The 69681-nt window shown below is 32.3% G+C and overlaps 8 protein-coding genes across 13 annotated transcripts in view; 6 read left to right on the forward strand and 2 right to left on the reverse strand.

Annotated features, from left to right (window-relative positions):
* The first annotated feature begins 6508 nt into the window (after nucleotides 1-6508).
* Nucleotides 6509-11040, forward strand: LOC118049150 (glucan endo-1,3-beta-glucosidase 2). The gene is made up of 4 exons (XM_035059065.2): nucleotides 6509-6796; nucleotides 9097-10350; nucleotides 10498-10525; nucleotides 10679-11040. Exons 1-4 carry the CDS (start codon nucleotides 6727-6729, stop codon nucleotides 10830-10832), a joined length of 1506 nt encoding a protein of 501 aa, XP_034914956.1. The 5' UTR covers nucleotides 6509-6726; the 3' UTR covers nucleotides 10833-11040.
* A 6747-nt stretch (nucleotides 11041-17787) lies between these two features.
* On the forward strand, nucleotides 17788-18585 carry LOC118049143 (non-specific lipid-transfer protein 1). Its single transcript, XM_035059052.2, has 2 exons — nucleotides 17788-18227; nucleotides 18364-18585. Exons 1-2 carry the CDS (start codon nucleotides 17881-17883, stop codon nucleotides 18371-18373), a joined length of 357 nt encoding a protein of 118 aa, XP_034914943.1. The 5' UTR covers nucleotides 17788-17880; the 3' UTR covers nucleotides 18374-18585.
* Nucleotides 18586-23019: 4434 nt separating this feature from the next.
* LOC118049137 (GDSL esterase/lipase At5g37690) lies at nucleotides 23020-25573 on the reverse strand. Of its 2 annotated transcripts, none has more exons than XM_073408967.1 (5): nucleotides 25266-25573; nucleotides 25036-25163; nucleotides 24781-24907; nucleotides 24584-24696; nucleotides 23020-24472 (listed from the first exon to the last, which is right to left on the reverse strand). In XM_073408967.1, the coding sequence occupies exons 1-5, from the start codon at nucleotides 25516-25518 to the stop codon at nucleotides 24179-24181; spliced, it is 915 nt and encodes a 304-aa protein (XP_073265068.1). In that variant the 5' UTR covers nucleotides 25519-25573; the 3' UTR covers nucleotides 23020-24178. The 2 variants fall into 2 exon arrangements, with proteins under 2 accessions (XP_073265068.1, XP_073265069.1); XM_073408968.1 differs by having other exon boundaries at nucleotides 25281-25571.
* An 8744-nt stretch (nucleotides 25574-34317) lies between these two features.
* Nucleotides 34318-37961, forward strand: LOC118049090 (uncharacterized). Its single transcript, XM_035058971.2, has 5 exons — nucleotides 34318-35273; nucleotides 35863-35921; nucleotides 36058-36186; nucleotides 36747-36882; nucleotides 37560-37961. Exons 1-5 carry the CDS (start codon nucleotides 34575-34577, stop codon nucleotides 37908-37910), a joined length of 1374 nt encoding a protein of 457 aa, XP_034914862.1. The 5' UTR covers nucleotides 34318-34574; the 3' UTR covers nucleotides 37911-37961.
* A 1303-nt stretch (nucleotides 37962-39264) lies between these two features.
* LOC118049117 (THO complex subunit 4D) lies at nucleotides 39265-43534 on the reverse strand. Of its 2 annotated transcripts, XM_035059015.2 has the most exons (7): nucleotides 43312-43534; nucleotides 42092-42340; nucleotides 41163-41306; nucleotides 41013-41081; nucleotides 40354-40541; nucleotides 39839-39889; nucleotides 39265-39608 (listed from the first exon to the last, which is right to left on the reverse strand). In XM_035059015.2, exons 2-7 carry the CDS (start codon nucleotides 42284-42286, stop codon nucleotides 39437-39439), a joined length of 819 nt encoding a protein of 272 aa, XP_034914906.1. In that variant the 5' UTR covers nucleotides 42287-42340; nucleotides 43312-43534; the 3' UTR covers nucleotides 39265-39436. The 2 variants fall into 2 exon arrangements, with proteins under 2 accessions (XP_034914906.1, XP_034914919.1); XM_035059028.2 differs by lacking the exons at nucleotides 42092-42340; nucleotides 43312-43534 and adding an exon at nucleotides 41435-41736.
* A 681-nt stretch (nucleotides 43535-44215) lies between these two features.
* Nucleotides 44216-52809, forward strand: LOC118049096 (protein TIC 40, chloroplastic). Its single transcript, XM_035058983.2, has 14 exons — nucleotides 44216-44586; nucleotides 44740-44845; nucleotides 44962-45019; nucleotides 45120-45137; nucleotides 47558-47837; nucleotides 48216-48322; nucleotides 48405-48468; nucleotides 49249-49318; nucleotides 49586-49626; nucleotides 50179-50224; nucleotides 50783-50877; nucleotides 51764-51867; nucleotides 51945-51992; nucleotides 52497-52809. The coding sequence occupies exons 1-14, from the start codon at nucleotides 44364-44366 to the stop codon at nucleotides 52548-52550; spliced, it is 1314 nt and encodes a 437-aa protein (XP_034914874.1). The 5' UTR covers nucleotides 44216-44363; the 3' UTR covers nucleotides 52551-52809.
* An 8997-nt stretch (nucleotides 52810-61806) lies between these two features.
* LOC118049105 (uncharacterized) lies at nucleotides 61807-63830 on the forward strand. 2 transcript variants are annotated; one of them, XM_035058994.2, is made up of 6 exons: nucleotides 61807-61967; nucleotides 62051-62218; nucleotides 62378-62545; nucleotides 62650-62847; nucleotides 63003-63100; nucleotides 63182-63830. In XM_035058994.2, the coding sequence occupies exons 1-6, from the start codon at nucleotides 61904-61906 to the stop codon at nucleotides 63692-63694; spliced, it is 1209 nt and encodes a 402-aa protein (XP_034914885.1). In that variant the 5' UTR covers nucleotides 61807-61903; the 3' UTR covers nucleotides 63695-63830. The 2 variants fall into 2 exon arrangements, with proteins under 2 accessions (XP_034914885.1, XP_034914894.1); XM_035059003.2 differs by having other exon boundaries at nucleotides 63178-63439.
* A 755-nt stretch (nucleotides 63831-64585) lies between these two features.
* Nucleotides 64586-69681, forward strand: part of LOC118049070 (DNA repair protein RAD4) — a 7612-nt gene continuing 2516 nt past the window's right edge. The window contains exons 1-9 of one of the 3 annotated variants that reach the window (XM_035058954.2): nucleotides 64586-64745; nucleotides 65224-65384; nucleotides 65689-66006; nucleotides 66098-66190; nucleotides 66526-66618; nucleotides 66706-66807; nucleotides 67364-67413; nucleotides 67860-68621; nucleotides 69320-69671. In XM_035058954.2, coding sequence (XP_034914845.1) covers nucleotides 64712-64745; nucleotides 65224-65384; nucleotides 65689-66006; nucleotides 66098-66190; nucleotides 66526-66618; nucleotides 66706-66807; nucleotides 67364-67413; nucleotides 67860-68621; nucleotides 69320-69671 — 1965 coding nt within the window. In that variant the 5' untranslated portion in view covers nucleotides 64586-64711. Of the gene's footprint in view, nucleotides 64746-65223; nucleotides 65385-65688; nucleotides 66007-66097; nucleotides 66191-66348; nucleotides 66431-66525; nucleotides 66619-66705; nucleotides 66808-67363; nucleotides 67414-67859; nucleotides 68622-69319; nucleotides 69672-69681 lie in introns of those variants that run through there. The other 2 variants (XM_035058963.2, XM_073408801.1) reach the window with 2 other exon arrangements.

Raw genomic sequence — 69681 nt, forward strand, 5'->3', positions numbered from 1 at the left:
AAAATATAAAATTTTTATTTTCAAAAATATAGTTCATCTATACAAAAAATAAAAAATAAAATAAAAACCATTTATAGATGAAACAGAAAAACCTTTTAGAAAATTAAATGCATGACTAAAAAATCACCATAATTTAAAAGATACTCTATTTTTTTTTTTGAAAAAATACAATTTATTTATTATAAAAAATAAATAATATAAATACAATTAATTTTTAAAAATAAATATAAAAAGAATACAAAACGAATTTTTTTTTTTTTAAAATAAATATAAATGTAATGCAAATACAATTTATCTAAAAATAGAATATAAAAAGAAGCGTTAATTGACCAAAAATAAAAGGAAACAAAAGGGTCGAGCTCTCGCTTGGCCACCTAAACCATTTCAACACTTGCATGCTTGTTTTTTAATTATTATTATTATTTTTTAAAAAACAAAAAACTGGTTTTTATCGAATTCCAATCGTTGTGGTGGTTAGAAAATTAAAACTCAAGTTTTTTTATTCCAAAACATCTTAAGAACTATGATAAACCTATCAATGATCTTAAAAAAACCACCAAAAAAAAAAACTCAACCCGAAATCAAAAATCAACCCAAGTTTAGATTTGTTTTTTCATGAACTTTAAAGATTAAAAAAAAACAAAAAACACCTAATATGAACTCTCATTATAAAATGAAATATTTTGACACAAATATTATCCATTTTAGTAACCTAAATCGATGTCAACGATATATTTTCTTTTTAACGTTGGAATCCGGCATCCTCTCTCTTTCTCCTTTCTTAATCAAGGACCAAAAAATAACAAAATTAAATTTTTTTACCAAAATAAAATTGAAAAAATATTGAGGAACCCAAATTATATAATTTGCATGATTTTTTAAGTCTGAGGACCAAAGCGTATCTTTTTCAAAATTTATGATACGCCACCCATGTTTATCGTGTTTTTCATTTTGGTCATTACTCTTCCAATCTCAACTTTGTATAAGAGTTCAAAATCAATTTCTTCTTAATTAGGACTAAATCGTTCAAAAAAAATTTAAGGATCAAATTTTAAAAAAAAATTGCACAATCCATCCACATTAAAATGTTAAAATGTTAGAGGATAAATAGCAAGCATTTAGATTATAGGTAATATTTTACTTAAATCAAATGTCTATTAACTAAATTAAGTTCAAATTTTGATTTAATTAAAATTTAGATATTTCAAATTTTAACTTATACTATATTCCTTCATCGAAAAATTTAATATGATTTGTTTTTACCGAATATATATAAAATTTTAAATTTTTTTAACTCATTTTTATCTTAAGTTATATATGAAAAATAACTTTTGGATTATGATATAAAATTTAAAGTCTTAATCTTTGGGCAATATTCAAAAGCGAACTGCAACATGATTTATACTATTATTATTTACCTTGGGTTCAAATAGATGATAACTAGATATTTGGACAATACTATATTGTTGGTTGGATTAAATTTTTTTTTAATATAAAAAACAATATTTAGGTATTGATAATATTTTTCTAATAGAAAAAAATAAATTATGTGAGGGTTAATTTGATATGACATGATTGACTTAACATGTCTAAATGTAATTTAGATAACTAATAAAAATATAGTTTAACTAAAATAAAATTCAAGATGATATCCTTTAAAAAAACAATATTGGGACTACAATATATTGGATCGATTTTGGGTCAAGCACGAGTTAACCTTCTAAATCTATAATCTAAATCATGAGATCATGATAACCCAATATAAAGCAAATCAAAACAAATTATAAAGACCAATACTCAATCAATTTAATTTTAAAAAAAATCAAATTGAAAAAAAATAGAAAATACTTAAAAAAAACACCCGAATTAACTTTTCAAACTCATGACCATCATGAGATTAAAATAACTTCATAAAAAGTAAATTAAAACAAATCATGTTGAATGATAAAATTAAAAAAAAAAATCAGTTATGAAAAGGATTCAAATAAAACAACCCTGAGTCAACTTGGGTTAACTTGTCAAACATATAAATTAAGTTAACACAAATAAATTTTTAATATATTTTTAAGTACATAAAAATAAAAATAATAAATCAATAATAAATGTCTTTATAGCGCAATAGTTAAACTATTTTTTTTAAACTTTTTACATTATTTTGATATTTAAAAATATATTATTTTAATATATTCTTAAATAAAAAAAAATACTTTAAAAATAACTGTTACTAAAAAGAAAAGAAAAAAAAAAAGAGAAAATACGCAAAGATTTAGCATGCAACAAAGTCAATCTGGCAAAGAGATTATTACCCTGCAGGCCGTTGATAGTACGAAAAATCATGAGTGAAGTTTGATTCCTAACTTGGTCAGGGAAAGAAATGCTCAGAGAGCAAAGATGTTAAGCAATGAATACAAATAAATAAATAAAAAAGCATGATATTATGCTATTTAATATCTCTATTTAATTATATATAAAATATTTTTTAAAAAAAAATTGAATCAATATAAATTAACATGTTAGCATACTTCTTTTGTTTTTCATTGATTTGATTTCGCTTTGTGGTCCTTTGAATTCAAAGCTAACAGTGTTGGAGTTCACTCAAAATGATGTATTTGACCAAATAAACTCAAATACCGTATGTTTCACCCATTCAAAACTTGTACTGGATTAAAAAAAAATTTCAAGCCACCATTGTTTTAACATTTAATTAAAAGAACATTTGAAACGTGGTTGTATCTGTATTTTTAAAATATTAAAATTTTATTTTTGTTAAAAAATATTTTTATATATATTTTGGATCGTTTTAATAGCTGATCTCAAAAATAATTTTTAAAAAAATAAAAAAAAAACATCATTTTAATGATAAATACTTTGAAAAGTAACCACAATCATACTATTTAATGATAAAATTACCAAACTTTCTAATGATAAAATTAAAAGTTAAAAAAAAAACTTAGTAAATGAAAACAAATCAAGTAAGGTTAATTTATTAAATTTACAATTTGAATAACTAATAGAACTACAATGAGATAACTTTAATCGGCTATTTGTCTCTAATTCTTCCTTTCCTTTTAGTTTGTGGTCTGTGAGAATGTCTACATTGTATTTTTTTATGTTTTTTATTTTCTCTTTTTTTAATTGTTAATGTTAATATTTTAGTTTAATTTACCCAAGGTGTGTCACATGATAAACAAGGTGAATGTTTTTAGTTTGGTCTAGTTTGATTTATATAGTTAAAAAACTGAAAAAAACTAAAATAATAAAGATACAATCTTACGCTCTAAATAATCTTTGAGCTCACACTAATCTTTCCTTTCATTTATTATTTTATATTATCATAAAAAAAGCCACAAAATATCATAACCAATTAATCATGTTTCTATATTTGTTTTTTAGAAATTCACTAATTCAAGTCTCACAAACCTTAGAGTTACTGGAGATTTATATAGTTGTTAATTTTAGGACTTATGAAATTAGTTGAAATACACGCAAGCTAACTCGAACATCCACATTAATAAATATAAAAAAAAACTCCATTAGAGCATGGTGTCCCATGTACATAAAGTGAAGCCGTTAATAGCACCAACATCTTCTTTCCTACTTCACAAAAGTCCCACAAACCAAAACCCACAAAACAAATAACAAAGATTCAATCTTTAAGACAAGCAAAAATAAAAAAATAAAAAATTATTGCCTCTTATGCTTTTGCTCGTGTGGCATGGACTGGTGGCTACTTCTTCTTTTGATGAAGTCAAGAGATACAGCGATCCACAATCATGGAAATGGTAAAACCATAAAAGAAAGGAACACTTTAATCATCTCATATAAACAAAAGAGGGAACTGAGGAGAAAAAGCCTTGAACAGATAGGCCCATACCCGCCTCCAAAAACACAACAGAATGCAGATAGCACCTTGCTATTTCATGGTGGGTGGGGTTTAGCAGGGAGGCAGAGAGACTAAAGCCCATAGTTTTAAAACTCGGACCGGCTCGGTAGGTCGACCCGGGCATGAGACCGATCCGGGTGGAGGCCAAAACCCGCTTGGAAATTGGTTCGGCTAGACCCGATCGACCAGGCAGGTCGACCCGAGACCCGATTGACCAGGCAAGACCCGGCCGCAAACCCATTGACTTTTTTTTTTTTTTTTTTTTACTAAAACGACATCGTTTTGATTTTTTTAAAAAAATAAATTTTGACCTGCCTGACCCGGTGACCTGGTTGAGACCCAGTGACCTGGTTGAGACCCGGAACCCAGGCCTTGGACCGGGCCGACCACTGGGCCGGGTCTTAAAACTATGCTAAATCCTCTTCTTTTTTTGTTTTTATTTTATTTATTAATATGGATATTTAAACCAGTTTGCATACACCTCAGCTAATTTCACGGGTTTTGAAATAAACAACCATGTTAACCTTTAATTATTCTAAAATTTGTAGGACTTGAACTGAAAGATTAAAGCGTTTTTGAAAGACCAGGAGAGTGAGAAAGATAATGAAAGTATTATGCATGTTTTTTTTTTAAGTATTTTTTGAAATAATTTAATTTTTTTTATTTCAAATTAATATTTTTTGGTGTTTTCGTACTATTTTAATGTACTGATATCAAAAATAATTTTTTAAAAATAAAAAAATATTTAATATATTTTTAAATAAAAATTACTTTAAAAAATAATTGTTACTATACTCTCAAATATCTTTTTAATTTTATAAGTTTAGCTTTGATTACATGTTGAGTTTATTCTTTAAAAATAAATTGGAGAGACATCACATTTGAGCCATCATGATACTTAGTTCGATGAGTAATTTATCAAAACAAAATCATTTGAGAATTTTTTTAAAAAATAAAACTTAAATTAACCCCTAATATGTAACTAAGGCCTTGAATAGGGTAATTCTTTTTTAATAGGATTTTGTTACTATGCTCAGCACTGGTAATTTTATTGCACATTGTTTTCTTAAAATTGTCATAAATTAAATGATTGCTTCACACTAATAACATGGATCCATCCCATTCATCTAATGATTCAAAACTTTTACAAACTGATGTGGGAAAGAATCTTTCAATTAGATTAGTTATGTTATTCTTAAAATAACTGTATAATACTGTAGTTGTTTTTGAAATGTTTTTTTTTTAAAAAATATTAAAATAATATATATTTTTTAAAAAAATTATTTTATGTTAAAATAATCTAAAAATATATATATATAAAATAATTTTTAAAAAAAATTAAAAAATCACCACAATAACAAACAGTGCCTTGCAATTAGAGGTGATTATTTCAGTTCGATTTGGTTTTTATTAAATAAAAAAAATAACCAAACCAAATTTTTTTTTTTAAAAAAAAAAAAACCGAACTGAAATCGGTTCAAACCGATCAGTTTTAGTTTGATTCGATTCTTTTTTAGGATAAAAACCAGTTCAAACTGGTTTGGCTCTGTTTTGGCTTGGTTGGCTCGGTTTTTTTGGTTTTGCTCGGTTTTTCTCTGTTTGACTCAGTTTTTTTTTCCAGTTTTTGATCAATTTGAGTTCGGTTTGGTTTTTTTAATTTCAGGTTTATAAAACTGAAACCAAATCGAACCGGTCGATTTTTTTAAAAATTTTAATCGGTTTTTTTTTATAATTTGATTTTTTTTAATTTTTTTTATTTTTTTAATTTAATTGGTTTTTTTGATTTTTTTACTCATCCTTACTTTCAATGCTGGAGTTTAATGAATTCCTTTCCCCCTCTCCAAACCTTTTTTTCTTTTCTTTCAAAAGGGGACAACATGAAATGATCTTCCCTATTATTAACAGAAAAGGCAAGGAATTTAAATTAAAAGAAGAAGAAGAGGAGAGTATTAATATTTAAAAAAGGACGATAAAATTGACCGTTGGGTGTAGAAATCGGGTCCCACGTTGCCTCTCCCAGTCACCAACACAGAAATGACGACAGCTAATTTCACAGCATTCAATGCATTTAAGCTAAACTATGGTATCCAAACAAACTGCAAAAAAGCCTGCCATTTGTGGGACTCTAACGGTAGCAAAATTTAAAACCTGAACATCCTCTATGGTCCCTATACTTCTACATTTCATCCATTCAAACCTCTTACTTTGAGTTGTATAAAATCAATCCAATTTCCAATTAAAGAAGGTCATTTTGACCCTCCATCCAATAATTTTATGGTTTTTTTTTCCTAAACCAATATTGATTTATCAGCCTAGCATATATGAGTTAAGTAACAATGAGTATATAACTCAATTTTTTTAATTTATCATATTAAAAGCAAGATAATCGTTATGTGTTATAACATAATTCAATAGAAGATCTCAAATTGTCTACTATGCAATTAAAAAAAGTTGATTTGATCAAATTTAAAGTAGAAGATTTATTTGATAAAATATAAAAAAATAGAGGGACCATATTTAGCAAATCTACGACACAGCAAAACAGAACAACAAAAGTTCGCCCAGGCTTTTGGATTTCTTGCACAAAAAAAGTCTCTTAGATTACACATAAAACAATGCTATGCTTTGTTCACTGTGTAAAAAAGTTGCAGATGATATCTTCACCGTTCATTCTCTGACCTTAGCTCTCTTTTACTGCCCTTTTTTTTCTTGTTTCTCTACCCCATCATTCCCTTTTATTAGTGCTCTTTGTTAACGCCATTTTCACACTCTCTCTTTCTCTCCTTCTCCATTTACGTTCTTGGGGTTTCAGTTTTCAGTTCCTTTAGAGATTGTTTTGGAGTATGGAGCCTGTCTTTGTGCTTATACTTCTGCTTTTAGCAGCCGTTTCTTCTTTTGTTGCTGCTGATGATGGTAAGTGTTTCTTGCATTCTTTTTCACGACCCCTACTTCTTGTTTTCCTTGCATTCTTTTTTCCATGGTTTGATTGTCTGCCTGTTCTTGCCTGCTTTGAAAATATTTGTTCATGTTTGAAAATTGTGTATTGAGTGAAACGTGAAGGTAAATAGCAAAACATTAAGTGGGTTTTGTAAAAAAAAAAAACGGAGCTTTGAAGATTGCAGCACTGTCTGAGTTTGTGCTTCTGTGCTTGCTTGTGTGTTAGGTTTAGGTGGTTGGGTATTAAATTAGGACATAAAAGAATGGCAGAGGGAAAGTTGGGACCTGGGAGCTTTAATTAAGTGTTCCTCGTTTGATGTTGAATGTTCTGTAATTAAATCTCCTAGGTCCTTGCTACTGTATATAAGCATGACCATGAAAACTTGGCCCTGACTTTATTATGCATTATCACCCTAAATGCCCACCTCCTTCTTCATAATTGAATGAATAAATAAGGAGATATGGTAACATCCTAATTTCTAACAGGCTACCTCATTGTCCTCCAGCTAACAAGCTATTTCATATTTTTTACCCACTTGCTCCATGGTGTAGGGATAGGTTCTGCCTTGGCAGGGCAGATGGCGGCCAAAGTTGAGAGAATTAAAGCCCCCTTTCTAGGACTTGAAATCTGGGTCAGGCATGGGTGGAAAGTACTACCAATGCTATATTCTTTTCTTTTTTGTTTTATCCCTTCCTCCCTTTACAACCTTCCTCTGTCATCCATGATTCATTCAAGTATCTTAAATATGTGTTCTGCAAATGTCCATCCCCACTAAGAATTTGTGTATGCATTTGTCAACAAACTCGTGTTTGTTTTCTGTGTCTACGAAACTATTTCATTGATAACATCAACACTATACATATATGCCTGTATGTCTAGAGCCTTGCAATTTACAATTACTCCAGTTCTCTTTCTTTTCACAGCAAAGTATACAAGAACTCCAAAAGCAAAGAATCAATCCCATTCCTATGCTATACTTGTTTGTCTTTGTGGTGGGAAGCATCCCCGCTAATTTGACAAATGGCCTTTAAGAGATTATTATAGTATTGGAGTTTTCTATTAGCTGATTTTTTTCCCCACCCTTTGAAACTAAACATACTAGTAATGAAGCATGGGATCAGAAACCAGGTATCAATTGATCAAACTACTGAGGTCAAACAATAAGAAGGTTTTATGGTGCCTAATAGGATAACAAACCTTTGAATGAAGCCATGCGAGCAAAGCAAAGTTTCAAATAAGTCCACTTATTATTTGGATGTTGTCTACTGTTTAAGACAATTTCTTCCTATATTAGTTATTACTAAGGCAATGCAGGTTTCCGGGAGAACAAGGGTTTTTATTTTTAGATATTGAGAAGTGTTTATGTAGATGGTAGGGCTTCAAATCCCATTGAGAATAAGAACACCAGAAGATGGTGGAATTAGCTTAAACAAAGATGCATTATCCTAGAACACTACTTTCTTTCTCACTGATTTCCTACTGCTTCGCATGAAGGTGCGAGGGGAAAAAGTATGAAGTAACAGAAGTTTATTTATATATACTTAAGTGACTTGTGGTTTGCTCTAGGAACATTGTCTAATAAGGTATGTTTATACCGAGGCACTACATTTAGCGACCTCTCTAAGAGGTCAAGAAAAATTGTTGGTGCTAAAAAGTGCTGGCTGTTTCCTTGTATTTTTAAGGATACAATTGATGATGCCTTTCTAGCAAGACAAGAGTAAAAAGTGTGGCCATTTTCATGTTGCTAAAAGAGTTAAAGGGCATTTCTGGTGGAGAAAAATGTAAATCACTTGAGCATTCAGAAAACAAACCACTATCACTAAAAGTTCAAAATGGCCAAATCATAAGGTATATTCTAGCTTTTATCCAAAATGGTTCTGTCTCGCAAAGTTCCATCTGCATGTTTAGTCAATTTAACTCTGATCTGGGCCCCCAAATTTAGAAATTTCTTTTGTATTTTTCTCTTTTTTAATTAATTTTTTGGCATATGCTGTTCTTCAATCAAGTAGTTGCATGCTTGTTTGTCTTAGATGACACCAATTCTCTTTCATTGTAAAGCTAAGCACAGGCTAGTTAATTGAATTGAATTTTACCAGTCCCCATCTCAATAGCTTACATTTTCTGTATTGGATCATCTTATCTATTGATTTGTGAGCTTGTGCATTGTTGTCCCTTCAAGTGATATTTGCATTTGCATAATTGCATTTTTCCACATGTTGGTGATCCATGTTTGACATGGATGCGTATTACAATATTTGCATTATCTTTCTTGCAGAAGCATTCATTGGTGTTAACATAGGAACAGACCTTTCTGACATGCCACACCCAACTCAAGTGGTAGCCCTCCTCAAGGCTCAGCAAATCAGACATGTCCGGCTCTATGATGCTGACCGTGGCATGCTAGTTGCACTTGCTAATACAGGCATTCAGGTCATGGTCTCTGTTCCCAATGAACAACTTCTGGGAATTGGTCAATCGAATTCCACTGCTGCTAATTGGGTTTCGCATAATGTGGTGGCTCATTACCCAGCTACAAACATCACAGCCATTTGTGTAGGTTCTGAGGTTTTCACAGCTGTTCCCAATGCAGCGTCAGTCCTTGTCAATGCCATGAAGTTCATTCAATCAGCCCTTGTTGCATCCAACCTAGATCGCCAAATCAAAGTTTCAACACCCCTTTCTTCCTCTATTATCCTTGATTCCTTCCCACCATCCCAAGCCTTCTTTAACAAAACGTGGAATCCTGTTTTGATTCCCATGCTCAATTTCTTGCAGTCAACAGGGTCACACTTGATGCTCAATATATACCCTTACTATGACTACATGCAATCAAATGGTGTAATTCCATTAGATTATGCACTCTTGAAGCCTCTTGCTCCAAACAAGGAAGCTGTTGATGCTAACACACTTGTTCACTATTCCAATGTCTTTGATGCTATGATTGATGCAGCTTACTTTGCCATGGATTTCCTAAACTTTACTAACGTTCCTGTTATGGTTACTGAATCTGGATGGCCATCAAAAGGTGATTCTAATGAGCCGGATGCAAATCTAGATAATGCCAACACTTACAACAGTAATTTGATTAGGCATGTGCTGAACAAAACTGGAACTCCCAAACACCCTGGAATTGCTGTTAGTACATACATTTATGAGCTTTATAATGAAGATTTGAAACCCGGTCCAGTCTCAGAGAAGAATTGGGGATTGTTTAATGCAAATGGGGAGCCTGTTTACATATTGCATCTGACCGGGTCAGGCTTAGTGTTAGCAAATGACACCACGAACCAAACATACTGTACTGCAAAGCAAGGTGCTGATCCAAAGATGCTGCAAGCTGCTTTGGATTGGGCATGTGGACCTGGCAAGGTTGATTGCTCTGCTATGTTGCAGGGAGAGCCATGTTACCAACCAGACAATGTGATTGCACATGCAACTTATGCATTTAACAGTTACTATAATCAGATGGGGAAGGCTCCTGGGACATGTGACTTCAATGGTGTGGCTGCTATCACCACTACAAATCCAAGTAAGATTGTGCTTACTTTAACCATCCACATTTGTTCTTTTGTGTTTGTTTATGTTACTGTTTGTTGATTTTTTAGTCCGTGTTAGTGTCATGTTGCACAAGAAAGCGATTTCTGAAGTTCTAATGCCCTGATTGATTCTATGGCAGGTCATGGCACTTGTGTGTTCCCAGGAAGGTATGCCCAAATAACCAGTCCTGCCTATTTTTCAGTCATTTGCATTTGAATGCTAGTTATTTAGATTTTTTCTTTTTTTACAAGCAATCAATTAAGTTGGCTTCTATGATGTAAAGCCTCGTTTTCTCATGTTTAATTGAACCTTGCATGCAGCACTGGCAGGATGAATGGCACCATGGTAAACATTACAGCCCCATCAATGAATTCCACGAGTGCAGCTCCTTCTGCCAGAGATCTTTACAACCTCTTTTCTACGAGCTTCTTAGTGCTTCTCAGAGTTCTAATCTGTAGCATAGTTTTCTTGTAAAATGGTATCTGCTGAAATCTCTCTTGCAACACCAAAAATTTTGAGTCGGAGGAAGTGCTTGCCTTCTTCTTGGTGGAGGTTCTAGGGGAATTGGTGCATTGAATTTTTGTACAAAAGAAACTGGGGAAGAGCCTGAACTTAGTTTGGCATCAACTGGATTATTATTCTTTTTTAATGAAAGATTTGATATTTATCCTTCTGATTAAAATCGACCATCAACTCTTGTTTATATTGTCAAACCTTTTTATGGTGGAAAATTTTCTAGATGATATTTGAGTGGCAGAATATTGTTAATTGATCTCCAAACTTCTATCAAAGGAAAGGCTCAAGACTCCAAACCTCTTAAACCCTTGAGAAGGAGGAACGGTATGGGATGAGACATCTGACAACTGTTCCTGGGGTTTGGATGTTACAAATGACAGGGCATTTCCTTCGTGATGTGCACTGCACCACCTAGGCACCTAGTAGTCAATAAATTCTGGAGGTATTCATTTCTGGCAGATGTCATCTGCCATGACAAGCTATTCTCCAAATCAATGTCGAGGGATTTAGAGTCTTTTCTTTCTTACGAGTTTTTGTTTACAATATTGTATGCATTATGTGTCTGCAAAAAACTCGTACTTTTTCTTCCCCTCACTTTTTATAAAAGAGTGTTGTGAGAGTAGAATATTTTTTGCATGCTGTTCTGGGGTAACGGGAAGAAAAAAACGAGACAATGGCTTCAGCATATCGCACAAAATATAATAATAGAAGATTATAGAAAAAAGAAGAGAAAAATGTTAAGCAGAGAAACAACAAAGTTGGAACTAGTGTCGAACAAAACTCAGCTGCCATTCCCTCCACAACTGAACCAAACCCCAGCTGCCTTCCTCGCCATCACCGATCAGAAACCAGCCATAACCTCCCCTGAAATCAGCCCTCAATTTGACTCCAAAACAGCCACAACACAGCAGCCCTGAAATCAGCCCCCAGCAACCTGTAGTTCAGGCCAACACTCCCAACAAAGAGAGGACGTACCACCAACCTATAAAAAACAGCAGCAAAAACCATCCATCCCTCCTCTCTCACCGACAACACAACAACTAAAGTGATCCGAAGAGGAAAGAGGTGAAACTAAAGTCATCACTCACATGCCCACACTTGAAATTCTGAAGAGGAAAGAAAGACAGAATGATATATGAACAGAAAACATGAGCAATTTGGTCAGAAAACAGTATAGACCATTTAAGTTGAAACTCTGAAAAACGCTTTGGAACTTCCATTCTCGACGCGGCATGCAGGTCTTTGCCATTCTATAATGAGTTGCAAATCGACAGGAAGTTGACAGGTTCTATGAAGGTGGCATAGTTGAGTGTAGCACGAGGTGCAGAGTTTTGTGAAGGTGACCTTTTTTAAGGAGGGGGGCTAGAGCGTAACAAGGATGGCCATTTAAGATTTCTTGAAAGTTATAAGAAAGGAAATCACAATATCTAAGAAGGTGTTAATTGAAAAGTATATAAAACAGAAACTCTTAATGCTTAGTAACTTGGATTTAAACATGAGATGTAGTTGCTACAGAAAAGTAACAGCTGCTGGAAAAAACAGTGATAATCAATAATAACAGTTGAGCAAATGGATTTCTAATGCCAGGTTAACATCGCAGAACAACAACTCATATTCGCATCAATGCTTAGCAGCTGGGTTTCAAAATTCAGTGCTAGAAGTGCTGGAGAAAAAGTAAAAGTTGCAGGAAAAGACAATTATAGTCAATGATAACAGTGGAGCAAATGGAATCATTATAAAAAAAAAAAAAAAAAAAAAAGGAAAAGCAAAGAACATAATCAAGCACCTGGTCCATTTGTGTGTGTAACAATTTTCCATTCATTGTAATGCTTATTCGAATTCCGAGCTTTTTAGTTTTGTTCTTTAAAAAGTTTAATCGCCTAATGTTGCCGACTCAAACTAAATCATGCACAATGATCACAAAAGGTTTATGGAGCTAACTTAATTAAGATTGTTCCTACTTGGAATTCTTCCAAGTAACTTGGAGGACCTTATAATTTGAGATAAAACTTATAAATTCTCTTGTCTATCACGGCTTGTGGTTGAAGGATTGCCTCTTTTGTCATAACAGGTAAATCTTCAAACACCCTTTTATTTCCATGATTCTGCTGGAGTTGAGAAACATGAAAAACAAGACAAATTGAGATAGAGGAGGGCAAACTCAATTTGTAAGTCACTGCCCCAATTCGTTCAATAATTTTGTATTGTCCATAGTACTTAGCAGATAGCTTGTGTAAAACTTTGTGAGCCATTGATTTATGTTTGTATGGTTGTAACTTTAGGTACACCTAATCACCAACGCTGAATTCTTTTTCACTCCTTTTATTGTTAGCTAGCTGCTTCATTCTATGATAGGCTACCATAAGGTTAATTTTTAGCAGTTCATACATGTCTTCCCTCTTACTTAGCAATTTTTCTGCTGCTTCAAATTGCAATTCTTATGAAAATAGAGAATATGTAAGGGTGGTGCCTGACCATATAAAACTTCATAAAAAGTGATGTTTATAGAAGTGTGGCAGCTAGTATTATATCACCATTTTACTAAGTGTGTATTTGGGAGAGTGGTGTTTTTTATGGTTTATCCCGAATAAAATTTGATATTGTTTGGTAAAAAATCAAACTGATGTTTAAGCTGTAAACCCCATGTTAAAATTAAAATATGACCGCAGATAATAGAAAAGCAAGATTTGTCAGGTGAAAAGCTAGTCAAGAGATACTATCCAAACAATAAAAAAAAAAGGTGCTTAATACCGTTGTAAATATTGGACAAAACTATCCTCATAAAAAATGCAACACTATAACCTGTTTCTCCATAGCATTTTTTCTCTCTTCATTATAGCCCCTTGATCTTTAAGCCATCACTCTCTTTAAAAGATTTGTTTTCCTTCTTTGTAGATCTATAAACCCAACTATTATTTATAGCAAAAGCTTGCTCAATCCAATTGTGATAATCGTCCCACACCCACCCCAAGTTTTGCTAGAAATCTTGTAATTTGATTCCTTCATCTCTTGTTTGATTTTTTTCATTTATCAAGTGTTTTTCTTTTCTACTATTTGGTTTTTGAACAAGTTGACTATGTGACCATCATATGTTTCTCCTTAAAGATATGTTTTTCTCTTTGTAGATCTATAAACCCAATTGTTATTTGTAGCAAAAGCCCACTCAATCTTGTTTCATGATGTCTAGATCTGAAGTTCCTCTAATTATAGCTTGTATTATTTTTTTCTTATGCTCCAGATATGCTTCATTGCATTTGATAAAGTTGCAGACCCTGATGTTTTAAATCATTCTATTCTAAACTTCATAATACTTGGTAAGTTTGCAATGTTTTTGTACAGAAAAACTAGTGAAATTTTGTGACGTGTTTTGTTTATCAAAACGTTTTTAAAGGCTACTCCATGATAGTTTTCTCACTGGTAGCTAAAAGTCAATGGTGCAGACACACACATCATAAAAATCATGAAAGTTCCCCATTATCAATCTTCTCATTGAATTATCTTCGGCTGTTTGCAATTTGTTCTGATTTATGATATGAAAGATTTGGATCTATCTTCTCATGGAAGTCCTTTCAGTTGTTTGCAATTTGTTCTGGTTTATGATATGAAATATTTGGATCTGTCTTTTTATTGAATTACCTTTAGTTTTTTGTAATTTGTTTTGATTTATGATATGAAATATTTGGATCTGTAAATGCTGGAGAGTTTGAAAATGATAAGAGTTTGGTGCTCCTAAATAGACCTTGTTTGAACGATAAACTCTGTTGGAATTTATATCAAATATTATTCTGAGGTGGCTTGGCATTGTATTTGATGATATTTTATTGTGAAAAAATAATATGTGAACTTAGAATTCCATTTGCTTTTGAAATTTGAATATAATCATGGAGGATAACTGTGCATCTCTAGATTTTCAAAGGTGGTTTTTTAAAGTTGTTGAAGAATTGCTTATCTTTTGCCTTTGATTCAAAAATTTCATTTCCTCATTGAATCCTTCAATATTCAATATTCAATTATGCCTTTGATTCGAAAATTTCATTTCCTCGTTGAATCCTTCGATATTCAATTATTCCTATTTAAAGACTGGTACCCAAATAATCATTATCATTATTCATTAGTATATATCTATTGCATAAATAAACACAATAGAACACAATAGGGATAGGTATTTGAATCAACTGCATTGATGGCAACATTACCACATTTTTTAATATCAATTTTGTAAGAATTCCCATGCATATAACATCTTTAATAACTACTACAAAGTTTAAATGCTCATGTGTCCTTTTGTGGTTGATGAATTATGTTAGAAAAAAAAAATCAATGGAAGATATTGAAAGCTTGGATAAAGCATCTTGAACTAAAAAGATGTTGCATATATTTTGTGATATTTTTATTATCGCTATTGATGGAAGAATGAGGCCAAACACTCATTTCGATAAGGCTAGATGGAATTGTTATGGTTGTCTTAAAAAAAAAAACTAGTCATGTTTTTAGTAAGACTTAACTAGACATTATGCTTGGAGTTCATCTTCTGAATCTTTATTTGATGATGATGCTTTGAATAAAAACACTCAAGATATTAATATTAATGAATAAGAAAATTTGAAGGAAGAAATTGGTGATTTAGAAGAGCATGTTATCATTCCCAATTATACAGACAACGTTGGCAAACAAATTTAGTTGCTGGAGTTAATATGGGAAATAGTCCTCCCAATGTAGTATCATGGTACATTAAGACGAGCCTTCTTCAAAAACCATGAACATGACCCACAACAATATTCCCCTTCCTATTTAGATTCTTTCGTATATCTCCTACACTGCCCTGTACAGCTTCATCTTGTTCACAAGATTTTTGTTTTTTTGTACTTCATAGCTAGCAGTCCCTGATAGAGCATACGTTGCCGTATTCTCTTTTCCCTTTTGATATTCAATTTCGTAATCAAAACCTAGGAGCTTAGCCACCCACAGGTGCTGAGAAGGGTATATTTGAGAGCAATAAGTGCCACCTAACTGCTTCATAATTTTCGGTGCCGACAAATCTTTGATCTTTTATGGATGTGTAAGAGCCCTTTCTCTGGTAATAATGCACCCTAAGTATTTCACTCTATCACTGCTAAATGTACATTTGCCTTTGTTTTTGCCATCACCTCATGTGTTCTTCGCCCTTCAAACATTTTTATTAGATGTTCAAAGTGTTCGTAATGTGAATGCTAATTAATTTTAGCTAAAAACAATATTTTAATTTTTTTAAAAGTATTTTTTAAAATATAAAAAATAAATAAAATATAAATCATTCGAGGCAAGGCGGTGCGAAAGAGCCCACGTTATTTGAACATTGAAATTAAAAAAATAAAAATAAAAAAAATCCCAAGTGATCCTCTCACGCAAATGACTAGCATTATTTGATTTTAAAACTCTCAAACTCTCTTGATCCATCCTCCGCAACATGATAATTCTTTTCTGGAAATCATATATATTCCTTGGAAAAACAATGAGGAATTAACAACATTTTTTAAGAAGAGGATCAAATAAGATTCGTTGTAAGTTTGAGGGACCAAAACAGCAGAAAGGGGAGGAAGAAAAACTCTTCCGGGCCCACAATAGTTAATTCGTCACTTGTCGGTGCATTAAAGGCACGTCACATGGTCTATCAATCAACAATAAAAACAAAAAATGGGTCCCCAAATTTTACTCTCTTCACTACGTGATGATAAAGAGTTAAAATTGACGCTTCATTATTCATAACCAATCACTGATGAGTCACTGATGAGGATGAAGTTTTAGAAATGTGGGAACGGTTTTTTTTTTTTTTTTTTAATTTTTTTTTATTATTTTTAAAAAATTATTTTTAATATTAATACTTTAAAACAATTGAAAATATCAAAATAAAATTTTAAAACAAAATAAAATTAAAAAAGAATTAAAATTTGTTTTAAAAATATTTTTAAAACATAAAATAAAGCGGAAATTATAATTGACAGTCCCAATAACTAAAATATAAATGAATAAATATACCTTAAAACATAAATATTAAGAGATCACGAGCTCATAATGGTGTTTGATAGTATAATAAATGTTATTTTTTTAAAGTTTTTTTTAAATATATTAAAATAATTTTTTTTAGTTTTAAAAAATTATTTTTGATATCATCATATTAAATTAAATGATTCAAAAACATAAAAATATTAATTTAAAATAAATTTAAATATTTTTAAAATTCGAAAATATACGAATTTCTAGTACAATTATTGGCAGCAAGAGAAAAGAAGAGAGAGTTTTTCTGTTTCCCACCGGATATTCAATGAAATTCGAGAGGTAAACATTCCGGCCAGGTGTCATCAGCCATGGCCATCTATTCTCCAAATCAACGTTTTCAGGTGTTGAAAGAATTAAATGTTTAAGCTCCCTAACTATTAGCCAATTTGACAAGGACATGATGATTAAACACACAATTAATGAATCCCAACTGCCAGCTACCCTTCTCCGACCTCTGTCTCTAGTTATTCTTATATTTTAAAAATATTTTAAAAAGAATATTAATTTTTTTTATTTTTTTATTTTAAATTAATATATTTTTGATATTTTTAAATTATTTTAATTTAATAATATAAAAATAATTTAAAAAAAATATTATTTTAATATATTTTTAAATAACAAATACTTTGAAATGTAATCTCCGATTACATTTTTAAATATACTAATATTATATCTTGATATCATCACCATGTTTTAAAAAACAATATTAATTTTAAAATAATTATTTTAGAAATTTTTATATCATTTTAATATAAATATTAAAATATAAATATTATTTAAATTTATTTTTTTAAAATAAAAAATACTTTTAAAAAATTAGGTCGACAGTACTCCCAAAACCTTAAATCTTTGCTATATAAACACCATTGTTCGAGGACTTTACACTCACTCAACAACTTCAAGGGCAGTAGTCTAAACCATACTCTAAAATCTTCTTATAATTCCAGTTGTGATATTCTGCTAGCATATAATGGCTTCTTCAATGAGCTTGAAGCTGGCCTGTGCCATGCTTATGGCGATGGTTGTTAGTGCACCGCTAGCAGAAGCTGCCATCACATGTGGCCAGGTGACAAGCAGCTTGGCACAATGTATAGGCTACCTCCAGAAGGGCGGGGCTGTGCCCGCAGCTTGCTGCAGTGGGTTGAAAGCACTTAATTCTGCAGCCACGACCACCGCCGACCGCCAAGGGGTCTGCAACTGTTTGAAATCCTTGGCCGGTAAGATCTCCGGCATCAACTATGGCTTCGCTGCTGGCCTCCCTTCAAAGTGCGGTGTATCCGTCTCCTACAAAATCAGTCCTTCCACTGATTGCAAAAGGTACGTATTCTATACTTCATGTGTACGTACATGCATGCCACTGGAAATTATTGCGGTGGCCTGAATATTTCACAAATCACAATAATATAGAAATATTGACTTCTTTTTTTTCATTTTTTTTTTGTTTTTGTCGCAGCGTGAAGTGAAGAATCGAAGCAGATTATGAATTAGTATGATAATATGCTAGTGCTAGAATAAAAGGGGTGCTCGAGCCTGTTTGAGCTAGTCCCCGTCGACGGAGTGCTTGGATCAGTCTCTTCTTTCTTGTGAGCTTGTGTTTACAGTACGATATTGGAGGCATTATGTGCATCTAAAAAAATATGTATTTTACTATATTATTGGCTGGCTTATTTAATAATCTCGTTCTTCGTGATCTTCCACCAAATACAACAATTAATCCAACATCTCTATATATAATAAATTGAGAACTCGAGTAAACAACAATATCGAAGATGATGTTGTTTGTTTTTATATTTTAAAAGTAATTTAAAAAAAAATTATTTTTTTCTCTACTTCAAGTTACTTTTTATAATTTTTTTTTAAATAATTTTAATCTATTAATATTAAAAATAATTTTTTTAAAAAATAACTATTATCACCTGCTCACTCGACATTAAACAAATAAGCAAAGCAAGTGAGCGTCTAATTTTGAAAAGTTGACGTCGGTTTCACATTCAAGTCATTGTCCTAGCTATTAATATAGAACGAAATGTCAAACCAAATGGAATTGTGACTTTATTATCTATATACATACTACACAAAAGAAGGGAAAGTATTTTAGAGTTTTTATTTATTAAACGTAGAATAAATAAAATCAAATTGGCAAATGGTTTAAAACAAACCACAAATTTATTAAATTAAAAAATAATTAATAAATTTCAAAATCACTAAAAATCAAACACCTAAAATTCTTTTAAATGCTCAAAAGTCATATTTAAAAAGAGTCAACACCATGGACTCCTAAGTGGTGAATAAACCACATTGGTATAAACATATTAAAATGCAATGAATGGAGAAATATTCCTCATCAAAATACACACACGAGTTTGGAATTCAATTTAAATTAAAAATAATTCAAAATCCACACACATCAAGTAGAACAAATCGTTTCAGTTTAAAATTATTTGAAAACTCAAAACACAGTGAATGGAGAAATGATACGCGTCTATTCTATGTTTATTTGTTGAAAACTAATTTTTTTTAAAATAGTTTTTTTTTAGAAAATAAATTCTTGAAAAATAAATTATTTTCTGATGTTTAGCAGTGTCATGAAAAATAAATTAAAAAACATTTTTCAGTGTTTGGCTATGTCATGAAAAATAAGCTGAAAAATAACTTATTAATATTTTATTTTATTTTTCAAGTTTATTAAAAGAATGAAAAACAAATGGAGTATGCAAAAACTTGAAGATAAAAAGAATACAACCTAATTTAAAGCCTTACTCTAATACCAACTCATGTGAAATTTGTGAATATAAAGATTTAAAAACTCATAATCAAATTGGCTCTTTCCCAAAAAAACTAAGATAATGTTTGAAATTGAGTTTGACACAACAATAATATGTACCAAGACACCAAAATTGTATGTAACCAAGCCTTCACCCAATGCCTATAAGAGACACGAATGAGAAGTATACAAGATTTTATGAAGCTTGGTTAATTCTTTGATAATTTAAAATAGTGAAAAACCAAAAGCTATAAGTAAAACCTTTCATACACAATAATAATTACTCGAAATCAAAGTTTGTCCCTAAAATAATCTAAATACAAGCTAAAAATAATAATAAAATAGGAAAAAGAATCATAAAACAAAACTAATACAATTCTTATAAATAACTTATGAACCTTATCGTAAAACCTTCTTGAAGTCCAATTACCCTAGAATTTTAACTCAATATAGAATAATAATATCTCTAGAAATTTCTAGTAAAATTCCAACCCGACTTAATGGTCAAATAAAAATTAGGCATGTTATAGTAAGACCGTGCATTATAAAAAAAAAAAAATCTCTAACTACCGAAACTATTCGCCTATAAAGTAGATGAATCATGTTTCTCTTATGCATGAATTAAATTTCCTAAGATCTAATTGTAACTTGTTAATGTTGTCTCCTTAAAATCCACATTGACCTAAATATTATAAATAACCTCATTAAATGTGTTTTTAAGTTTTTTTTGCCATTGATATTATAATTTTCCTAGTTAGAACTTATAATAGATCTAGAGTAATTAATATAATATCATAAAATTACTCTCGTGCATATATAATCGATTATAAGATGATGAAACAGACAAGTTCCTTTAGTATCGCATGATAAATGGCCCGTAAGTCATGAAGAATGCAATTTTATTTTATTTTTACTCATGTTATTTCAAAGAATAAATTACAATGACACATATGATTAGGGGTGATAAAAAAAACCAAACAAATGATTAAACTGAGAAAATAAAAAAAAATAACCAAGAAAACTAAACTGAAAAAAACCGAATTAACCAATTAAAAAATCACAAAAAATTCCGGTTCGGTTTAGTTTTGGTTTCCATAGTCTAAAACCGATTGAATCGAAACGGTTCAATTAGGTCAGCACTTAAAAAAAAAAAAGTATAAATAAGATGTTTTTTTAACTCTAAACCTAAATTAGCATTTTTCTGTAAACAAAACCAGCCTCCCCCTCCCTTTGCTCTCTACATCTTTCATCTCCCTTTGCTCTTTGTATCTTTACTTTTTTATTCTTCTTCATGCTTCACAATTGTTATTTATTAAGCTCATGTTCTATGCTCTTTCTATCAAAGGCATGCCCTTTTTACTTTTGCAGTTTTGCTTTTAATTGTTTTATTCCTCCTATAAAAGGCACACCCCTCTTTATTTTTGCTTTTAATTTTCTTTTTTATCCTTCTTCTTTCTATTTCTCAAATAATCCTATATTTATTATATAATTTTTCATGCACATATAACCAAAAAAGATTATTATGTTGAATTAGTAAAAAGCTTTTCTATACTTTCCTTGATGTTGGTATTGTGAGGACAATTCAAAATCAAGTTTGGCACTTGATGGATGTTAGGGAGATGAGGATCTATGTAAACTATCCTTTTAATCTTCCTTTTTGTTTTTTTTTTTTCCTGTCAAATGACCTCTGTTCTTTCCTTTTGTTTTGTTATGCATGCCCAACCATTTTAAGAAAAAACCAGGTTGAGAAAGCCAAGATTTCTCAGAAAATAAGCATAGATCTATGAAATCAGAAACAAGACGAAAATAGAATTTCTAAAAAATATATGGTCAGTTAAAAAACTTAGAATAAAAACTCAATTGAAATAATTTCGGTTTAAATTTGTTTGGAAGGGAAAGAAATTGAACCGAACCGAACCGAATATGGTTGGTTCGAATTAGTTTTCGGTTTAGTTTGGTTTAAAAACTTGAAAAAAAATTAATTTTAATTTGATTATTTATCTTGATTTAAAACCGGACCGAATCAGAAATCCCTATATATAACGGCATCCATCAAAACCATTTCTAGCTAGACAAATGAAAACGGGAAGAAATCTGCAAATTAATTCCAATGCCCCTCATCCTTTTGTAGTTTCTGAAATCAAAATATTATGTTTATAGTTAATAATAACGAGAATGCTATCAAAAGGAAGAAAAAAAAAGGGGGAGAGTGGAGTGAAGAGTGATTGAATTATTGTTGTTATATTTTACTTGTAAAGGAATTTAAATTTTGTGGTAATTGTATCTAATCAAGCCTTTTATTTTATTTAAATAATATATATTTTTTATTTATTTTAATTTTTATATTAACTTGATTGAATTTAGATTAGATTAATTAAGCGAACTAAATTATTAAAAAACTAATTAGAATAATTTAATTTTTTTTATTATTATAAGTGTTTCTTGTATTCATATTTTTTAAAAAATTAATTTTTTTATTAAAAAATAATTTTTTAATACTTTGGATCGTTTTAATATATTAATTTTAAATATAATTTTTTAAAAATAAAAAAAAATATTATTTTAATATATTTTTATATAAAAAATACTTTAAAAATTAATCATAACCATTCCAAGCAGACGAATTAGGTTATCGGGTTTAACATTGTGAAATTGGAGATCTTAGGACCTTTTAAAAAATAAATAAAAAAATACTACTCCTAAACGTTACGTTTTGTAGAACCCTAATTTCAAATTTCATCTGCTATAAATACACAACATTCTCTCTTCAGCCACCAAATCGCAAATTCCTCTTCTATCTCCAAACACAAAAATATCTTCCCCAATCTCCTTTACCTTGTCAAGTTGTCCTAAAAGTTTTGTTCAATTTCAATCACTAAAGCATCTTTAACTATAATTCTCTGTGATTTAACTTACGCTATATCACATAGAATAAGAAATGATGCAAAATCAACCTGGTACTTATTGGACAAGCAGATTTCAAGTTTTTCAGAATTCTAGCTTTTTCTCGTGAGTCCCATATTTTATTTTCACATCTTATATGCTCCCTTTTGTTTAATTTGATTTCTTTCCGTTGTCATTGTTTCTTTCTGTAAGATTGAGACTTTAGAGGTTTTGGGGTTTCTATTTTTGATCAAATTCCCAAACACCCTTTTGTTTAATCTGATTGAATCAGTTTTATAGTTTAATTTGTGGAAGATTGCTCATTGATGATTCATTTTGCTTTAACCACACTGAAAGACAGACTTGAGAGATTTTGGGTGTTTAAAAAATCTTCCTTTTCTTTAATTCAAAGAAGACCACTGTTTGTTTTGTTTGATGGCTGCTTGATGATTCTCTTTTCTATGAGAGTGGAGGTTGTTTTATAATCTCTCTTTTTATAGAGGAAAGAAGAGGACTTTTGTCAAGCATTACAAACAAGTTTTTCTTTGGCTTAAACAAAATGAGTATTGTCCCTTCTCTTGAGTCTCTCATGTGGACAACTTTGGCCTTTATCTGAGAGCGATCGGTTCTTTTAATAGTTTTTGGTTCTTAAGTTCGGTGGATTCATAAACAGTGTTTGTGGTTTTTGAAAAATTGATGCATATTGAAGCGTAGCTCTTGAAATTTATCTTCATGCAATTTTATGAGCAAGTTTCATCCTTCTAAGTTCTTATGAGCAAGTTTCATCTTCTAAGTTCTTATGAGCAAGTCTCTGAAAAGTCATATTCAAGTTTAGTTTTTGCATTAAAAAGCATGAGATTAAGCAACCAGTTTTATTTACATTTGCAGAAAGTTTTTGAATGAGATCAGTTTGCTTTTTAAAAGAACAATTGAAGACATCAATTTGCTTGAATTAAATTTCAATAATGTAGAGTTCTTCATATAAATGAAATAAAGTTCTCAATTCGTTCCCTAAAATGTGTTTCTCTCCTCCAAACTTTTACCCCTGCTTGTGGAAGTTAGATCAACAGTGATCTTAACTTGATGTGCCTTTGTGATGCATACAGGAGATGTTTTCATTTGTGATGCCTTTAACTGGGTTTTGAAGGCTAAAATAAGCTGTATTTTATACTGACCATTCAACTGATTTGATTTTTTAGCTACTTCATTTTAAGTTCATTGTTTGACAATGGAAAGCTTTCGTAAAGTATCTATTAGCTACATGTATATCTAATAGGTCTCTCCATCAAAAACCTAATGTAGATGCATAAGCCCCTTTACCTTTATAGGGTTTCAGCTCTTTGTATTCTCTCATCTGTTGTTGATTCATCAATCAAGGAGAAGGCTTTGGTGCTGTAGATGGAGGACCTGAGAACAGGGTGGAAAAGAACTTTTCTGCCAGTATTTCATTTGCTTTATCAGAAGGATGGAATGCATCCCAGAACACATAATCTGTGCGTTTGCTGCATAGTTTCGAGTTTGGCAAGCATAAACCTCCTATGTTGGTATCCACGTTGCAACATGAAGTGTTGGAGACCTTGAAGCCCGAAAAAAAAAAGAATTGTTTAAGAAATGAGCTAGTTTAAGCATCTGTAGGATTATTGATTAAAAGATGGTTGAACTTGCCATAAGCAGTTGGATTTTCAATTAAGTCCAAAACATCTCCATATGTATCTGCAAATGTGAATTTAGCATTTGGGAATCGGTGGTTTAAAGTGGCTATCAGATTCTTAACTCCGGAGTTGAATTCCAACACCCATTCATTTACTCTCTTTAAGCACAGCCGTGTCTTTGATTTCACCCTCTGAGATGGAATGCAACCAAGTGGACCGAGGCCATGGAAGGCCACCATTCTGGCACCCAGTTGGTATAGCCTCTGGCATGAGCAAGCTCCATGATATATGGTTTATTGTGAGAAAATTGTTTATAAAACACCAAAAAAACAACAGCCGTACGAAAAGAGAACGCAAGAAATTGCTTAATTCACCGTAAGCTGTTTGTCCAAGGTAGAAATAAGGAGTTCTCCAAACTCTTCAGGTGTGTACTGTTGACCGTCTGCTAAAAATGGCTGCAAATAATTGTTAATATAGTCATTGCTGCCTGCACCCAAAAGATAATGGTTAATCCTTGGCGCAGCTGAAGTGGCAGAATCACTGATGCATTTACTTGTAAAAACAAGCCTACCAATTCCAATGAAGAACATGGCCTCATTGCAAAGCTTGTTGGCAGCATCTTCACCTATTTTAGTCGTGATTGATTCCTTGGTCTTTTTAAAGCAGTCTATTTGATCATCAAAGGATAATCTCTGAATCTGCATTACAGAAATTAACATGGCCAAAGGAAAAGAAAGATGAATATCAAGTAAATATAATGCAATTACAGTAAGCTCTGCCAAGAAATTCACAGAAAATAGATTCTTCTGCAAAGAAAAAAACATACAAAATACAAGCCCGTGTCGTTAAGAATTCCTGCTCCACCAGATGCATAGTTGACCCCCGTAAGTAATGCATCATCATTCTTTGACAAAGAAAGGTAAGGTGGTGGTGGTGGAATCTCAAGTTTTGCAGCTTCAAATCCCACAAAAATTTGAGAAAAAAAAAAAAAAACAGTCAGTCCAATGAGCATGGATGCTTATAACTACGACTTCAAATTTTGATTTGTAACATAACTAGTAGCAGTATTACAGATTATATCACCAATAGTCCTCCCATTTGTGAACCTTCCGGTTGCCTTTCCACCGGCATAATCGACTCCATACCACGGATAATCAGACCTTGCAAGGGAATATTGAAGATAATTGTTGTTTCCAACATCGGTCAACGAGTCGCCAAAAATAAATGTGACGAGTGAAGCAGCCGAAACCCATGTTGTTGCCTTCGCCGCAAGAATGAATGCAGCCAAAGCCAGCCCTTGTATCGCCATTGTCAGCCAATCTCCACTTGCTTGCGCTTGCCCCAGGAGAAGAGAATCGATGGCTTGGATTTATACTGCGTTTAGTGCCATATTTATGGCGTTTTAGTCATGCCTAGTTACTCAAGTTTGCAAATATTAGGTGATTAATTTCATAACCATATGAGATACTCCGTGGGTAGAAGATCTCTAATTAGCAAGTTTACAAGTTTTGTGGGTGGTTGCTGGCCTCTTCTAGCAGTTGGCCTACTCATCTTGCTGAGTACACTTGGTTTTGTTAGGTTTTTGCCTTTGGTACCAATGACAATGTTCACTGATTCACTCGACTAAACACTTCAAGAAACATCACAGGCATGCTTCCCTTTTTCATGCAAATATACAGTACACTGAGCCGGGATGCCAAGCAGAATTGGTCTTAGCAGTAGCTGAACAAATTACAACAAATAGCTCAGTGTGCTACTGTTCACTCTTTTAATGTGATTGCTATAAATTAAAGCAATGTAATGGCCAAATTAACATTGACAAAGAAACTACTTTTTCATGAGATATATTTTGCATTGAAAAAATAATTTGAGATAAAATGATCCATTTGAGTTTTTTGAGCTATAATATAGATATTGATTTGTCTTTTAGAACATAAAATTTTAATCTTTGAATTAGAAGCTTCTTTTGTCTTTTTTTTTTAAATAAACAATAAAGATACAATAATGCTCTTGGGGAGGAAATATACATGTATAAAGGGGCTTCTTCGTCTTTTGCTTTTATTGAAACAAGTCAAATACCATGTCAGACTCAGGCGCTTAGGTTTGACATAGTTGTCAGGCTTATAGGTCTAGCATAATTGCCAGACTCAGGCGTGCCACTTTGACTTGGCAATCTTTCACAAAGGGCAATTAAATAAAGCTTTATAATTGCCACAAAAATAATACGAAGTTGGTTGAGACTTTAGGACTCCACCTAGGTATTTATTGTATTGCTGAATAAAAAAGTAAAAACAAAATCTGTAAACGATAAATGAAAGATAATAAAGAGACTTTTGAGTATAGATCGAAGACAAAAGCCAAGTCTCAGATCCAGGCACTTAGGTCTGGCATGGTTGCCAGACCCACGCGTTTTGGATCTGAAAATATTTGGGTTAATGGCTTCTTTTTTCGTTTCAAAAAAAAAAAAAAAAAACAGTGAAGATTCAACCATACCTTTGAAGGGGGGAATATGGATGTGTTGAGGGGCTTATTTGTCCTTTTCTTTTATTGAAACAGTTCAAATATAAAATTACTTTTGAGTTTCAACAAAAACAAGCCTATATGCAGGGGTATTTTCATCGTTTCCTTATGGTTTTATTGTAAATATCATGTGGGGTCATGAGTAATTGGTATTTGTATGTATATAAATTACCTTGGGCATTTAGGTTTAGCATGGTTGCCAGACTAAAGGTATTTGAATTTGGTAGTTAGCCAAGCCTATGGTAGCGTGAGTCTGACATGTTTGCCAAACCTAAAATATTTGGACCTTGCAGGTTGCCAAGTCTAACTTAAATATTAAAACATTCACAAATATAACTTCCAACTGCTATTACAATAATCATTTATATTGTTTACAAATCGACCCGCAGCAATGCATGAGCTATCTATCTAGTCTTTACAAAATAGTGTCTAAAGTTGCAAGTATTTCTCTAATGAACCATTAATAATCACCTAGACCATTAATAATTCTTTTTAACAAAATTGTGAATTTCATTCTTCTTCTGTCAAACGTCATTTTGAGTTAAAATTGACTTAAAAATATAGAGCTTAGAAGTTGATAATAACTAGAGAACTTTAGACAAGTATAAGGGAAAATCAAGTTTTTACATTGTATCATCTTGGAACAACTTGTTGGGATTCTCATTTTAGTTCAATAAAAATTTAATTGAGTTATTTGGAATAATAAGAACAATGCTTTCAAAGATTTATGAAAATGAACCAAACTCTGATTTTTGCGTTGATGCTTTTAAATATTATCTTTCCATGACATCTTTTGACTTTGTCCTTATCTTACTTTTGATGAACAATGTTACAAGAGTTACTGAAGTTTTTTTCCAGCTGCTCTAAAGAAAAGATTAAGATATTATAAATGTCTTCAATTTTGTTTCACATGCAAAATTTCAACTTTAAAGTTTGAGGAATAGCGGTTGGGATGATCTATTTGAAAGTTTGGTATCATTTTGTGAACAATATGATGTTGAGATTACTAATATGGGTGCTCCTTACAAGGTTGGCACAAGTCGTTCTTGTCAACAAATAAATTATATTTCAGTCGATATATTTAATACTATAATAGACTTTCAATTGATGGAGTTAAATCATAGATTTCCAAAAAATATAGTAGAGTTGCTTTATCTTAGCTTAGTATTAGATCCTTCGCATGCATTGACAACATTTAAAGTTCATGATATATGTAAGTTTGTTGAGAGAGTATATTTTGAAGATTTCACTCCTATGGATTTACATAATTTAAAAATACATTTGGAAAATTATAAATTGTCAATGGATCATCCGAACTTTCAAAATATTGATTTTCTTTTTATATTGCATCATCGATTAGTTAACACAAACTTGAAAAATAATTGACTTGATTAGTAGACTAATTCGATTGGTACTAAGTCTTCTTGTTTCTATATCAACAACGGAACAAGTCTTTATATCTATTAAGTTTATTAAAAATCTACTTTGAAACAAGATAAACGATGCGTTTCTTGCTAATTATATGATATTCTATATAGATAAAAACTTTACAACTAGTATAAATAATGAATCGATAATTGAAAAATTTTATTCATGTGGGGCATAGCTTGAGATTGGCTACCATTTTTAATATAGTTACTTATATATATATATATATATATATATATATATAATTAAAGAGTTTCGACAGTGAAAAAGGTATTACAAGGATGTGACTTCATGAATACTACACGAAAAGGTAATGCATGACCTGAACAAAAAGCAAAAACTTTACCTTGGATCACTTATAAAAAAAGTTGTTAAGAAGATGTAAATATTTTTAAAGATGTGAAAAACATGAGATTCAAGTTATTTGCTTTGGTTGAGATTAATAAACCCTTATAATTTCAATAACTTGTGTGGTGCTTGATATAGTGATAAATTTTGAAATGTTTTGAAAAAAAAAAATAGATATATAACATCTTATTCTTTAGAAAAAAAAAAATCTTATTTAAAAAGTCGTAATCTAATATTATGATTAATAGAAATCCTAACTAGTCAATAGAAGAGGAAAGGGATGAATAATGGGTTTAAAATGGTGCCATTTTCTCCATTAAAATGGTTATCTTCAATTTACCCCTTGAAGCTCTGACATTTAGCAATTGAGCTCTTATTCATGGAATTTTTTTTTCTTTTTAATTTCACCCCTAGATCAATATAATTGGACCTCTAAATTTCAGCTTCACTTACGAAATAGTTGTTAGTTTCAAATTTCATTAAGTTAAACTCCTCAATTTTTAATTCTTTTAAAATACACAAGTTTTTCAAAAATAATCTTATTCTAAGCAACTTACCCGTTAATTAAGGAAATCTATGATTTGGAGTCTATTTCAGCTCGGTAGTAATTTGAATTGAAAAGGATAATTTACAAGCCAAATCTAATTGACTCGGTGACTTGACCTACAAACTTGTCGATCTATCAGAGGTCTTGACCCAGCGGTTGAAGGGACTTGTTCCCTTCCTCTGCATCCTGGGTTCAAACCTCACCATGTACGCCTGTCACTCCCGTGATGCCTTACATGCTCACTGGGTTTGCAGGATGTTCAGTGAGCCGTGAGATTAGTCGTGGTACGCGCAAGCTGACCCGGACACCCATATAAATAAAAATAAAAAAAAAAAAACTCACATGCAATCTTTTATTTTTTTCGCTTTCTTAAAAAATACAGTGTCGTCCCAACATTTCTTTTATATTAAAAAAATTAGATCTGACACACGTGGGAGGTTAGAGAAGTGATAATATTTTAACTCGGAAATGCAGTAGAGTCTTTCCTTCGCAACGCGTATGAATCATCACGGAAGAAATGAAGAGTCCTACTCGCGAAAGACACGTCGTTGACGCGCCTCGACAAAATCCAACTCACAATAATTTCACAAGAACACGCACAAGAAAAATGACTCGTTGGAACAGAGAATCTTGTCCGAAATATCTCACTCCCATGTTTTGTGTCCGATTTTTGTTGGTATTTCAACTTCCTTTTCTTTTCTTTTTAATATTCGAAATTCCATGAATGAATTCAAAATCAATGAGAATCCTATAAACATTTTTGCTATCTTTTTTTTTTTTATTTGACGATAAAGATATTTTATACACGCATGACTTAGATTAAATCTCTCTTTTAATGATTTTTAAGGATACACCTTTATATTTGACCTAATGCATTTAAAGGAATTTAATAAAAATCTTATAATATTGATCTCAAAATTTAAATATAAAAAACCCCCTTGACAATTCGTTGAAAATATCTAGCTAATATAATTATATAAACAAGAATATTTAAAATAAAATTGTTTTCACTCAATTAAATGAGAAGATGGAATCTTACATGTCTTACCACCCATATTAAACTAATATTTTTATTAGTTAAAATAACCACACATTAATTGAAATTAAAGTTTTCAAATCAAACCAATAATTGTGTGTTTTTGGTATCAAACAAGAGGCCGATGACACGTTTAATTAATTTCTAGCATGTTCACGTTCTAAATAGTGTTTAAAGTTAGAATGTCTGAAATAATAGTAATGATTGCTTTTATTTTTTGTTTTGAAATATATTAAAATAACATATTTTTTTTAATTTTTAAAATTTATTTTTGATATTAATATATTAAAATTTTTTAAAAATATAAAAAATAATTAAAAAAAAAAGAAGTTTTGAAAATCAAATGAAAAGGGATGCACAAGTCAAGACACTATAAGCGAGGATAATTTATGATAAATTGTTAATTATAATTTTTTTTTTTTATCATAATAGAAGAATTGAACCCAAATTTAATATACTTGAAGTACTCCAAGGATATGTTATCACCTCAACTATCACTCATAAGAAAAAAAAAAGTCATAATTTATTTATGGTAGATGAGACTCTTAAAAAACAACTTTTGTGCGGAAATAAATTTACGTGTCCATTTCCTGTTTTTATTTGCTTGTTTTTAATGTCCAACAAATTATTGATAAATATCACATTGATTCTATATATATATATATACTAGACACTTGACCCGCGCGATGCCACGGGTCATTTTTTTTGCATAAAAAATATTAAAACAAATAAAAATTTAAAAATCTTGGGTTTTTCTGCAAAGTTATACCCAAGAAACTTGGGTTTGGCTGCAACGTTTGACCTAAAAGTAATATTTATAATACTAATAATAAAATTAAACTTGCATGACCCAAGTTTAAGTGAGCCTGGCTGCAACACTGAACCCAAAAATATTGGATGTGGGTCTAAATATAAGGTCGTGTCATAAAAGTGTGATAATTAAATAGATTGATTAAAAAAAAACAAAGAAAAAAAAATCATTAGAAAGGAAAAAACTAATGAAGAAAAAGAAAAAAAATTGAATTAATTGGGTTGACCCTTTAAACCAGGTTATCCCGTAAAACCTGGGATTCACATCATGAAAGTTTGATAACTAAATAGAAAAACAAATGACGGGTTTACCCAGAATTAACTGGGTTAACCTATCAAACCAAGTTAACCTGTTAAGCCTAAGACACGTGTCATGAAAGTATGAAAGTCTGATAATTAAATAGAAAGAAAATTAACTTTAACAAACTAAACTAAATGAAAAAAATAATTTGTCAAATCAGGCTAACCCATCAAACCCGAGATCCGTATCATGAAAATCTGATAACTAAATAAATAAAAAAAAATAACATTAACAAACTAAATCAAACAAAAAAAATTCATTAAAAAAAATTAAAAAGAAAAAAAAAAGGAAAAAAATAGTTATATAGTATAATACAATACAATACAATATAATAATATTTATATTTATAATTATAATATAATATATTAATAAGTAAATATATTAGTAAAAGGCGTGACATGCCCGTGCGATGTCGCGGGCTCGTGGCATGCTTGTGCATTATTGTGGATTTGTGAAAAAAATCATATAAAAAAAATGTTACCATCCATGATATTTTAAAGGAAAAAACTACAAAGCTATATTCTTAACCAGCTCAATATTAAAAAAAAAAATCGACAAAAAAAAATTATAAAAAAAACACAAAAATGAAAAAAAGAAGATGACAATTTTGGAAGAAAAAAAAGCAAAAAGCAAATAATAAAAAAATGGAAAAAAAACATGTGGGGAAAGTTAAATCTAAATTTTCAACCAGCTAAATATTAAAATCATTTAAGAAAACACTGTAGCAATCTATAGTGTTTTGTGAGGAAATATACAACTATAATTCTCAACCAGCTCAATATTAAAAAAAAAAATCAATAAAGATAATTTTGACAAATATAAAAAAAAAACGAAAGGAAAAAAAAAAACATCCATGGAAACACTATAACAATCTAAAGTGTTTCATGAGAAAATCTACAGTTTTAATTTTTAACCAGCTCAATATCAAAAACAATAAAAACGACAAAGACCATTTAAAAAACAAACATAACAAAAAAAAGCATATGGGAAAACACTGTAGCAATCAATGATGTTTTAAGGGAAAAAAGCTAAATTGTTAGCAAGTTCAGTATGAAAAAAATAAATTTGACAAAAACATATTTGGAAAAAAAACATCGACAAAAAAAATATGTGGGGAAACACCGTAGCAAGACAAAAATCATGTGGGAAAACACTATAGTAATCTACAGTGTTTTAAATAACTACAAAGCCAAATTTTCAATCAGCTTAATATAAAAAAAATAAAATTGACAAAGATAATTCTAAAAAAAAAATTATTTAATAAAAAAACCATGTAGAGAAACACTGCAGCAATCTAGTGTTTTAAAGAAAAAAAATTAAAAAACTAAATTATCAATCAGCTCAATAGTAAAAAAATAAAATCAACAAAAATAATTATGAAAAAAAAATATATAAAGAAGAAAGAGAATTTTGGGAAAAATTTAAAAAAACAAAAAAAAAAACGTGGGGAAAGCTAAAGCTAAAGCTAAATTCTCAACCAACTCAATATTGAAAAAATAAATTCGACAAAGATAATTTAAAAAAAAAAAACATGTGGGGGGAACACTGTAGACAAACAAAAACCATGTAAGGGAAACACTGTAGCAATCCATAGTTTTTTTTTTTTTTTTTTGAAAAAAGCTACTAAGCTAAGTTCTCAACCAGCTCAATATAAAAAAAAAACTGACAAAGACTATTTTTTTTAAAAAAAATTCAATTTTGGGTAAAAAAATGAAAAAAAACATGTAAAAAAAAGAAACAAAAGCGAGAAAAAAAACACGCAGGGAAAGCTACAGTGTTTTTTTTTAAAAAAAAAATTAAAATTTCAACCAGCTCAATAGCAAAAAAAATAAAATCAACAAAAATAATTCTAAAAAAAAACAAAACAAAAAAAGAAAATATGTAAAAATGACAATTTTTGAAAAAAAGAAAATAAATAAAAAAATAAAAAAAACATGTGGGGAAAGCTAAAGGTATATTATCAGCCAGCTTAATATTGAAAAAATAAATTCGATAAAAATAATTTTTTAAAAAAATATGTGGGGAAACACTGCAGCAAAACGAAAACAATGCAGGGGAAACACTATAGCAATCCATATTGTTTTTTTTTTAAAAAAAAAAAACTACAAAGCTAAATTCTCAACCAACTTAATATATATAAAAAATAAAATCTACAAAGATCATTTTGAAAAAGAAAAGAATAAATAAATCCTAAAAATGAAAAAAAAAAAAACAATGTATGAAAATATTATAGCAATCCACAATGTTTTAAAGAAAAAAGCTGCATAGTTAAATTTTTAACCAGTTTAATATTTAAAAAAATTAGCAAAGATAATTTTGAAAAAAAAATTAAAAAAAAGAAGTCAATTTTGGATAAAAAAAAACATATAAAAAAAATGAAGAAGAAACAAAAGTGGGAAAAAACAAAAGCTCCAGAAAAAAAAAAGAAAAAAAAGGGGAAAAAAAGGCTACAGAAAAAAAAACAAAAACAGAAAAAAAAACTGCTATAAAAAAATAAATATTATAATATAATAATATAATTATAATAATAATAATAATTATATTAAATATAATTAAAAAGCGTGGGGAAGCTACAGTACTTTTCCACGTCTTTTAGAGTTCTTTAATATATAAAAGCAAGTTAAAATTTCGGTAAACGATGAGAGAGTCACAGCTGGACAATGGCAAGGGGTGGCATCTGGCATCTGGCCATTTGCCTTTTGTATATCTGCGTTTATTTATGATTCTTTACCGTCACTTTTTTCTTTCCCTCCTCCTCCCCCCACATGAACTTCCACCACCCTCTTCTTTTCAGCATCTCTCTCTCTCTCTCTCTCTCTCTCTCTAAACTGGTGAAGAGCTTATAGCGAACACTAAACTTGCTTTTCATGTGAACTTGTATTATAACCTTCCTTCCAATGATTCCAAGCTTTAATCACCCTCACCTTCTCGCTCTCTCTTCTTCTTGAAAACTTTCCCTTCTCAAACACAATCTTTCCTCTCCATTCCTCCCTTTTCCTTCCTCTCTCTCCAAAATCTTCTCATAAAATCCAAGAAATTAATTACACTTCTCTCTCTCTCTCTCTCTCTATATATATATATATATATATATATATATATATATATATATATATATAGACACACACACACACACGCGCACACACTCCCTTTCTCAAGCTTTCTTCTTTCTCCTCAAAATCTCTCTCTCTCTCTCTCTCTTAATTCCAGCTATTTGCCTCTCAAAAAGCTCTCTCCTTTCTCGTCAAAACCTCTCTCTCTATCTCTAATTTACCCCTCCAAGCTCACGCTTTTCTCTTGAAAGCTCCACTCTTTTTCAAATCTACGAAAAAACCCACTTCACAAATCCCTCTCCAAACCCAAGATCAACCCAAAAAGATGTTTTTCTGTTGTGGAGTAGAATCTGTAGTTATACTAGGCTTCGGTCGCTGGGCTTGGAAGCGTTGCACATACATTGGTGCTAATGACAGTGCAAACTGGACCTTGGCAACCCCAGAAGAGTTTGAACCAATCCCTCGTATGAGTCGTTTAGTTCTTGCTGTCTACGAATCAGATCTTCACAACCCTCAATTCATTCCTCAACATGGTTACCGCTTAAACCCAGATTGGGTTATTAAGCGTGTAACTTATGAACAAACACAAGGGCGTGCCCCTCCTTATATAATTTACATAGATCATGATCATAAAGAGATTGTTTTGGCGATTCGGGGATTGAATTTATACAAAGAGAGTGATTATAAAACGTTGTTAGATAATAGGTTAGGAATGCAGATGTTTGATGGAGGTTTTGTGCATCATGGGTTGTTGAAGTCTGCTGTTTGGTTATTGAATGAAGAAGGGGAGACATTGAAGAGGTTGTGGGAGGAGAATGGGAAAGTGTATGATATGGTTTTTGCTGGACATTCTTTAGGGTCTGGCGTAGCGGCTTTGTCAACTGTTATTGTGGTTAATCATAGAGATAAGTTAGGAGGGATTCCTAGGGAGAAGATTAGGTGTTATGTTATGGCTCCAGCGAGGTGTATGTCACTTAATTTGGCTGTTAAGTATGCTGATGTTATTCACTCTATAATTTTGCAGGTGTGTTTTGTTTGATGATTTGTGTTATTTGGATGTTTGTGTTTGTTGAATTAATTAGTTTTGTGATTTCATTTGATCTGTGATGCCCGTGAAAGCTACTAGTTTTTGACAGTTTTGTGTGTTTTTTTCTGGTGCTGATTTGTCAAAAGTTTGATTTATGTTGAGTTTTTGCTGACAAGATGTTTTGAGGCTGAGTGCGTGTAGGGACTTCTGCAGTTAATATCGTTTTAAGAGGTGATGAATATTTCATTTTAACTATGGTGCTTTCGTAGTTTAAATGCCTGGTAACGCAGAAGCTATTGTTCTGTGTTTCATGTTGTATGATGGGCGACTTAGGGGCATAATATCTGATGATTAGTGCAGGTAGTACTTTGTCTCCCAGGCAAATAAAATGAGCAAATCATCATTCTCTGAGCATGTGCATGTCTTAATCAAACCATATTTATGTGAAAGTAGTTTAGATGCCAGTACCTGATGTTTGCTGTTATTTATTGAATCTGTGTGATATAATAGCGTATTAATTTACGTAGATCATTCTATTTTAGTGTTGAAGGCACGAACTTGATATAAACTTACTGTTTTTATCCAGGATGATTTCTTACCTAGAACAGCTACTCCATTGGAAGATATCTTTAAGTCAATCTTCTGGTTGGTATTTCTTAATTTTATATCATCATAGAGTCTATGGTGCCTTTCATTTTGTCATGCAAATCCCCACCCTAGTAACTTAGTGCATTGAGTTACTATTATCATCTCTTAAACCAGGTGTTGATCCTTTGGACAGCTTGCCCTGCTTGTTGTTTTTTGTTTGCTTGAGAGATACCTTCATTCCAGAAGGTAGAAAGCTTAGAGATCCAAGAAGACTTTATGCTCCTGGACGAATGTATCATATTGTAGAGAGAAAATTTTGCAGGTAACATGTTCAATTTATCAGTTTTGTTGACCAAATGCATTAGCCTACCATTGCCCTAACCATTATACAAAACTTGCAAATCTGTGATTGCAAATAATCACATGCATTTTGATATAATGTATAGACCATAGTTAGCTTCTAACATCCTGTTATTGCTAATATAGTGCTTACGTTTAGAAATTATAAAAATCTTCTATTGTTGCTCATCCCTTATTCTGTCTCTCTCTATAACACGGACACACACAAACTGCCCATTAGATGGTCTGCTTCTAGACATTCTTCCATCAACTTATAATCCACTCGTTCAGGTTGCCCGGTCAATTGATTATAACTTGATACAAATGCAGTTTAATCATTCAGCTATCCATTTTTGTGAGCCACCTTTTGTTTATATAGTGTGCTTATCATCCTTGGGTTAAAGTTGACTTTGAACTAACTATAATCTCCCTAATTTGGTGTTTGATCATCATAGAGTTATTTCTCCCTAATTTGGTAGTATATGTTTACTGAAAACTATTGTGCATGTCCTTAAAACCATGTCCTCGTTCATGTTGTCACAGATGTGGGAGGTTTCCACCAGAGGTCAGAACTGCCATTCCTGTAGATGGAAGATTTGAACACATTGTCTTATCATGTAATGCCACGTCTGATCATGGAATTATTTGGATAGAAAGGGAATCACAGAAAGCCTTGGAGGTAAGCTCTTGCTTTTGATAAAATGTTTATGTTCCATTTCATTTACAATAATACGGAGCAGTAAATAGAAATAAATAATTTTACTTTTTAGTATCATACTGCAAAAACATTTCTACCTGCTATTTAGCCATTTAGTTAGAGTGCATGCTCGCTTTTTTCCGATCCAAAGAAGGTTATTTGGATAAAGCATTTCAACCATGTGGTGATGTATCTTGTCTCTCCATCTTTCTCCATCACAGATACATACATGCCTGCCCTCGGCTTATACAGACATCATCCTATTTTAACTGCAACTCCAATGCTTTTCTGCGACTTTGATTTTTTATACCTTTTTCTCCTTGGGGACAAACCTCCCCACAGTTCTCCCCATTAATTCAGGTCACGGATATGCATCTTGCACCACAGGGCATTGGCATTTCTAATCTCTCTGTTTCCTCAGTCTTTAATTTAAATATTGAGATTTTGTAGTAGTTCTTACTATCAACTGCCTGAAGCCAGTCTGAAAGGAGCGTATCCAAGATTTCCTAAAATTGTCTCCCCTGTTATTGAAAACCGTGATTGTGTCTACAAGTAGCATGAGAGGGGATTAATTTTTGTTTTGCCCTTAAATTTCCAGGGCTCAACTTCTTTTTCTGTTGAATAGTTTGCTGACTGTTAACAATATTAATTTTCCACAGAAAATGAAGGAAATCAGTTCTGAAACCATCACAACTCCTCCGGATGTACAAAAATTTGAAAGGATGCAGACAATTGAACAAGAACACAGGGATGCATTGGAAAGAGCTGTCAGTTTAAATATTCCTCATGCTGTGGCCACCCCTGATGCAGAGCCCTGCATGGATAATGGAACAGCGCCTTCCCAGTCCGAGGGTGAACAAGCTTCGAAAACTAAATCTACCTCCAGTGCCGGAAAGACTAACTGGGATGAAGTGGTTAAAAAACTTTTCAAGAAGGGCGAGTCAGGACACCTTGTCTTAAACAAAGATGTAACTGCTCTAAATAACATTTCTGTTGTTCAACCTTCGTGAATACACTTAATCTTTCTTTCAACCTTTTAGTAAGAACTGAGAGTTTGTGTATCTTGTTGCCATAATGCCATACAACCCCTGGTTTGTTGCACCTGTGCGAGAAAATGAGGAACAGATGCAGAATTGCACTCGATCCTTTGTCGAGACATTCTCTTCCGATTCTTCACGTGTTTGTCTCGCCTGGAAGGGGCTTTTCATTAGATCCGGCAGCTAAGTTCTGATTTGGTTCATGCTATTTGTCATTCTCGCCTGGAAGGGGCTTTTCATTAGATCCGGCAGCTAAGTTCTGATTTGGTTCATGCTATTTGTCATTCACAGTGTGCAAGATCTTGCAGAGAGTTTAAAGATAAAGAACAGAAAAACCCTTGCAAGTAGTAGATCAACCTGCTGCTTTAAAATTGTTCAAGGATCACCTCAGCTCATTAACTCGTCCTCCATAACGAATTTGTACGCGATAAACTTGCTGTTATCAATCAGTCGAATGTTTCATGCATCTAGCTTGAAGGCATTACGCGAGCGAGCAAGCAAGCAATAGGTGACTTGTTAATAACATAATCCTCTCTTGATGGGAAGCAAAAGCGTTAAGGAATTCAAGTTTTTCATCAACATCCCTCGATTTCTCGGAAGAAGACTAGTCAACTGGAATGAGGGGCAATTGTTAAATAAACTGCACTACTTGGCCATGAATGGTTAACCATCCTACCACGTTATTATGCTATATAGCTCCGAGGAGAATGAGCCAGTCGTGTTCATAAAAGTTTCTCATCCATGATAAGTCTTGAATGATTTATATACATTCTTTGATTATTAAACAAGTTTTCTATCATTCGGGCAAGCTTGTCTTCGTGTATGCACATGTTTCTCGTCCAACATAACAAGTGAACGGATTTTGGAGCTTGGATCGCTATTATTACAGCTGAGCTGTCTCCTGGCCCAAGCAGGTGTAAGAAAAAGACAGGATTAACGCAGCTAAAACCTGAATAAACTTTTTAAAAAAAAAGAAATTGTTTTTTACCGAGCCAGGTTTGAATTTTTTAAAAAATTATTCTTTATCTAGATTAACCATGGCATGGCATGGATGCCCCTCCCTTTGTGTGACTAGCTTATTCAAGGCTCATCAAAATAAACAAAACAAAAGAAGCAGATGGCTTCCATTTTTAACCATAAGCAGGTATTCGTGTAAGCACACGTTTCTGTATACACTCCATTAAAGAGATCAAACTAGAAATTAAAAATTTAATTCCTTGCTTCGACTCTCAATCTTAATATATGAAAGCTTGAATGCTCAATACCATGTTAACAGTGTATACAGGAAAATATAAACAGCGGCGGAAAAATGAAGATGATTACGAGATGAAAAAGACAACCAACATTCTCATTTACAATAATGCTTCCAGATATAGTGTAAAAGTCACGAAGCAGAACGGGGAATAGCTACCATCACTGCAATTACCATAAGTTTGTGGATCTAACAAGCACAAACACCAGCTGATACTATGATATCTAGTTGTGATCAGCTTTCAAATTTAAGTTTGCATGGCTTCAGCATGATAACTTTCCAATTCCTTATCCAGGTCATCTACTGACTTCTCAGCAGGTTGTTTCTTCCCACGGCCTCGGCCTCGGCCCCGACCCTGAGCACGACCACGGCCACTTCTCATACCATTCCTTGGACCCCCACCCCCACGACGGCTCAGACTGCACAGATCCAGCAACACATATATCACATTATTGTTCATAACAAAAATCCACACTAATAGGTCATAGAACATGCTGGTGTTAAAAAAAATGTTAGCCATGGCAGGTAACATGAAACAAAACAGTTTTTCAAGCAACCTAAAACTGATACTCCTAAACTAATTGTCAAACGAGACTACGGAATTGAATCAACAAGCAAAGCAACAACCTCTACAGTCAGAAAAGCTTACCCAGAACCATGATTATTCACAGCACCACCTCTTCCGCGACCAGGTCCAGGCCTGCATAATTTTCAAACTATAAATGGAAGTCTGCTGAAAATACAATTAACCTTCAGGCAAAAGCTTCTAATTAATGCTTTCCATCACACCTTCAAACATAAAAAGTGCCACTACATGAAAGATGCTCAACATGTTTTCCAGGATTCCAGCCAAACAACTGGTAGCCATACACATAAAAAGCTAATTTTTCATTGATAAGCCGAAGCTACCATTCCCTTCTCATTCAACAGTAAAATCAGCCACAATTAAATTGTTTAAGAAAACAGAAGCTTGCTACCCATTAAAATGTTGAAATGTTCTACATCAAACTTCTGGAACTGGTATCTTGCAAAAACATTCAATAGGTGACCAGAAAAAAGCCCCAACTTCCCATGGAATGGCAGATTCAGATAGAGCATGCAACAAATTTCAATCGAACTCAAGAATCAAATCATGAAAAGAAAGACAAGAACAAAACCACATACGTCATAACAACAGTTCTCTTCTTCTTTCCATTTGCTCCAGTAACATTCACTCGAGCCGAAATAGGCACCTCTGGATTGGCACCCACAATCTCAATCTTCATAGGCCTTCCATCTAAAAGTACATTGTTATACTTCTTAAGAGCAGAAAACGCATCACTTCTTCTGGTATACATAACTTCGGCTGAGCCCTGTCACCACGCGATCAATGTTAGAAATTCCTATCCAGAGAGATCACTTAGAAACCAAAACTGCAACAGACAATCACAAGATTAAGAATCATGGTTATGAATCCGACAGCAAGTCAAACTAACAGAACTGCCAATGACATTAAAACCCACTAAACAATCATGGTTATGAATTTGTGAGGCGGACAATGATTTCAAGGCACACACGTGATACAGGCATCAATGTCTTGATGCACCATATCCAATTGCCAATATACATATGATTAAACAATCTAAGCATTTGCATTGATGAACATATTTTATTACACAGCTATGGAAATAATTCTTGATCTTAATAACAATAGAGTGCATTTGGTGAGGAACAAAGCAAGCCAATCATTACCCTAACAAAATACATGTAGCTAACAATTGCCCCTACAAAATGCTAGTGGCATTTAACATCAATAAGTTTAGATATTAAGAAATAGAACTTACAGTAGAGCGACCATTTTTGTCATAGTGAACAGCAAATCGTTTCAAGTCTCCAATCTCTGCGAAGAGCTCCTGCGGTTCCCAGAAAACTTAGTTTAGAAATCCATTACAGCACACAGCATCTATGATGAAAACATACAGCTTAACTAGTACCCTTATGTCTTCATTGGTCACGCCATAATCCAAGTTTGAAACATATAACTTGGTTCCACCTTCTAATCCTGTTATCCCTGCAGCTCTAATGCTATCCTCAAGCAAATCATGCTGCCAGGGCAGACTCCTAATTCGGCGGGAAGGCTGATGACATCAAATAGAACATGTCAGCTTATTTCCATGACAAGATCACCATCTTCAATATCAATCTCAGTTGAGGAAATTTTCAAAAGATAAAAAGAAACTGCAGTTTAGTAAAAAGCTCAAGCAACCATGTGTCCAAACTTCAGGAGGTTGAATTAATAGATGGAAGATGGGAGTGAGGAGTTCGACCCACTGCGTGCAAAAACCAGTGCTTTGATATTGGTGAGAGCTCCAGTTCTGAAGTTAAGCGAAGGAACTCCTTAGCAAAAACACCATGAACTAGGAGAGTTGGGATCTCGCACCGAACAAATTCCAAACATAGCAAGAGGATCCATTCCATCTAAACAAGTGATAACTATATAATATGGATTATATAGAGGTCTAATTGTTTACTGACATTATGTTACTGGTGTGAGCTCTGGTCCAAAATATTCACCTAATGAAGCCGAGAATAAAATGCTAGGAAGTAGCACAACAACTGAATGTGAACCAAAATAACTTCTGCACAGACTTATGTCATCAGATCTGTGGCAAAATCCCCAGTATATAGCCCCACAACCCAAAAGTACAACTAAATCCCCAAGATAATGTTATAAATGCTACGAGCTGTAATGCTTTAGTGGATGAGGCCAAAATGAGCTTCTCCATGAACAAATAAATATTAAGATCCACTGCATTTTGACTTCCTAGTTTCTAGAGCATAATGGAGATCCCTTGCATTTGGATTTCATAGTCCTAGAAGGTTCTGAATCTTATGCATAAACCATCCACAGTTTTGAGCTTGCCTTGGCAATTGAGTATTTTGGTGGCCGAGCATTCACTGAGAGAGGGCCTCTACGAACCGCCCCTGACATCCTTCCATTATTAAAGAACCTACCAGGTCCACGATCACGGCCACGGCTGGCCCTACCTCGTCCTCTACCTCTCTCTCTGTTTTTCTTTATAATGTCATCAAGAGACATATCCACAGTTGTAGCCATTGAAATTGCAGCAACAGCACAAACTTTTTTTGAGCAAATGAGTAGCAAGTAAACCTGCAAAATGCAGATACAAGAAAAGAAAAAACAATGCAATGGTCAGTATCAAAACTTTGGCATAATAAAATAATACATGCATATTCATCGCTCACCAATAGCCCCTTAAAAGAAAATCTTTTGGAGCAGTTACAGATAAAATAAACGAAGGACCACAATAAATTAACAGTAGAAATTGTTCATATTCCACCCTTGTTACATATATAAGCAAGCAATGGTGAGCCCGATCTTAGAAAATAAATATTCCCCAGATCTTCATCACCAACCAAAATATCACGCAGAGAAATAGAACCCACAAATTTGATCACTCAATAACTTTATAAACGTAAACTCGCAAAAAAATAAGCCCAACAATTTAACAAAATGCTGGGTCAACAATATAAAAGAAACAGATCATAATTAACATGCCAAGCTCCTCTTTCTTAACCACAAAAGTGCCAGAGTAAACTGCTTCTATACTTTTTGACAAAAAAGCAACGAAAACTACTTCAAACTGTTGTCGAATATATATTTTAAAAGTTCAAACACTCGGATAAGCACATTAACCATTCAAAAACTAACAAAAAGCCCCGAATTTCGGTTCTCCCTTTTCCACTCCAACCGTTTCATCAATATACAAAGACGTCTTGATAAATATCAAGAATAGTTAGATTCGGATCATGCACGAAGCAAAACAAAAAAAGGAAAAAAAAGGCTAATTGCTGCAGTTACGAATCTAAATTTGTTCTTAAGAGAGACATACTTTCGAATCTCTAAACAAACAAACAAATAGGACCAAAATAGTCACACATCAACGAAACCCTAATTCCTGCCTGTAAAAAGCTGAAATAAACAGAGCTCAAAACCAAAAAAAAAAAAAGAACTTTCAGATCCGTAAATATAGTCCATAACTTAGTCAACAAACACAAATCAAAAACCCTAGAAAATTCGAAACACTAAAAACACAACACAGCACAGGAGAAGGAGAATACCTGGAGAGAATCAAAGATCGGAAAGAGATGTGAAGAGAGATAGAGAGAGGAGGGAGGGAGGGAGGGAGGGAGTGAGGGATGGGGATTTAGGGCTTTAAGGGGGGGATTTTATTGGGGTCTGATAAATTCTAGGGCTTTTTGTGGATTTTCTTTTTTCTTTTTTGTTTCGAGGAAGGCGGTGTGTTTGAAAGGGAAAGGAAAGGGAAAGTAAAAGGGGAAATTGACGTTGCAAGTTTACGAGTTTATACCATGGGGCGTGGATTTGTTTTAGGGTTTGTGACTTCAAGGCCCATTATCTCAATATTTTAAATAGGCCCATGGGCCTAAATCTGGGCCGGTTTAAAGGCTGTTTGGCATTAAGATTCAAACTGCTTTTTTAAAAATTTCAATTTTTTTTTTTTTTGCTAAAATTGAGTGCGGTTTGTACTTTTTAGATCATTTTGATGTGCTGATATCAAAAATAATTTTTAAAAAATAAAAAAACATTATTGGCATGCTTTTCGACACGAAAAGCTATTTGAAAAACAACCGCTACCACATCTCCCAAACATTCTCTTGATAAACTAACTGGTAGCTTGAATACTTTTGTTTTTAAACGTCTCAATATAAAATCAATTCAAATTAAATCTGACATGAGATAAAATCCGGTCACTAATCCGGGTTAATTTTTTTTAAATAGAATAATATTTTTAACAATTTTTTTAAAGTTAATTTTGACTATAGATCAAATATCAATCTGAATTTTTAACTAAATTAACTAATTTTTATTATTTTAACCTAAATTCGATCAATTAAATCTAGGTTAAAGCTCGACGATTTGTATCTATGGTCTCCGTTCTGGATCAATCTAATTAAACTGGTCTGGGCTCAAGCCGAGCTGGGCCAGGTTGAACAAAACTGCCTTCCCTTCGTCTCTCACTCGTCTCTCTTCGTTGAAACCACCAGGACCAGAGCGACCCAAAAAACCTCCCCCTCCTCTACTCAGTCACTTCTCCTACCTCTTCATGCTCTAATTCTCTGCTTTAGGGTTTTTTTATTTCAAAATCCAAAACATGGAAAACCCTAGATTAGCTCTACTTTCTTCTTCTTCCCCAAAATTAGTTATGGGGTACCCAACTTCCCTCAGAAACCCTACCACCCCTAAATTCTCCATATCCACATCCAGGCCCTCTCTTCCTTTCTCTCTCAGAATTTCCACAACTGCCCCTCATGCTTCAATATTTTCCATTTCTGCCCTTGCCAACTCTCATGGTCACCGTAGAACCTATAAAAATGGTAAATTTCAGTCACTTAATTACTAATTCGACATCAAAGTCTCTTCCTTTTTGTGATTTCATTTGTTGATTCTTTTGATTTTGTGTTGAATTTTGTTTCTTTTAATGATTTTGTTTGTTGGATTTTTGTTAATTTTGTGCTATAATGTGATAGGGAAATTAGGGAGTGAATATTTTGCTAGCATTTCTTCATCTAGTGGAAAACAAACAGCTTCTGTAGGAGTTAATCCTCAGCCAGTGTCGCCACCTCCTTCGCAAATGTAATGGATTGCTTTTCGAGATTTTTGCATTTAGCTAGGCATTCGAGTACACCAGTTATATTGGGTGTTCTTTGTTTTTATGTGTTGATGGATATGCTTATTTTGTGTGTCTGTAGAGGATCACCGCTGTTTTGGGTTGGAGTTGGTGTTGGGTTATCAGCAATTTTTTCATGGGTGAGAATCACTGGTTTATATGCACCTTTATCCAGTTGTTAAGGGTTTTTATTTTCTTTTTGTGATGCTGGATTAACGTTGGGTTTTATCTAATGTACAGGTGGCTACCAGGGTAAAGGTGAGTTTTTTTTTTTTTAATCTCCTGCAAGGTACAAATATCTGCATGTTTTGCTTAATTTTCTGGTCTTCTGACTGAGCAACTGTGCAATGGAATGATTACGGGGAAATTTTTTGTTGATATTATAGTACTTATTTTTTTATTTATATAGAATTTCAATGCAATCACCATTTGCTGTGGAATTTATGGAAAGAAATTTGTAGCTAGGAGCTTGTAAAATTTAAGCTGTGGAAATCATTATGTCATTGACTCCTGTTACTTGAATAGTAGAGGCTTTGTAGCTTCAAGGTTAACTTTTCCAAATCTTGGCTAAGTCATACATTTAATTCCCTTTTCATTTCCTGACTACCTATCAATTTGTGTGCTATAGAATTGGGATTTAGAGTAAAGGTTGGGGCTGAAAGGTATTTAGTTCACTTATAATCGGTTGTTGAGTGTTTTATACTAGTTATTTATGTGCATAATTCAGTGCAGTGATAGATGTTATGAGGGTGATTTCAGGAGGTGATATTGACACTCCCACAACGGTTAAACAACTCCCATTTACTCCATTTTCTCAAGCTGACTATAAGACCCATGGAACATATATTGCTATTTATATTTTAACTTTTTTGTTACTGTAGTAAAGATGCCTCCAATCAATGCTTGTCACCACCGTCTCCACCAAATCAAGCCAGCTATCTCCACCACTGATTACCACCATTTCAACCCAGATCAAGCCCTTCACCACCATTCTTAGACCACAAATCCAATTCACCATCTATTCTCTCTGTCCATTATAATTCAAGATAAATTAATTAAGCACCAAGCTAACACAAGCAACATGGTAAAGATCTGTGTAGACAACATGGTTTTAATAGTGAAGAATTAACTCCCAATGGATCTTGGAATTTTGGGTCTCTCCTGTGAGCTCCAATGGATTTGTGATCTTGCAATAAATTGAAAATTGAGGTATAATGTACCTGAGTTGATTGTGGAGTAATGAAAGGGAGTGGCTTTGGTGGCACCAATGGTGGAATTGTAGAGAGGATCTTGCAATAAATTTTGTGATCTTTGTGAATATTGGTTTTGTTGTTTTTCTTATGAAAATTTGACAAATATGATTGATTACTACTGGTTAGTAAATGGTGATTTAAGAAAAGGATGGTTTTTTTCATTCTTGAGAGCAAAACTGGAAAACTGAAAGGGCGGTGGACATAGGGAGTCTTGATTTTATTCAAGGGAAATATGGAGAGCTTAACCTTTTCCAAGGATATGTTGGTCTGTTTAGTAAAAATAAGTGCTAGTGGGAGTTTGGTTAAACATCAGGGGAGTGTGAATATCAGCTCCTGGTGATTTCCTTTTGTCATCCTTTTCATTCTACAGTTTCTTCTAAGGGCAGTGACAAATCCTTTTTGTTGAGTTTCATACTGCTTGCAATTTTTTTTCCCTTTTTACCTTTTTGTTGCGCCTGATCCATTAAATTTGATCTTTGTTATTTCATTCCCCTAGTCTTGCAAGACAGCCTTCTATAGATCCAACAATGTCACACCTGTGGAATGTAATTAACTCTTATATGTTGTTTTGAAATTTTAAAAAAATTATTTTCCTTACGTGAGAGTTGATTTGTTCAGAGATTGAGGTCTTCTGCTTTATTCCCCCTTTCTTTTCAACTCTATTGAAGGTTTATCATGCCAATTTTAAATTAAGGGACTGTTACTTATTTTGAATGAAATTTCATGTTCTTATAGTTGTTAGGTGGTTGGTGTCTTCTTTTGTGGATGGAAAATTGGTATTCCAAATTTCTATAAACTCTCAACCCAATGCTTTCTTCTAGTTTGTCTTTGTCAATGATTTGTTCTAATCTGTAGTTTCAAATATTTTGAGTAATTAAATTTGGTTTCACGATAAGTGAAGCTTCTGGCAAATTAGTTTTTTATAGTATGTACTACCTACTACAGAACTCGTGTTTTTCAGTTCCTAGAGGAGTGGTGTTATAAAAATAACTTCACCTTATGGAATCTACTTCTCAAAAACTGGAGAACCTTTCACCTCAATGTGGGCATTTCCATTGGAACTAGTGGAATGATTTGACCTCAAATCAGAGGACCTTTAATATTCTACCTTTGACCTCAATTATATTAGTGGTATGCTTTACATTCTACTTTCACTTGTTCCTTTCTAAACTTCTTTGGCTTGATCTCATCATAATTGTTCTTTTCCTATGTATATGACATTTTGGCATGGCATTTATCATTTTCAGGTAAACAATATGCTCTTTGTGATCTAACGAATTAACTTTGCAAATAATATAACTAGTCATTCTAATCCTATTTTGCATGTGTGTTTATGAGTCCAAGTTTCATCTCTTTGTCCAGAAATAGCTAGAAACATTGCATATTTAACTTCAATAATTTCTCTATGTTCATCTCTTCTTTCAGAATTATGCCATGCAACAAGCTTTCAAATCTTTGACAGAACAGATGAATACACAAAATAACCAATTCAATCCTGCATTTTCTGCAAGGCCACCTTTTCCATTTTCTCCGCCACCAGCATCACAGCCTTCAACCTCACCTTCTCCAGCTGCTTCTCAACCTGCAATCACAGTAGACATCCCTGCTACAAAAGTAGAAGCAGCTCCAACCACTGAAGTTGGAAAGGAAAAGGAGACTGATTTTCTAGAGGAAAGGGAGATAAAGGAGGAGACAAAGAAATATGGTATGACAGAATCTCTGGTTGTGAGTCCATATCTTGTTTAGGGGTTGCTATTCGTATGATTAACACAGAATCTTTGGCTGTGAGTCGGAAGATTGACGATTGATAACTGGTTATTGAAGTATTGAATTTCCCTGCCATTTCTATTTCCTTCTCCCTTTTTTCCTTCTCCCTCGCCTCTTCCTCTATTTCCTTCTCTGTTTGCATCACAGGCACTGTCGATTTTTCATGATGCATCATGCATGCACCCCCATAACTTCAAAACTGATTATACCTTAAGAATTGCTAACATTTAATTGCTCATTTTAATACTGGGCACTTGCTTATAGGATTTTTAGAAATTTTCTCCATAAGAAAGTATAATGCAGCTCCTACTTGCAGCTTTTGTGGACATTTCTCCTGAAGAAACCTCGCTGAATACTCCTTTTTCAAGTGTTGAAGATGACAACGATACAAGCTCATCCAAGGATGATCAGTTTGCCAAGAAAGTAAGTCTCTATCATTAAAACTTAGAGTGTCATATTCTATATTCAACATATTCTGAAGTAAATTGTTCAATACTGTCTGTAGGTCTTTCAAAATGGAGCTGCCTTTAAGGAGGGCCCAGGTGCTGCTGAGGGTTCTCAATCTACTCGTAAGTAAAAATTCAACAAAAACCACTCACTTTCCTGTATTATTATAGTTCACATGTGCTGGTTTTATGTGCCCTAAATTACTTTTGTTTCTAAAGATGAAACCAGGGATTCATGAACTTATGAAGTTGACTGTAATATCTAGCATTGTCTTGGTATTCTGGTTCTTTTATAGCATCTTCATACATATTTGCTAGAAGAAAATATGAGAGTAGTTTGAACAATAAACAATCAGAAGATATAAAAATTAGAAAGTATTTATGATGCGAAAAACAATTTCCATTTTTGAAAAGGAAATATGCAGTTAGTAAAAATTCTTAGTAGGTGGTGGGACATGTAGTGTGACTATTCAAGATTGATCTCTTAGGAATTTCATTGCTCATTTTTAGTACATTGATGATTTTCAGTTGCATATCATGCAACTGCTTGCATTGCCATGGTGATGTTATGTTCATGCATTCCTCTGCTCTTTGGGGCTGGATCCAATTAGTTGTGTAGGGAATTATCCATTCAGATCCAATTGAATCAAGTCATTAATGCACTGTTCTCGATAAGTGATATAATGAAGCACTTTTGCTTTCAGGACTGTTGGAAGTTGTAGTTTAAGGTTGATTTCATGTGGGAACCGGGTATCACATGCTAACTTGATATCCTGCAGCCTTTCACTTTCCCCACCTGACTTTATGTGCTTGATTGCTATTTATGGCCTTAATTCCTATTCAGTATTCTCTGATATTAAATAGCTTTCTGAGTTGATATTTATTCATGGACAAAAAAAACAGGACCTTTCTTATCCGTGGAAGCTTTGGAGAAAATGATGGAAGATCCAACAATGCAAAAGATGGTTTATCCGTAATATAGCTTCTTTTCCTTGAATCATTTTGTGCTTTAAGTGTAGTTATTTCATTATGCCGCTGTTCCATTTTCCCAGTATTTCTTTATTTGCAATGAACTTCAGTTGTCATATTAGCTCTCCTCTTGTTTTTCTTTCATATAAACACGTGGTGGCCTTACATCCTCTTTTGCTTGTCTGACTTACATATGGTTATTGCACCTTAAAATTAGATGCCTTGTTTCATATTTTCTCTTGACAGTTTAATTCTTGTCGTATCTTTGCAGGTACTTACCTGAGGAGATGAGGAACCCTACCACCTTCAAATGTAAGTCAAATCTTCATTGATTTATATCTTCTCAAGGCTTACTTTGGTTGTGGTATTTGAGAAATCTTCTAGATATGATGCATTATAGACCACATTTTTTTGTTGTTTAACACAGTTATTGAAATCATCATAGAGTTTAATTGAATACTTAAAAATGAAGTCCACAATTGTGTAGGTTGTGGGAATTCAAGTCTATTGCTTTTCCCTTCTTTGTGGATATGAGTTGTCAACATTACAGGTCAATCATGTTGCATGTAATATCTTGTCATTTTCCGTTTGGATGTTTGCATAGTTGTTGTTGTTGTTTTTTTTTTTTTTTTCTAGCAGGTTTCCTGCCTCTCTTTTTTTTTTGGGATGGGGGACTTTACAGACATAATGTCTCACTACAACGGCTCACTTGGAATGCTATTTTGCTATTACTTTTGCTGTTTCAACCATAGCACAGTTTAAATATCCTGTCCAAATTCAAAATTCAATAATTTTAGCAACTGTAAATTTAGAGTGCATATCGATTGATACATTATGGTTTCTGTGTTGTGCATTATGTACCAGGGATGCTACAAAATCCACAATACCGTCAACAACTGGAAGACATGCTGTAAGCTCTTGTTTGAGCTCTTTTGTAGTAGATTTTGTTTTATGATGCTCAATGTTGATTTCATGTTTGACCCTGAGGATACTTGAGCCTTTTGTTTTGATTCTTTCCTAGCATATGAAAGGATGGCATGCTGAGGAAATTTCTAACCTGTGGTTGATGATATTGCATTTCTTATTGCAAGTTTTTGGTGGATGTAATTGTTTAAATGCTTAATGAGATGCTATTGTGCTCATTTCTTTTGTTTGCTCACTGATATTTCAAATCTATCTGGATTGGGGTCGTCTACACATTGACATTTAGGTTTCTGAATCATCTTTTAAACCCATTTTCTTTATGCTCTGATATCAGTCTGCATGTGGTTCCTTCACATCAGATATGTGCTAAAAGTGTGTGTGAAGTTATTTTTCCAATTGTATTGGATGTTTTTGCATAACAAGTTTTTCCCGTTTTCTTAAGGTTCCGTTGGTTGCTTTTGTGCTGATAAGTTTTATCATAAGCATAGGCCAATTTTTAGCCAGGTTTTGATGGATTTAAATTTGCTGCCTTCTTTTTCTTCAGAAATAATATGGGTGGAAGTGGTAAATGGGACAGCCAGATGATGGATTCTTTGAAAGATTTTGATCTCAACAGTGCTGAGGTTAAGCAGCAGTTTGGTGAGTTTGGGATTGATTGTTTCTGCTATTTGTTTCATCTTCCAAATGTTCATGATTATGATTTGAGAACATGGGTTTATTGCTTGCCTTCTTGCTACCTTTCTTTTATTTCTTTTTTATGAGGGACTTTATAAACTTGGCTGTTAAAGTTTTTCTTGGTTATGTTCTACTAGAATATATAGGCTCTATCTGCTTAATTTTGCCTCAATATGTTCTCTTAGCTTGATCCGTTCAATAAGGAGTGATTTATTGAATTTTGATGTTTTTCAATAATTTCATAAATGATACCATAACCTTTTTTAAGGAGTTCTATTTCCCTTTTCTCATTCTCTTTTTTCTCCTCATCTTTGTATCTTCCCTTTCCATACTCAAGCTTGAAATTAATTAGTGGTATTGTCCTGAATTTGATTGCTCATTTCAGTTGTTGCGCGGATTGCCTCCAAATTTGCATTTAACGCTGACTTTTTATCAGATTGTTTTGCCATTGCTTAATGAAATGTGTTGATTAGGGATAAATAAAAAATGCTTAAAGTGTTTCATCTCATGATTAACATGAGTTTTGGTTCTATTAACATGAAGTTTTTTGTGCTCTGGTAAAATATCAGGGTTGGCCAGTTCTTTTTTAAGATACCAAGGATTTATAAATCCACCAATGATCAGGATTCAGCTTACCCAAAACTGCAGGATTTTCTTGATGTACTTGAAATTTGTTCAACTCTTTCTTTTTTTGTTGATTCTAATTTTACATTTGATAACCCGTGATGTACTTGAAATTTGTTCAACTCTTTCTTTTTTTGTTGATTCTAGTTTTACATTTGATAACCCGTAATTAGAAAATCAGCTTTTGTTCTTATCATCTGGTTCTCTGGTCATTTATGTTTTGCAGATCAAATTGGCCTTACACCTGAGGAAGTAATTTCAAAAATCATGGCCAATCCTGATGTGGCCATGGCATTTCAAAATCCAAGAGTTCAACAAGCCATAATGGAGGTATGCCACAATGGACTTGTAATTTTTTTTTTTTTAAAATCTAGAAATCATCTCTCTAATATTCATCCGTTTTGCAGTGTTCACAGAACCCACTTAACATTACCAAATATCAGAATGACAAGGAGGTATATCCTATCTCTTCTGATCTCAGACATCCTCCACCAATCATTGAAAATTGTTTGTCACTGTAGCTACACCATTACGCTACTGGTGTTTGTTTTTTGAAATATCTAAGTGTCCATTGTTAACTGGATGAATAAACTGCTTTTTGAAGTGTCTATTGTTACGTGGAGTGCTGGACTCATGTTTTCCAGCAGGTACCTCATCATTGACATGGATATTTTCAAGGTTAATTTACTTGATAACTTTAGATAGATTTCCAAAACATTTTCAAATAACATTCTTTTGTTGTAAAATTGTTTTACACATCGTTGACCGGTAACTTTTTTTTTACCAACCCAGTTACAATTTCTAACATGCATTAGTTTTGTTGGTGCACTCTTTCACGATGCTTATCATTTGTTTGTCAAAGAAACGCCCTGGCCTGATAGGGTTTAAGTTGCATCAATTCGATAGATCACTCAAATATATGAACAGGAGAATGTGGGGCGTTTTCTCTCTGATTGCAGGTTATGGATGTCTTCAACAAAATATCAGAGCTCTTCCCTGGGATGACTGGCTGACCTTAATCTTATCATTCTTGGAGGACCATGGTTTCCCGGGACAGACAAAATGGTGGGTTTTCCATAAGGGTAATGGGGGCAATTTCCTGCTAGAATTTCTGCGAGTGGTATTCTGGAAAGTGTTCAAAATTTTTGTACAATCACCTCTTCTTAGACTTTTTTTGCAGATAGGCCACAGTTTCTCTTTAACATTTGGAAAGGGCTTCGAAATGTTGTAAAATAATCAACTACAGAATAATATTGCTGCTTTTTGTTAAAATCTCTCTCAATCCAACTCTCATGCTAGATCGAACTTCTTTTTCAATAGGATCATTGATTTACAACAGGAGCCTTCATTTGCAACAAATGATATTCATTCAAATATCGATCTAGGTTCTGTCGGGGTGTATCATGCTCTGATTTGTGGTGAGTTCAAATTCACTTGACTGGCGAAACCAGAATCAAACTAGAACGAGAAGAATGGAAGGTTCCAGTGCTGCTGATGTCAGCGGGTTTATATGGCTGATTGCAAATCAGCAAATGAAGTCAATTACTCGAAAATGGCCGAAGCTTCTATCAAAGTAAAAGCAAAGGGACAACGACATCACATACCAAGTTCTGGCCATCTATATGATCTCAGCTTCTTTAACCAAAAGGGAAGCAGGCAAAGCACTATTTGGTGATCATATTCTGGACAAAATATCATCATAGGCAGTGACAATACCTTACAAGGGAAACATCCTTTTCCCTTGCTGCATATTGTAGCTGCAAAGATCCCATTAAAATGTGACATTGTTAGCTTCCAATAATAAGTATTAAGACAAATCATGATTTAAGCTACTTGCATTAATGGCAACCTGTGTCAATGAACACAAGAAACAATCAAGGCACGCTTATCCATTCTACTAAATTAGCTTGATCAGAATGAAGATCGTGAATATATCTGATGATAGGCATAGCAGTGCCACAAAAATCATTCTAGAGAAGGTCCTCCTCATCCTCAGGACATGAAAATATAATGCTAACAATACTTACTTCAGTTACATTGTTGAAGAGATTGGAATAGTGTCCTCAGCTGACTCCTCTCCTTCCCAGGTTTGCTTTGAATTACAGCATCAAGATCCAGTTTCAAGTTTGAAGAGCACCTTCTAAGCACTAGCTGTGCTTCTTTCCAAGATTCTGACGCTAACAAATCTTTTATCTGTAACAAAGCCCTCTGGTTCCACTTTCTGCTTCTTCCATCTGATCTTTCATCAGGAGTTGCAGACCTCAACTCTAGTCCATTTGAACTATCTTGACTGCATATTGCTTCCTTTACCAACACAGCTGATGCCATTACTGCTCTGTTTCCTATTCTTCTACTTGTATCAGATCTCAGATCTCAAGTCCTTTTGGGGCTTGGACTGTGATGTTTACGGATACTTTTAAAATTATAATTGAGATAAAACACAGTTTCAATCGCACCTAACTATAGTATAAACAAACCCTAAGAAAGAAAAAGAAAGGATAAGTGATCAATTTTATCAAAACTTCATTAGTTGGCTAAACTTAGATGAGACTAAGAACCGAATAAAATAACAAGTTTACGTTCTTCTTGACTTCTTAGTTGTTAAAATTGTCCGATTCAGATTTTGAAGCAGGGGAAAGAGTAGTGTTTGGTTAGTGTTACATGATAGAAGGAATAAAAACGTATTTGATTTAAAAAAAATAAAAATAGTGATATAAAATATTTATGTTTTTGGAGGTAGATTTGAGGTAAGTTTATGTCATTTCAAAGTATGAAAAAACAGATTGTTTTCATTTTTTTCAATTTCAAGATAATAATCAAATATTTTCTATAAGAGAGACAGAGCAAATGAGCTTTTTGCAGCCGTATTTTTAGTGGTTAATAACGCTATTTTATTTAAAATATATTAAATTTTTTTTGTAAAATAAAAGTGTTAATAGTAAATAAACAATATGGAGAAAAAAAAAATCCTAGAATGAAATCTGTACTTCTTTTTTCCAATAGTCCGGAGAGATCAATTTGAGAAATTTGATATGTGAATCCTTTTAGATTTTGTATCGTAATAAAACCATCTCAAGATTTTGTAATTTATCTCAATTGTTTTAAAAAATACAATTTATTTCTTGTAGCTTATAAGTTATATAATACTTTAATTATCACTAATGCGAACTTAAAAAAAATCCACAAAAAAATTTGGATTATTCATAAAATTACTATTATATTATAATTAATAATTTAAAAAATGTTAAAATGTTAAATATTACAATTTTGTTATCAAATTGAAAAAATTCCTTGCCACCAGCCCATCATTCTTCTTCTCCCTTTCTCTTCATTGAAATTCGGCTATCAACGATTAAGGTATATATATCTACATAAAGACGAGCAACATAACAAAAATAATATATATATATATATATATATATATATATATATATATATATATATTTGAGCAAGGCTCAAATAAAAAAAAAAATCAAATGCTCTATGGTTCAAATCAAATACACACTTACACAGTGCTCTCCAAAAAGCAGCATAAATTGCAAGAATCCACAGCATTAAGATGTATTATTTCTGTTTGCTTGTCACCTTATGTTTTTTTAATCATTTTAGTATGATGTTAAAAATAATTTGAAAAAAATAATAAAAATATTATTTTAATATATTTTAAAATAAAAAAATATTTTAAAAAATAATTACTATAACACAAATATTTAATACCTTGTTTTAATGGCCATCCACTACCACACAACAGTAGATCCACTCAGACCATTAGCATTTTAAATTCATGTCAACAAGGCATTTTGCATTTTAAATCCTGAAAAATCAAGAGGATCAAATAAAGGTTGGTGCATGTCTCGTCATGATTTCACCCTTTTCTTTTCAGATTGTCTGCAATTGCAGCTAGTTTAACAAGACACGCGAACAACTTGTTGGAATTATTATTATTATTATTATTATTATTAACAATATCTAAAATGGTGTCGGGGAATTCACTGTTCCCCCAACGCACAAAGTACTGTAGATTATAACAGTAATTCCACAGTGCTTTCCTTCTTTTTCTTTTTTTTTCTGTTTCTTTTTCTCTTTTTTTTTCAAATTTACTTTTTTTTTTCAACTTTTCAACTTTTTCATTTTTTAACAGTGCTTTACTCCTTTTTTGTTTTTTTTTTTTCTAACTTTTCCTCTCTTTTTTTCCGTTTCTTTTCTTCTTCTTTTTTTTTTCAAATTTACTTTTTTTTTTCAACTTTCCTATTTTTTCTTTTTTTCATTTTTTATTAAATTTTTTTCAAAATTATTTTTGTTGATTTTAACTTTTAAATATTGACTTGGTTAAAATGTTTGCTTTCTAATTTTTTTCATTAAAATACTGTGGAGTGCTGCGATGTTTTTTCACATATTTTTTCTATTTTATTTTTTTATTTTTTAAAATTATATTTGTCAATTTTTTTTTTTAATATTGAGCTAATTGAGAGTTTAGTTTTGTAATTTTTTTTTCTTTAAAACATTGTTGATTTCTACAATGTTTCTCTGCATGGTTTTTTTTTTTTCTCTGAAATTATCTTTTTTATTTTATTTTTTAATATGGAGCTGGTTAAAAATTACAGTTATAATATGTGAGGAAAGCACTGTAAATTTCCTCAAAAAATTACTGTTGATTGCTACAGTTTTTTTTCTCACATGGTTTTTTCCTGTTTTTGTTGTGTTTTTCCCTAAAATTATCTTCGTCAATTTTATTTTTTAAATATTAAGCTGGTTAAGAATTGCAATTACAAGTTTTTCCTCACAAAACACTATGGATTAATACAATTTTTCCTCATATGGTTTTTTTTTCCAGTTTCTTTTGTGTTTTCTTTTTTTATAATATTTTTTCCAAAATTATCTTCGTCCATTTTATTTTTTCTAATATTGAGTTGGTAAGAATTTAACTTTGTAATAAAGCTTAATCATGTGGGGAAAGCATTGTAGCTTTGCTCATAAAACATTATGGATTGCTACAGTGTCTCTCCGCATGGTTTTTTTTGTTATAATTTTTTTCAAATTATCCTTTTCATTTTTTTTTTAATATTGAGTTGTTTGTGAATTACAATTATAAGTCATTACAAATAAGGTTAAATAATGTGCGGAAGCACTGTAGCTTTCATCACAAAACACTGTAAATTGTTACAGTGTTTCTGTCATTGACATTTAGCTTTATATTTTTTTTTTCTCTTTTTTGGTGTTTGTTTTGTTTTTTTTTTTTTCTAAAATTGTCTCTGTCAATTTTTTTTTTAATATTAGTTTTCCTTACAGAGCTGATTAAGAATTTAGCTTTATAATTTTTTTTTCTTTTTATTAACTAAAAAGCTAAATCATGTTGTGAAAGCATTGTATCTTTCCGTCATGAAATATTTGCTCTATCATACCTTTAATTTCTATTACTTATCTAGCATTGGTTCACAGTTATAACATTATCAAGTGTATTTATTTTATAAGCTCGCGGCAGCGCGCGGGCATGTCATCTCGTATATAGCTAAAAGAGCTCAGACTTTTACTGTGGATTGCACTGTGCAGTCCACAGTAAAAGCTGAGTTGTCATGCTTTTTTTTTTTTTTTTTTTTAAGTTTCTTCAGTTTTTCTTTGTTTTTTTAATGGATTTTGCTGTCATTTTTTTCCCGTTTGTTTTTTTTTTTTTTGCTTTTTTAGGTTGTTTTTTTTTTTTTTTTTTTTTTTTAAAAAATTTTTTTTTGTTAATATTAAATTTTTTTCTATCTCAAACTTTTATAACACACATTCCGGGTTTAATGGGTTAATCCAGATTTTTTTTTCTGGTTTTTCTTTTTAATTATTTTTTTCGTTTAATTTATTTTGTTAAATTAATTATGGGTTAACCTGATTTCATGGGTTAACCAAATTAACAGTAAAAAATTGAGTTGTCATTTTTTTTCCATTTTTTTTTCTTAGGTTTTTTTTTTCTTCATTTTTTCTTTGTTTTGTTTAATGGATTTTGCTGTCATTTTTTTTTTCGTTTGTTTTTTTTTTCCTGTTTTAATTTGTTTTTTTCTTCATTTTTTCTTTTTTTTTAATGGATTTTTTTTTAAAAAAAATGTTAATGTTAAATTTTTTTTTTTATCTCAAACTTTTATAACACACATTCCGGATTTAATGGGTTAACCCAGATTTTTTTTCTGGTTTTTCTTTTTAATTAATTTTTTTGATTAATTTATTTTGTTAAATTAATTATGGGTTAACCTGGTTTCATGGGTTAACCAAGGCTCCTGTTTGTTTGCAGGAAAGTGAATTCCTTTTGAAAAGTGAATTCCGGGGAAAGTGAATTCCTGGAAAGTGAATTCCGGGAAAGTATTTTCCGATGTTTGGTAGTGTTATGGAAAATGAACTGGAAAACACTTTCCAGTGTTTAGTTGTATTATGGAAAATGAACTGGAAAATAATTTATTAATGAATTAATTTTTTTTTTCAAATTTATCTAATATATATATATAAAATATTTAATCACTTAAAAAAAAAAAATGAAATCTAAAATGTATAATGATGAATTTTTTTTTATTATATTCTATATTCATACATAGCTTATTTTATAAAATATAACTATATATATATCATATCATATTATAGAGAAATAAGCTTGTGAAATTTTTTTTACTATTCCATGAAACTATTTATAATTCCATTACGTACGAAATACATCCGACAAAAACTATAGTTTTAATAATATTTTTAGCATGTAATAAAATTGGATAAAATATTAAGGTATAAAATTCACTCTAAACCATTTTTTTTTAAATATTAAAAAAATAGCACACTTTAAAAAAAAAAATCCCACAGGCAAGTGAACAGTGCAAGAGAACTGCATTGTTCACTATTTTTTAGTGAACAGTATACGCAATACACTGTTCATGTTAATTGCAATCTTCATTGAACAGTGCAATTAACATGAACAGTTAATAAAAGGCATGAAAAAATGGCTGCTTTTCACCTCTGGCCACTGTCGGAAAGTGTTTTCCTTTATTTAAGAAAGGAAAACACTTTCCTTTGTTAACACTAATTCATTTTCCATTGACTGAATTTACTTTACTTTGACTTTTTTTTTTATTGTTTGCCAAACACTGGAAAAGCAGGAAAGTGAATTGAAACTTTCTGCAATCAAACACAGCCAAATTAATTATGGGTTAAGCCGTCAATTTTTTTTTCTACGCAATTATCAAACTTTCATGACGCGAATTCCAGGTTTGACGGGTTAACCCAATTAATTCAGATTTTTTTTTTTTCATTAGTTTTTTTTTCTTCATGTTGGTTTTTTTTTTCTTTTTAGTTAATCTATTTAATTATCACACTTTTATGACACAATCTTGCAGCCAAACCCACATCCAAGGCTATTGGTCTAATGTTGCAGTCAGACTCATTTAAACTCGAGTCATGTAAGTTTAATATTATTATTAATATTATAAATATTACTTTTGGGTCAAGCGTTGTAGCTAAACCCAAGGCTTTTGGGTATATCTTTGCAGAAAAACCTAACACTCTTAGATCTTAACATTTTTTGATATTTTTTATGCAAGAAAAAAAAATTTACCCGTGGCATGTGCCTTTGTTTTTCTTTTTCTTTTTCTTTTTCTTTTTAAGCCCTTTACCGTGGACTGCACAGTGCAATCTACAGTGAAAAAGATGATGCCTTTAGTTTTTTTCTTTTTTCTTTGTTTTTTTATTTTTTTATTTCTTTTTTTAATATTAATTTTTTTTTCTATTTAATTATCAAACTTTTATGACACGGATCCCAGATTTGATGGGTTAACCCAGTTGATTCATAGTTAATTAAGAATTTTTTTTTCTCTTTCTTCATTAACTTTTTTCCTCTTATATGTTTTTTTTCTTTATTTTTTCTTTTTAATTCATATTTTTTAATTTAATTTAGTTCATTAATATTAAATTTTTTTCTATTTAGTTATCGTTTGATGCCTTTAGTTTTTCTTTTTGTTTCTTTTTTCATTTTTATACCTTTGACTGTGGACTGTACAATGCAGTCCACAAATTAGCCCGGGTTTGATGGCTTTTGTTTTTTATTTTTATTTTTTTTAGTTAATTTTTTTCATTTAATTTAGTTTGTTATTGTTAAATATTTTTATATTTAGTTATTAAACTTTCATGATACGGATCCCGGGTTTGATGGATTAACCTGGTTTCACAAATTAGCCCAATTAATTCTAGGTAACCCATCAATTTTTTTTCCTATTTAGTTATCAAACTTTCACGACACGAATCCAAGGTTTGACGGGTTAATCTGGTTTGAAGGGTTAATCCAGTTAATTCAAAAAAAAATTCTTTTTCTTCGTTAGTTTTTTTTCTTCTTGTTGGTTTTTTTTTCTTTTTAATTAATCTATTTGATTATCATACTTTTATGACATGACCTTGCAGCTAGACCCACATCCAAGGCTATTGGATCCGGTATTGCAGTTAGACCCACTTAAACTTGGTCATGCAAGTTTAATGTTATTATTAATATTATAAATATTACTCTTGGGTCAGTTGTTGCAGCCAAATCCAAGACTTTTGGGTATAACTTTACAGAAAAATGTAACACGTTTAGCCCTTATTTTTTTTTTTATATTTTTTAAGCAAAAATAAATTAACCCGCGGCATCGCACGGGTAATGTAACTAGTTGGTTTCTAAAATATATAATGAGCTGCTTTTACTGTCAAAAATATATGTGAGATTTATTTATATTTGAGGTTAAAATTATATTGAATTTTGTAATTTATCATGAGTATCTTAATATAAAAATATTTTTAAAAATTAATTAAAAATAAATAAAAAATTATTCTTAATAATATTTGAATATCAAAAGTTTCAAACCGCTATAAGCTTGCGAGCTTATGAGTTTGAACTTAGGTCTGGTTAATAAAAAAAATATATTTTCATAAAATTTTTATTTGAATAATAATTTCTTTTAAGTTCCTAAAATATGTTGTATAGAAACCAAAACATTAATTAAAATGAATCATGAAGATTTATAAAGATTCATGAATTATAAGTATTCATGTTTTGATTTTCAAGTTTTATAAATAGAAGTCTTGGATGGGTGGAAAGGGAATGAAGAAATTTTTGAGATCTTTTCTCTATTTGTTGTTGTTTTTTATAAGTTTTATTTATTTATTCTTTCTTTCCATTCTAGAGTTTAGATTTGGTCTCTGTAAAGAGATATTGCATATAATCTCTTTAATTTTGTTGGGTTTTATTTAAAAATGCATCTAAATAAATAAATAAATAATTGTTGGAATCATATAAGACTTATCAGAGAAAATTACATTGTATCAAGTGAGGAACAATAAAACTTAAAAATAAAAAATTAATTATTGAAAATAACTAAAATTTCATATTGTATATTCTCTAAAAACTTCAATAAATAAGTACTTTAACTAGTTTTGTTTAAGTTTAATTTTAATACTGATTTAGTTTATATACTAGGATTGTCTTTCCTATATAATTACAAGTATACCTTGTTTTTATATGTTTTGGATTATTATAAGCTAAACAAAATAAACCTACTTGTCTAATCTTCTTCTTATCGTGTGAATTTTATGCTACACAAATAAATTTAAAATGTTTGGGACACCCGCTTGAAAGAAAGATTTAAGCAAAATCATGTGATGTTTCTAGTTTTAATCACAATTTAAAGACAAAAACTATGGTCATAGCTTCCCTTTCATCTATCTATCTCTCTTGTAATATGGTTAGGGAAAGAAGGGTTATTTTGTATGTGTTTGGTGTTGTGGTAGTTTTTATAATTGTGATTTTTTAAAAAAAAAATTTAATTATGATTTTTTTAAAAAATATATTTGGTTAAAATTATAATGAAATAGATTTTTACATATAAAATAAATAAAGAAAACATGTTTATTATAATGTGTGTTTAATATCATGATATAATGTATTTTTAAAAAGTTTTTTCGCTTGAAAAATATATCAATATTTTTTCAGTTTTTTTTTTTATTTAGCATATCAAAATTATTAAAAAACACTAAAAAAAAATTAATATAATATTTTTTCATGTTAAATATATTTTTAAAATGCATCAAAACACAAGTAGAAACATAATGCTAAACAATTTCTTGGCTTCTATAAAATTAAGGTTTGAGATATAATTATATATGGGGTCTAGTAAAAAAAAAAATTATAAGTTATTTAGCTAACCCAACAAATTTTTTTATATGACTAAGAAAAAAACAATAAACTAATCATGAACAATCATGTTAGAAGATGGGGACATGGTAACTACAGTTTTGGATTAAAACCATAAAGAATCAAGACGACTTCACTCGCAAGGACTCTCTCCACTCCACCAAAACCACTATCAAAATCTCCCCAGTCCCCATGGCTTCTCAATTCTCTTTGCTCATCCTCATCCTCTTCCTCTTCAACCTAGCTTCAATTCATGGTAAATTTTCATTCCTACCACGTTGGTTTTTTACTTTTATTTTGTTTATAAAGAAACTTTTAATAAACTGCCCTATGTTTCAGTGACAGGAGATCAGATCATGTTAGAAGATGGGTACATGGTAACTACAGTTTTCGATGGACACAAATTAAACATAAACCCTCATGCAGTTCAACTCAGATCATCTGAAATTGTTGTCCTCGATTCTTCTCATAGTGTTTTTTACACTCTACCATTTCCCATTTCTCAGGGTAATAATTAATCCATTTCACGTTACTGTTTCTTTCTTCTTCTTTTTTTAAGTGTGGAATTATATATTTGTAATTTTTTATAAAGATTATTGCTTGTTTGTAACCAAAGGTGTAGCACCAGATTCGTTAACTCGAGTTTTTCTAATTCCAAAATTGCAGCCAGCTTGATGGTTAAACGGTTATCTGGAGAGGGGAAAACTGGGTACATAGATGGAGAACCGGGTTTGGCTCGGTTCAATAAACCTAAGAGTTTTGCTGTTGATCTTAGAGGGAATGTTTATGTGGCTGATCAACAAAACCATGCTGTCAGAAAGATAAGCAACTCAGGTGCTTGTGATCACATATTTTTGCATTGAATTTGGATTAGCTTTGCTTGTGTATTGGAAGAAAAGCAAATTACAGACACTTGTTTTCTTTTTCTGGTTTTTTAGGGGTGACCTCCACCATAGTCGGTAATTACTCCCAGACAGGGCGGCAAGATGGTCCGGGGAAAACTGCAACATTCTCCAGTGATTTTGAGGTGCTTTTTGTCCCTCAAATATGTGCTTTGCTAATTTCAGATCATGGAAATCAACTGCTTCGCCAGATTGATCTTAAGCCAGAGGATTGTGTAATTGGTTCTCAATCTGGTGAGAATCTGAACATCTTGCAATCTTTTACTTCAGGTTCTTTCAGAGCTAAATTGACACTGTATCATACTTTTGGATAGTAGGCCTGATCTATCTTGAACTCAAAACAAGGCTTCTCGGTTTTTTAATGAATCTTATCGTTTTTAAACTTACAGCACTCGGAGCTGTTAAATTTTGGGTTCTTGGACTGGCGCTTTCATGTTTGCTTGGCATAGTCATCTGGATTGCAACGCGCCCTTGTGTTATCCCCCATGTAATTAGTTACTTTTGTTCATATTGTGTTCTTCAAGATCAATCAACTTGGACAGCTTTTCTAACCCAATTATGTAGACAGGAAGGCTCCAGACCCCTTCATTTCAGCAAGACATGGAAGCATTGCCTAATCAATCTGGCGAGTCTAGTACCGATGAGTTGCTTCGGCGTCAGAAACGCAATTGCTAGTTCCAGTCTTTACATGTTTTCAAAGAGACTCTTAAGGCTGAGCCTGTCTCATCTTTCACTCATGTTCCAGATTAATACTGTAGGACCTAAGGTTTCAAACAATGATTTCATATCCTTGGTGGATTCTGATATAAATAATCCTGTGTTAGGCAAGTCACAGACGTTTGCTGATCAGTTGAAGGATATGATAGATTCTAATGTTCACTCGCAATTATCAAGCTCGTCGAGCGACGTCTTGAAGCTAGGAGAAGGGGGTCTGGAGAGATGTGATGCTTCATTAGATGTCAATGGAAGGATAAATGATATGATCCAGGCTAACATCATGGGATTCGGTAAGCTGGCCAAAGAAACAACTCCAGTTGATGTCCCTTTGGAAGGGAGTATGGGTTTAGTTAAGAGGAGATGAAGTTGCTAAGAGTGAATTCTCCATGTTTCTTGATGCTATATTTGCTAGGGCTTTGTATGCTACTATAACATGATGGTAGTGACCCAGAATTATGTGTTGTGATGTACATAATCTACTTTATGCTTTCTTTTAATTCGTCTTCTTGTTTCTGTGGCGTCTTCATCTTCTTGTTTCTGTGGATGTTAAGGGCATTGTTTCTCATGAGCAAGTTCATAAACACAACCATTTGCTAATCATCACAACAACAATATTCTTTCATATCACATTGGATGGGTTGATTTAGATTGAAGCAATCATGTTCATTGGACCAGCTGAATTAACCAATCATGATTTTATGTGCTGTTTATTGTATCACATCCAATTGATACAAAATAATTTTTAAAAAATAAAATAAAAATATAATTTTAATGTATTTATAAACAAAAAAATATTTTAAATTATAACTGCACCCTGAATTTACATAGAGATTGAGCTGACCCATCCTTAATTTGAGGCGGGTTGATAAAAAAATTAATTTAGAATTAATCTTGCTAAAATTTAAATTTAAATTGATTTTTTTAAAATATTATCACTTTTAATTTTTATAATTATTTTTATTAAATTAAAATTTTGATTTGTGATATAGATATTTTATGCCGAGTCAAAACTTGATTCAAGTTTAATAACTATCATTCTAAATAATATTATTATTAATTATTTAAAACATGTTTAAGAATATGATAAATATTATTTTTAAAATTTTTTTTACTTAAAAATATATTAAAATAATATATATATATATATATTATTTTTAAAACTTTCAAAATAATAATCTGAAGATAAAAATTTAAAAATACAAAAAATTTAAAAAACGCAGTTGGACGAAAAAACAAAAACAATCTAAGGAAGCACCTCCCTCTCTCTGCGTCCACACGACCCTTTTAGTACAGGCGCACTCCAACTGCAAATAAAACCCCGCAACAGTTTTACGCGCGACCCTCTATTTTTCGCTTTGTGAAAATCTCAGACAACAACAAAATGCGTACAAGAAGCAACAGCAAACAATCTTCAGGTACTGTCATTTCAACTATTGTCTCTTACAATAACATAAGCTTTTTCTATGAAACAAATGGGTGTTTTGATTTCCTTAAAAGCTCTTTTTTTTGCCTGTGTCGTTGTATAAAATTACTGAATTTCCTTTGAGGGTTTTGATGGGTATTTGTTTCTAGTTTGAATTCTATGTTTCTTGGTCGGAAAAGTTGGTAATATAGAAAAACTGAGACATGGGTTCTTGTTGGTTTTCATTTTGTGATGCAAAGTTTGGAACTTTAGTGGCTCCAAATTGAGTGTTATTTAAAACAATGTATTTTATCAGGTAAAAGATTGAATCCTTACTTAATTTCTGTTGCTCTAAATTGAATTTTGTTTAGAATATTGAGTTTGGGCTGCTTTAAGAGTTGTGGATTTTTATGATATAAAACTGCACTGCATCAATTTGTACCATTCGTTTTGATTTAGACTTATTTGTTTATGCCCTTTTGTTTTGGCAGGGAAGGAGAGTACAGCGAGTGCTATACGTGATGTGGATAGTGAAAGTCTAGCTGACATGTCAAATGAGGCAGTGGATAAGCTTGTAAGACGTGTGAAGGGGCGGGGATCATCTGGGAAGAAGAAACAAGATAATCGGCTGCAATGTGATTCTGCTGCCACTGTTAGTTTATTTAGCCTAATGAGACTGCTTATATTTTCTAGCGATGGTTTCTTTTGATATTATATGATAGAGAAGATTTGGCCAAATAAGTTTCTTGATTTAGTGAATTTTCTTTCTGAGGGACTTGAGTGGTTGATTTACTTTTTGCATAGTTTAGAAGTAATTATGAATTTTTAAAGTTCTTGGTACTTCTCTTCCCTTTTCCTAGAAAATGAAAGCGTAACTTGGATGATGCTCTTTCACTGTTGGTATCAACTACTTCTAACTTTTTTTTTCCTCCCTATTCCTCTGATTTTATCTTCAGGGTGAGAATGGGCTAAAAAGTAATGGAAAACAAGTTGTAGATGCAAGAGTTACTTGGAATGACTTGGATGCTCGGGGTCTTGCTCAAGATCCTGCCGCAAATGACACTACAGAAGTTGAAGGGGGAGGTTTTCAGACTGCTTTTCAAGAGAGTGATCAAGAGATGGATGACATAGATTGGGAAGATGGTTCGTCTTCCATACTGGGTCATGTAAAAAATCATCCAGGTGATGGCATTAGGGAGGTTACTATTGAATTCTGTGAGTCGCCTGACTCTGCTAAACGGAAGCCCATTCGTCGAGCTACTGCTGAAGAAAAGGTGACATGCACTTCTTTCACTAGCACTGCACATGCAATATTTTGTGCATCTTGTTAATGAATGAAAAAGATGACTACTCTTTCTTCCTCAGGGATTGGCTGAGCTTGTGCATAAGGTTCACCTCCTTTGTTTACTTGCAAGGGGCAGAATAATTGATCATGCTTGTGATGATCCTCTCATTCAGGTCAGCTACAATAATTTTTTAATGAAATGTACAATCTAGCCATGACTTGTAGATTATATGGGTGTTTGTGATTGATTTTAACTTCCATATCTTAATCTGTTTGTTAATACTGAGCATTACTAGCCTTTTGGTTTTCACACTGTCTGCACTGTCTAAAGGTTTTTGTTAGAATTGGAAGATGTACGGATTATGTTTGATTTGCTAGACTTCCTTTGTGCATCTCTCCCTCAGACACAAAATGTAATTTTTGTTTTTTTGCCCCATCAAATGGTGAAATAAACAGATATGTACTACCATTATTTTCTTGCATCTGAGAAAATATATTATAATGACAGGCCTCTTTACTTTCTATTCTACCGGCGCATTTGTCGAATACATTAGGGGACTCAAAACTTCATGCTAAGGCTTTATCTCCTCTTGCCCATTGGGTAAGTTCATACTTTATATATATTCTTCAATAGGAATCAGACCAGCTTTATTGGGTCATAGTTGACACTGTTTTGTAAAATTTGCAGTTTCATAATAACTTTCATGTTGTAAGTTCAGTCAGTGAAAAGAGATCATTTCATTCTGCTTTGTCATGTGCTCTTGAAACTCGCGAAGGGACTCTAGAGGAGGTAGTATCCTGATCTCTTGAACTTGGTTCTGCTTCCAGATTCTAGATTCTCCCCTATTTATTTACTTGTATTGATTATAAATTTGCTACTTTTATGAGAAAATTTTCTTCATGGAGGATTAATCTTCATTTTTTGTGGCCATTTTCTGGTAGAAAGCATCAAGCCTTGGGATGGCTTACTTATCAAACAATTAAAGTTTTTGGTTTGGATCCCTTCTGTTTATTTCTATCATTTTTTATCCAACACATAACTGCAAATTGACAAAATGATATTTTTCGGATGGGTAAAGATACAACAGAAGTGGCAAATTACCTGAAACAAACAAAAAGGGTTCAAATAGAACATTTGAATAATTTTAGTCTGCAAATCAAAATTTCTAAAGTTGGAGAGGTATCCTTATACGTTCCATAATTTAATGTCCCTTTATGGTTTGACCTAATTATTATCCTGGTCATTTTATCATATGTGAAGCCTGTATAACATAATTGCAGTTCATATTGATTGTCCTTTTCTTTTTGGAAGGATGTAAAAGTTTACAGGTCTTCTTTTCTTGCAGCTTGCAGCATTATCTGTGGCACTATTTAGAGCTTTGAAGCTCGCAACCCGGTATGGTGGTATAATAAAACCAAAAACCATTCATTGTTGTGATTCCTGCTGTGCAATTTTAGATTCTCTCTATAAAGTTTTTTTTCCCCTCTCCCTTGTGCTCTTTAAATTTATTGTTCTCTTTGTTTTTTTTTTTTTTTTCTTAAAAAAAAAAACGTTCATATTCTCTGCACTGTCTGATTCAATGTTCATTGTTTTTAATGGATTAGTCATGCTGTAATCCGTGGACTTGCTGGAGGCTGCTCTTTTCAGACAATTAACTGGTGGTAGCCACCAAATTATGCTGTTTAGGTTTCTTGTAGTTTTGTATGCGTGCCTGTTTTTTTTCAGGATAACATGGAAAATATCTTATATTGCAGGCCCTTGAGCCCTGAATGTTATGATTTTGAATTTTGATACTTTTGTTTATGAAAGCATAAATTTGTAGTAATGGTTACTTGTTTCAGATTTGTATCCATCCTTGATGCTGCTTCCATAAAACCTGATGCTGACAATTACGAGTCCTTGAATCAAGATACAAGTAAAATGCATAGGGGAATATTCAACACTTCAACACTGATGGTGGATAGACCAAAAGAGGTTTCCATACCTCCTAAATCTCCCTCATGCAGTGAGAAAAAAAATGTTGCCGAAACCTCATCCAAGGCTTCATGCAAAAGTAAAGATAACTGTTCAAGGAGCAAGAAAATTCAATCTAATGATTCTCCTCCTGCTGTTGAACTAAAAGATAATATGGTAGATGCATTTCCATGTGAGGCACAAAATAACACTTCTGAAGAATGTGTTACCAAGAAATCTCAGGGTTCAAAGAGGAAAGGTGATCTTGAGTTTGAGATGCAGTTGCAAATGGCCATGTCTGCAACAGCAGTTGCAATTCAAAGTAACAAAGAATTGGATGTAAAAGAATCAAATAGTAATTCATCTGATGTCTCTTCTCCATTTAAGAGAATCAGAAAAAATGCAAATGAAGAATCTTCCTCTCAGGGAATCTCAACTGCTCTTGGATCCAGAAAAATAGGATCTCCTCTTTATTGGGCAGAAGTATACTGCAGTGGAGAAAATCTGACAGGAAAGTGGGTGCATGTGGATGCTGTACATGATATTGTAGATGGAGAGCAGAAGGTGGAAGCTGCAGCTGATGCTTGCAAAACATCTTCGAGATATGTAGTTGCTTTTGCTGGGCTTGGGGCAAAAGATGTGACTCGCAGGTTTTGCATCCTCTGAAATCTCTTTTGTTTTAAATATATATATGGTAATTTTAAATAAAATCACATTTTAGTCTAGGCATACAAAACATTAAATATGATCTTTGAGTTTCCAATTGCTAGAGTCTGTATATGTTTGCTCGATTCATTAGTTTTTGGAAATGCTCTTTGGCAAGATGTGAAGAGGAAGACCTAGCACAACCCTTTTCCTTTTTCTCTCTTTTTTTTCCCATTTGAGCTATAGTGCCAAGGGCGCTCCATTTTTACATTTAGCTTGATTTGCAAATGAATGCACCTTTTGATTTTCTCCAATGAGATATTGGTCTTTTTATATTGCATGTCATGTGGGACGACACCTTGATTCCTTGAGATAAAAGAGCTTTCTTGCTAGATATATGGCAATGGGAGATAAAGTCTTCTTCCTTTTCTTTCCCTTTCAGTGATTGCCTACAAGATTTTCCTTGGTGGTGTACTTCTAAACAGGACTAGTAGAATGCACACTTAAATTATGTAAATGTTTGTTTCAAGCACCTTACTAATTATGCTCCGACTCACTGAAGATTTTATTATATTCTCCAATTTTTTAACCCTAGGTTTGAAAATCCTGCTAGTAAATGCAATACTTGTGGAATAGCTTAAAGAGATGTTGAAACAATAGTCATCTTTATAGCCATATATATTATAAAAAGATTGTAATGCAGGTACTGTATGAAGTGGTACAAGATAGCATCACAAAGAGTTAACTCGCTTTGGTGGGATGCTGTATTGGCCCCACTGAGGGAGTTAGAGTCAGGAGCAACTGGAGGTATGGCACATTTGGAAAAGCCCCATGCTGACGCCTCAAATGAACATGAAAATGTGGTAGCATCAGGATTGTCTGATCTTCCAATGCCTAATGAACTTCCAAGCAATGTTGACTTGCCCAAAGAATCTGGGAGGAAGAATGATGTAGAATCTTCTGGCAGGAATTCTTTTGCTGCTACTAGAAACACCATTGAGGATATGGAATTGGAAACTAGGGCACTAACTGAGCCTCTTCCTACTAATCAGCAGGTATATTGGT

Source organism: Populus alba, chromosome 4 (assembly GCF_005239225.2).
Source record: "Populus alba chromosome 4, ASM523922v2, whole genome shotgun sequence".
NCBI lineage: Eukaryota > Viridiplantae > Streptophyta > Magnoliopsida > Malpighiales > Salicaceae > Populus > Populus alba.

Excerpts from the sequence above, each read along its gene's own strand:
- LOC118049117 (XM_035059015.2), bottom strand. The coding sequence starts at position 42,286 with ATGGCTACAACTGTGGATATGTCTCTTGATGACATTATAAAGAAAAAC. Across the intron at positions 41,082-41,162 it reads TGACCAATGAAGACATAAGG|GAGCTCTTCGCAGAGATTGG; the intron begins GTACTAGTTAAG and ends TGGGAACCGCAG. Across the intron at positions 39,890-40,353 it reads AAGAGAACTGTTGTTATGAC|GCCTGGACCTGGTCGCGGAA; the intron begins GTATGTGGTTTT and ends AAAATTATGCAG.
- LOC118049150 (XM_035059065.2), top strand. The coding sequence starts at position 6,727 with ATGGAGCCTGTCTTTGTGCTTATACTTCTGCTTTTAGCAGCCGTTTCT. Across the intron at positions 10,351-10,497 it reads TATCACCACTACAAATCCAA|GTCATGGCACTTGTGTGTTC; the intron begins GTAAGATTGTGC and ends ATTCTATGGCAG. Across the intron at positions 10,526-10,678 it reads ACTTGTGTGTTCCCAGGAAG|CACTGGCAGGATGAATGGCA; the intron begins GTATGCCCAAAT and ends CCTTGCATGCAG.
- LOC118049105 (XM_035058994.2), top strand. The coding sequence starts at position 61,904 with ATGGCTTCTCAATTCTCTTTGCTCATCCTCATCCTCTTCCTCTTCAAC. Across the intron at positions 61,968-62,050 it reads CAACCTAGCTTCAATTCATG|TGACAGGAGATCAGATCATG; the intron begins GTAAATTTTCAT and ends CCTATGTTTCAG. Across the intron at positions 62,546-62,649 it reads CAGAAAGATAAGCAACTCAG|GGGTGACCTCCACCATAGTC; the intron begins GTGCTTGTGATC and ends CTGGTTTTTTAG.
- LOC118049143 (XM_035059052.2), top strand. The coding sequence starts at position 17,881 with ATGGCTTCTTCAATGAGCTTGAAGCTGGCCTGTGCCATGCTTATGGCG.
- LOC118049096 (XM_035058983.2), top strand. The coding sequence starts at position 44,364 with ATGGAAAACCCTAGATTAGCTCTACTTTCTTCTTCTTCCCCAAAATTA. Across the intron at positions 44,846-44,961 it reads TCGCCACCTCCTTCGCAAAT|AGGATCACCGCTGTTTTGGG; the intron begins GTAATGGATTGC and ends GTGTGTCTGTAG. Across the intron at positions 50,878-51,763 it reads TGAGGTTAAGCAGCAGTTTG|ATCAAATTGGCCTTACACCT; the intron begins GTGAGTTTGGGA and ends TATGTTTTGCAG.
- LOC118049137 (XM_073408967.1), bottom strand. The coding sequence starts at position 25,518 with ATGGCGATACAAGGGCTGGCTTTGGCTGCATTCATTCTTGCGGCGAAG. Across the intron at positions 24,908-25,035 it reads ACGACACGGGCTTGTATTTT|ATTCAGAGATTATCCTTTGA; the intron begins GTATGTTTTTTT and ends TCTGTAATGCAG. Across the intron at positions 24,473-24,583 it reads CCTTGGACAAACAGCTTACG|AGGCTATACCAACTGGGTGC; the intron begins GTGAATTAAGCA and ends TGCTCATGCCAG.
- LOC118049090 (XM_035058971.2), top strand. The coding sequence starts at position 34,575 with ATGTTTTTCTGTTGTGGAGTAGAATCTGTAGTTATACTAGGCTTCGGT. Across the intron at positions 35,274-35,862 it reads TTCACTCTATAATTTTGCAG|GATGATTTCTTACCTAGAAC; the intron begins GTGTGTTTTGTT and ends GTTTTTATCCAG. Across the intron at positions 35,922-36,057 it reads ATCTTTAAGTCAATCTTCTG|CTTGCCCTGCTTGTTGTTTT; the intron begins GTTGGTATTTCT and ends TCCTTTGGACAG.